At 43.8% G+C, this 70,882-nt stretch overlaps 4 protein-coding genes across 10 annotated transcripts in view; all 4 read right to left on the bottom strand.

The window, feature by feature from the left end:
- Window positions 1–734: 734 nt before the first annotated feature.
- On the bottom strand, window positions 735–28,277 carry LOC119801822 (acylcarnitine hydrolase-like). Of its 4 annotated transcripts, none has more exons than XM_042054223.1 (12): window positions 28,202–28,277; window positions 6,800–7,010; window positions 5,567–5,708; window positions 4,788–4,921; window positions 4,453–4,711; window positions 3,600–3,698; window positions 3,236–3,376; window positions 3,034–3,114; window positions 2,654–2,798; window positions 2,168–2,305; window positions 1,715–1,787; window positions 735–1,268 (listed from the first exon to the last, which is right to left on the bottom strand). In XM_042054223.1, exons 1-12 carry the CDS (start codon window positions 28,275–28,277, stop codon window positions 1,082–1,084), a joined length of 1,686 nt encoding a protein of 561 aa, XP_041910157.1. In that variant the 3' UTR covers window positions 735–1,081. The 4 variants fall into 4 exon arrangements, with proteins under 4 accessions (XP_041910157.1, XP_038168429.1, XP_038168430.1 ...); XM_038312501.1 differs by lacking the exon at window positions 28,202–28,277 and adding an exon at window positions 7,600–7,675; XM_038312502.1 differs by lacking the exon at window positions 28,202–28,277 and adding an exon at window positions 7,600–7,675 and having other exon boundaries at window positions 3,600–3,694; window positions 4,449–4,711.
- A 6,323-nt stretch (window positions 28,278–34,600) lies between these two features.
- On the bottom strand, window positions 34,601–35,023 carry LOC119801824 (60S ribosomal protein L23-like). The gene has a single exon (XM_038312507.1). The coding sequence runs from the start codon at window positions 35,021–35,023 to the stop codon at window positions 34,601–34,603; it is 423 nt and encodes a 140-aa protein (XP_038168435.1).
- A 3,351-nt stretch (window positions 35,024–38,374) lies between these two features.
- On the bottom strand, window positions 38,375–45,452 carry LOC119801825 (acylcarnitine hydrolase-like). Its single transcript, XM_038312508.1, has 12 exons — window positions 45,325–45,452; window positions 44,528–44,738; window positions 43,275–43,416; window positions 42,500–42,633; window positions 42,164–42,422; window positions 41,304–41,402; window positions 40,942–41,082; window positions 40,741–40,821; window positions 40,382–40,526; window positions 39,883–40,020; window positions 39,270–39,342; window positions 38,375–38,822 (listed from the first exon to the last, which is right to left on the bottom strand). Exons 1-12 carry the CDS (start codon window positions 45,398–45,400, stop codon window positions 38,636–38,638), a joined length of 1,686 nt encoding a protein of 561 aa, XP_038168436.1. The 5' UTR covers window positions 45,401–45,452; the 3' UTR covers window positions 38,375–38,635.
- A 13,482-nt stretch (window positions 45,453–58,934) lies between these two features.
- The window catches only part of LOC119801814 (acylcarnitine hydrolase-like), a 15,139-nt gene continuing 3,191 nt past the window's right edge, over window positions 58,935–70,882 (bottom strand). The window contains exons 5-12 of one of the 4 annotated variants that reach the window (XM_038312487.1): window positions 70,814–70,882; window positions 69,951–70,049; window positions 69,588–69,728; window positions 69,386–69,466; window positions 60,749–60,893; window positions 60,263–60,400; window positions 59,625–59,697; window positions 58,935–59,178 (exon numbers count right to left, since the gene is read on the bottom strand). The exon at window positions 70,814–70,882 is cut by the window's right edge and continues 190 nt beyond it. In XM_038312487.1, the coding sequence (XP_038168415.1) occupies window positions 58,992–59,178; window positions 59,625–59,697; window positions 60,263–60,400; window positions 60,749–60,893; window positions 69,386–69,466; window positions 69,588–69,728; window positions 69,951–70,049; window positions 70,814–70,882 (933 nt within the window). In that variant the 3' untranslated portion in view covers window positions 58,935–58,991. Of the gene's footprint in view, window positions 59,179–59,624; window positions 59,698–60,262; window positions 60,401–60,748; window positions 60,894–67,287; window positions 67,613–68,059; window positions 68,133–68,512; window positions 68,651–69,004; window positions 69,150–69,385; window positions 69,500–69,587; window positions 69,729–69,950; window positions 70,050–70,813 lie in introns of those variants that run through there. The other 3 variants (XM_038312484.1, XM_038312485.2, XM_038312483.1) reach the window with 3 other exon arrangements.

A 70,882-nucleotide genomic window follows, 5' to 3' on the forward strand; every position in this document is an offset into this window, starting at 1 on the left:
ACATGCACACATATACAAATAAATAACCCACATATACACACATTCAGGCACATACATGCATACAATTGTGTGCATGCTCACATACTCACATGTGTATACACAAAAGCACACACATAATACCACACACATGCACAAATGTGCATGCAAGCACAGAAATAGGTGTGTGCGTACACACACACACACATGTGCACCCTTCATCACACACTGTCTGGTGTAGATAGTAGATATGTAAACCTACATCTAGAATAAATACTGCCTCTGACTACTTTGGGACAGCATAGATGAATGAGGATGGATATTGAGAAGGGTAGAAAAAAGAAATCAATATTGATAAATGTACATTTATGCTAAATGAGATTGTAGGTGTCATTTAGTCTACAAACTCCATGGGATGCCTTCAAACCCAGTGACTGATTTGGGAAACTATATGTGATGGGTTTGAAAGTTTCTATGATTCACATTTTTATATTGAATCTTAGGCTCTAATGTGATATTATTAAGAGTGAGGTGTAGTGGAGGTCTGGGTCATGATAAATATTAAATATCCCAATACTCAGTGAAACCACAAGGTATCATACTTGGGTCAGAGAGCTAGTCATCATGATAGAGAAAACAGGTTTGTATCTTAACCTTGGACTTCATGGTCTCCAAAAGTATGAAACTAATGAGATAGGGCTCGTGATTTTGACACATTTCACTCATATGATACGGTGTTTTTGAAGAACCCATATCGATGGTTTTCAAACTTCTGCTTTATTTTAAAGAGACGTTTTTGTCTGAGAGAAAATGACAGTGAGGATGAGAAATTAAGGGAGGAAGGGACCCAGTACGAGTGGAGTGTGGAAGGAGATGAGCCTGCCTTGGGAGGATAACAACTCCGCATTGTTATGGGAGCATTCATTGAGTGGCTCTAACCAAAGATGACCCAGCAGGATAGAGTCACATGCAGAGGATTCGTGATTAATGACAAGTGCAGAGATTATGTGAATGTCAGAATCAACCCAGGTTAGTCAATGAGTTTGGGGGCCTCAAGGTGACCCCAGAAGTAGCCAATGCTACACACCATTTCTCACACAGGGCACTATAGCTCTTTGTGCATGTGCTGAGATTTCTTTAGCTCCTGGATCTTCTGGGGCAGAGTCTGGGTCCAGAACTGCAGCCTTCTGGCCTTCAGGGCTCGGCCCACAGCAGGCCGGATGTCCAGCTGCAGGTACGGCTCATCATTGTCCATCATGGGCCAGTGGGGTAGACCCTCGCTATTGGGGTTCCTGTGGATATGCCAGCCAGCAAGGAAGGGTGAGGTCACCCTGATCCAAAGACTGACCCCCCGATTTGGGTCAGGCAGTAAACAATTAGGCCAGTGGTTAATGGGGCTGATGGGACAGGTGTCCTGATAAAGGGACACAAGTGTCACCCACTAGTTTCTGTTCCATGTGAAGGAAGACGACTTGACCTGTTTTATATCAAATCTAAGAGGCAAGATATAAAGACCAGTACCAGAGCACTATGGCTCATGAGCCAGGTCACTGTAGATGACCAGTAACTGACACCTACAAAGTATCTATATAAATGTGCTATCCAGGAGAGGAATCTATCATGTGATGGAAGATTCAGGAAAGCTAAAGAGACCATCACCCAAAAGGGATTACTATATAGGGACACAAATATCGCTATAACACATACAGGGAAGGTTGAGAGAGAGGCGTGTTCTTACCCATGTCTTGCAAAGTTGGTCCAGTACTTCATCATCCTCCTGTTCAGTAGCTCTTCCTCCTCAGTGAGGTCAACTGGAGGTATGAGAAAAATAAATCTTGAAGTCCATGACACCAAACACAACTGCCAACTTGTGATTCCCACTCAGAATTCCATCTGCTGTCAGAGCCTGAACTATCAGCTTCATTACCACCCTTCTTCACTATGCAATATTCAATATACATGCAATCCTCTAATGGAATTCCTGCCCCAATGTGCTGTCATCTCCTTCACGGGCTAGACTGGGACAGATTCAGATTCTAATCATGGTATAATTTTTTAGTCTATGATATGATACACATTTGAATTTATTCTCTCCCAGAATCTAGTTTTCCTCAAATGGACTGCCAGCTCAGGAGTCCCTGGGATGTCATCTGCGACCTCAGTCAGCTTAAGGAGAATAAGGAAGACTCACGTTTCATGCCAAAGAAGAAGGACCCAAAGACAAAAGTAACTTCATCACCATGGTCAGCCTTCACATAGGGTGGCCTGAAACTCTTGAGGAAGGTGGGCTGATGTTGGAATTCATAGAAGTAGACAGGAGCATGGGAACCTGGAGGTAAGGACAAACAGTGACTTAGCCCATCAACTGGATTTTTGCGGAAACATTTGCTGACAAGGTACGTTGACATAAAGTTACCTGGAATCATAAATGTTAAAGTGGGAGAGAAAGTTCCAGGTTGGAGCTCTAGCTGTGGAAAGGCTCAGGGCAGAACAGTGCTCACGGCCTTCCCAGCTGGATGGTTTTAGATTTCCAGAAACTCATTTTTTTCCTCTGCATCTGGATGTCACTCTACTAAACTAGACATGAGGAGACCCAGATACCCACACTGCTCCACAGTGCTCACCCATGGTCTACATCTCTGAACTGCTCCGCTAAGATTGTTACAGATGTACTCACGTTGAAAATGTGCTACTTGGAGTGCAGGGATCACAAACATGAAGTCTGCCATCATCTCTGTGTACTGTTTTTGGAGGGTCTGTGGGTCCTCAGTGTCCCCCATGTACTCTTCCATTAGCAGGTCACTACACTCAGGCGGCAGCATCTACACCAAGAGATCAGGATTAATGTGGTTAGGCATGATCTTGGTTAGTTGGGCAGCAGCCTTTGGTACGGGGAGAATGGGGCCTGGAGGAATAGAACATGGGGGAGAAAGGTCCATGCACTGAGGTCACCCCACACAGAACCACACACATATGCTGACCTTCATTAATAGGGATGCTATCTGAGAAGGGGATATGAGGGACATCTCCATTTGGATAGGACCAGTGGTATCTCACCATTTGTGATACTGTATTCTTCAAAACAGACTGCAGATTCTCTCTTGTTATTTCCTTTATTGTCTGAGCAATGCCGAAGATCTGTATTGTAGAAGACCCTGTTAAGTGTGGGATCTGATGGGCTTCCTTTAAAGATGTATTGTGTTCCCACTGTTTAACATAAGAAGCTCCAATCTCCCAAAGGATTAGAACTAAGACTCACATTGAGGATAATCCAACCATACTCATCATTGTTGATACCAATGATGCTGGGGACAGGACGAAAATCCACAGAAACCAACAACTCTCGGGGATGCCTGGGTAGGAATACCCCGTCTACCACAGCAGGGATGATCTTGAAGACCTGAGGGGCATTAAAAGTCAATGCTGAAGGTCAATGAAATATGTATGTTGATGCTCACTGAGTCACCTCTACCACTTTCATATTTCTTACTGGCCTCAGGGTTCTCAGCTCACTCTGGAAGAGAATCTACACTAAGATTAGCCTATCATGATATTCATATTGTACACAGAACTAAAGAATACAAAGTCCGACTAGATGTTCCAAGGCACACAACTCTACTTACCCTGTTAATGCCCAGAATCTCTGCTTCACTCTTGCTTCTCAGACAGTGCACCAGGGCCTTTGAGTCTATGGTCTCACATCCAGACAGGTTGGCCACTGTCTGTGAAGGAGAACAAGGGGGGAGAACTTTACAATTTCAATTCAATGCTATTGCCCTAAATTCCATACATTAGTATGTGTTGTGTGTACATATACATATAAATTATTCCCTTTGTCCCACTCTTCAAAGTTGATGGGCATCAGGCAGTATCCTCTCTACCTCCTCATGTTTTCCCTTAGGGTAGTTTTACTAACTCTAGCTATCCTTCTGTATACCGGATGTGAGAGAAGGATTAAGTCTGCCAGTGTTTGTATTTGAACATTAGAGGCCCAGTTCTTTCTGCATAGAGGCCCCTTATTGGAGACAGGGGGTCCTCTTGTTTTCCGCTCCTAGTTTGAGCTACCCTGTGTATCTAGAGATACTCTTGTCTCTGCGTCCTCCACCTGAGCATAGGAACCTTGGAATTATGGAAAACCTACTATCCCCAACCTTTTGAGGGTTCTGGATATTTGAACTTAGGTCCTCAGGCTTGTACTCCAAACAAATAAAAAAACCCACAAAGCTATCTACATAAGCACATGCATATTCATTTTCGTCAGTGATGGAAGCTACTTGGAGTAGTTTGCTGGTCAGACAACATAATCACCCAGTATGAAGTAGAGGCAAGTAGCAGCTAACCCGTGAGTTTCCCAAAACTTATTGGAAGAAAACTATTTTCCATGGTTATTGTTTCCCCCACGATACCGAAGACCAGAGCACCAGAAGACAAAGGCTGAGGGGGCAGACTCAGACTATGATGGTTGACGGCACTCACAGTGTAGACCCTCTCATGGGTGTCAGAGATAAGGTCAGGCAGCAGGGCCACTCCACTCTGCATGATGGCTCTGTGGAAGAGTCCTTGAGACATAGGGGACACAACAAGTGAAGACACACTTGTGCCTCCTGCTGACACACCAAAGATGGTGACAAGGTCAGGGTTGCCTCCAAAGTGAATGATATTCTGCTGGACCCAGCGTAGGGCGGCCACTTGGTCCAGGTAGCCCCAGTTGCCTCTGGCGTGCTGGTCTCCAGTGCTGAGAAGTGGAACAGACATGAATCAAAGGCTTCTCTAGGTTCTTCTCAGTTGCCATTTTACAGTCCTTTCCTCACCTGAAGAATCCCAGGACACCCAGACGATACTGGATATTAACAACCACCACATCCTCAATGGCTGCCAGCATGGATCCATCAGTCATAGAAGCCATGCCTATAACCAGAGCACCACCATGGATCCACACCATCACCTGGAAAAGTCAAGAGAGATGCCATGAAGCTCATAGCCATTCCAACTCTGCAAGACTACTTACTAGAGAATCAAATTCTGGCCTCTGTGCAGCTACACAAATACATGCAAATCCTCAGGACTTCAGGAACTTAGTCACAGACAGGTTCTCTAGTAGCCCCATCAGTATATTCCTAGTCCCCCCCATACAACATGTGTCTCAGTTTGAATTAATGGGTATTGTGTAGAATAATGTCGTCATTACTCAGACTCTGCATAGTTGATCAAGGAGGGGTGCCTCCACGGTTACCTCTCCAGACTAAAAAAGGAAAGGATCATCAACGCTCACCGACACAACACATAATCCAAAAGTAGACATAGGTAAGCTCAATATTGAGGCTTGAGCACCTAAGTGGTCCTACAGAACTCAGGTTGTGGAATGAGTCCGCTTTGATCAAAGAGCTGGAGCTTTAACCACTCAGTGCTCCTGTTCTGTGTGCCATACCCACGTTCAGCTGCTTAGTGTGGCTGAGAAGGCCTTCTTTGATCCGGTAGGAGGAGGCTTTTCATCAGAGTCTCCACTACAGTGGAGCTCAGGCTTCTTTTATCCCTTCTAATCATCTGAAAAGCATGCCCTCTCCCAAGCTGACCATGTCCTGACACTCACAGGCAGGTTAGAGCCCTCATGGGCATGAGCTGGTGTGTAGATGTTGAGATACAGGCAGTCCTCAGACATAGAGAATGCAGGCAGGGGCAGATTCATATCTTTCAGGCCCAATGAATTCATCATTTCAAGGTTTTGCAGACAACTGATGGAAATAGCAGAGAGATATTCCAAGAGATACATGGTGGTCAAAAGCAAATGTGAGCCTGGATATTTGTCAGCCACTTTCAGCTGCTACTCCTCATGATGTCCTGTTAACACATATTCCCCCTCTGAAGTCCTTTCCACCAAGGTGATGGCCACAGGCTCCACAATAGCTGAGGTGTAGTCCTCCAGTTTGGTTGGGTCTGTATTTTTTTCTGAGTCTGGTATATAGAGATATCTCAGTGTCTCTATGGAAATGATTGGATGTATGCGGTGACATTCACTGAAGTGTATAAGAATGGAAAAGTGACCTAGACCTTAGCAATGCAAGGCATGCAAGCGTTTTCTCCTCTCTGTTCCTGATTGTGGATGTGATGTGACCAGCTCCTGTCGTTTTCTTTCAGTGTAACTTCCCAAACACGATAAATTATAGTCTACTTTAATAGTAACTTTCTTTCCTAAATTGCTTTCTTTCTTGGTAATTTACTACAACAACAGAAAACAAACAGATTGCAATATTGGAGTGTGGTACTCTCCAGGAATCAGAGGAATCAGTAAACAATACTGCCCAAAGGGCAGTAAGAAATCCTTCACTCCATGTACAGACTCTCAGGGAATTTCTTTTTCCTATGCTGTCTTCTGTGCAAATTAGTCACATATAGTTCCTTGGTCAATGTTGCTTGGCCCTATAGACGAGATTAGCAAGTATCCCTCACGCTGCACCTCAGGACCTAAAATATACGTATTCTTCTGGATTTTGGATGCTCTCTGCTGAATAGGTCACAAAACTCATGCCTCGAGACTCCTCCCATTGTGGCAGAGAACACTGGGCTTTATTGAATCTGTGAACAATTTTATCTTTGTTCCTCTCTATCGTACACACATCTAACTCGTATGGGTGCCAGGATGATGCAGGAGACTGGCAAGGTTGTTCTACTCAACCTTAGCACATGTGTTAGAAAAATTCATGGCGGACTCCCCACACTGGGAGGAAACTGCTGTGGAGCTGAGATGAAGGAAAGACTTCAGCATGGCTCTGAACTCAGAGCAACTGTTCACCCCAGGGCCAGACATCCTCTGTACAGAACTTACATGGCTGGATGTGAGGTCCCATCTCTCACACCACTCCATGGTTCAGGGGCTTCAGGGGGTGCAAAACGCAGTGGTCCTACAGGTGGCTTGGCAAAAGGAATTCCCAGGAAGGTGTGGACACCAATTTTGGCATCACTCACTTGAACAAGGCTGCCTCGGACCTGGCCAGTGTGTGTGTTTCTGATGGGGCTGGCCTCCGAGGAGTCCTGACCTGTTTAGAGAAATGCCATCTGGATTAGCTTTGTGCAATCAGCTGCAAGCAGATTGTGGGAGTTAACATCTCACTGTTACCAGGGCAAAAAAGAAGGGAACCCCAGACCTCCTAGTTCAGCTGTGGGGTGTGAGTGTGGGAACTTCCCTATCCCTCAGAGCCAGGAACCTTTCCTATTGCCCTTTGCAGGAAGTCAGAGCATTTCTCTGGCCACGGAGTTCACACTCTGAGATATTTGGCCACATGAAAATATAATTATTGTCATTCTTATACAAAGGCCAGCTGTAGCTACAGTAAGAGCCATACATTGAGGAGGGAGAAATTCTTTCATCTTGCTTTTCCTTGAATTTTCTAGCATTCTCCAGAGCTCCTTACACTGAACTGTCTCCTCACTATGGAGAGATTTTAGACATCTCTGACCTTCAATCAGTGTGCTTTGGCTAGGGGCTTGGGAGACGCATGATTCCCACACTTTAGTCTGTCCTTTCCATCACCCACCCCTGCACCCCTGCTCCCTGGCCTTCCCTCCCTCCCACAAGTTCAACCTCTGATTTTAATCATTTCCCATTAACAACTTATTGAGCCTCACCCTGTACATGAAGGAGGAAAAGCAGGAGCCCAAAGATCACAGCATTCAGCCAGCTTTGCAGTTGATTCAACGACATGATCAGCTCTCAAGCCTGAGTCGCTGCTGCTGTGGAGGATGGCTACGTTTCACAAACAGGAAGCAGAATGTGTGGGTCTTTCTTAGCTATGAATTTAAATCAAAAGGATATGGGCGGGGACCTTGGTGTGGTGGGGCAAAGTTCTCATTGTTGGAGAACTGATTAGTCAGAGTGACAGGAGTCAATGTCCAGGAGGCAGGGCAAAGTCACCCTGCTCTTTCTGTTCCCTCCTTGGCCCTGGAATGGCACAGCATGGATTCTGAAGATCTTCTGGGACACCAGGAGCCCTGTCCTCACACATGGACAGAAAGATGTCACAGGAAAGACAGAGGGCTTCTGTGAGTAGGTACACACTCAAGATGTAACAGGAGAGACAGAGGGCTTCTGTGAGTAGAGAAACACTCAGGATGTCACAGGAGAGACAGGGGGCTTCTGTGAGTAGGTACACACTCAAGATGTCACAGGAGAGACAGGGGGCTTCTGTGAGTAGGGACACACTCAAGATGTCACAGGAGAGACAAAGGTCTTCTGTGAGTAGGGGCACACTCAGGATGTCACAGGAGAGACAGGCAGATGCAGGACATCTGAGTGTGACCTTCATCCTCAAGGCTCTTCTGTGCTTAGAAATCTCAGTTTACTGAGCCTGGATCCAGGGTCCCTGGTCTCTTCAATATTCTTATTATCTACGTGGACACCTCCCTGTTAGGTCACAATTGTTTGATCAATCACAGTACAGTTCTGGTGCTTTTAAAGTCCCCAGCCCCTATTCACTCCATCCTCAAATTGTGTCTCCTCTAGTGGGCAGCTCCTGCCAAGATCAATTTCGCAATCACTTATCCATTTCACAACTATTTTTAATTGTTTGCATTTATTTATTTATTTATTTATTTATTTATTTATTTATTTTGTGGTCATGTACATATGTGTGTGCATGTATGTAGATTCTCCCAGTCCCTGGCTCACATATGGAGATGAAGGGACAATTTCTGTAAGACCATTCTCTAATCCCACCATATGAAGCCCAAAGTGGGCCTAGGGTCATCAGGATTGTAGGAAAGTTCTTTTACCACCTCCTGATCAATATCATATGTAACCATATGACAAGCATTTGCTTGGACCTTGCAGGTTCCAACACTGGGGTCAATCTGAGGTCTCATGAACTATGATGAACCTGAGATAAAGGTGTGTAAATAAAAATTTTATAGTCCCCATAAAACACTAAGATGATATATCAAAGGATGCAGGATCAGAATTCCAGACTGGCTTCCTAGAGGAAGTGGCAAGGGGGTCAGTGTCAGACAACCTTTAGTGCCACCTGAGAATTGACTTTGGCTACAAATTATCTTCATTATTATCTAAATAATAGTCTAGAGTCCCACAGCATGGCACTGTGGAACTTCTTCCTTGGTGTCTCTGGCTGCTTTCCTGTCACATCACAGCTTAGCCCCTGCCTCCTCTAATCAACAGGGGCTCATTTGATTCACTGTCACCCCTCCAATGGACTCCTGCCCTGACTGTGGTCCTAGCCTTTCTTGGCAGGTGTTCTCTTCACTCCAAGTTCCCAACCAAAGGAAGAGCAGGACCACAAGGGCTGAAAAGTTCCCAGTATCTCCAGTCTCTAGATGAAGGAACTATATTCCTAAAGGAGCCTGGGTATCCCTGGGCTTTTAAATCCCAGTCGTTTTTGTAGCTCAGCTGGGGAAATCCCTGTGTGCTGCTCCTCACTGCACCATCATCAGAGGTTCCGTGTTGATGATGGCCATGGCCACAGTAAAGATGTGAAATGAAGAAGATGCTCACACTCTGTTCTGTGGGGGAGGCAGAGAGTGAGGAGTGGGTAGGAAGTGCATGAGAGATAGAAAAGGAAATTAGAGATTCCATCTGAACTGGTGAGTGAATGCGGACCCTGGGGCAACCTGCCCTGGAAGAGAGCACAGACCCCCTACCCCCACTTCCCTCTGCAGGCTTGTGTCTGTTTCTCCCGTCCCTGTGTCTCCCAAGTTTTCCCTAGTGTTCTCAGGTGTCCTGCTCCTGTTCTAAGGCCATCCACCCAGAGGAGTCAGACTCTGGCCTCCAGGCAGGTCTGAGGATTCCTGCAAGGGAGTGCGGGCTTCTTCAGATTGTGACGCAAGGAATAGGTCCTCCTCTGGCACTGGGGAGATCCAACCAGTTTCAGTCACAGCAAAGATTGGTCTAGGACACCAAACGCCTCCGGGCTCCTTTTGAAGGAAGAGATGGGCAGGTGCCAAGGCAGGAGCTCCTCCAACAACATGAAAGGCAACATGACATCACCACAAGCCAAACATCCCGAAACAACAAGAATTGAACACCCTACCCCAGAAGATATAGAAGAATGCGACCTTAAACAGTACTTTATGAAAATAATAGAGGACCTTAAACAGGAGGTAAAAAACTGCCATAAAGAAATGGAGATGACAAACAAAAAGGTAGACGAAATAAATAAATCTCTCAAAGATACCCAAGAAAAACAAGAAAAACAAGAAAAAGCAATCAAACAGGTAAGGGAAACAGTACAAGACCTGATAAATGAAATGGAGGTATTGAAGAAAACACAATCTGAGGGACGACTGGAAATGGAAACTCTGAGTAAACGAACAGAAACTTCAGAGACAAGTATTTCCAACCGAATACAAGAGATGGAAGAAAGAATCTCGGACTCTGAAGATACTATAGAGGAAATAAACTCACAGATTAAAGAACTAAACAAATCTAACAAATTCTTAACACAAAACATTCAGGAAATCTGGGACACCATGAAAAGACCAAACCTAAGAATAATTGGGGTAGAAGAAGGAGAAGAATTACAACTCAAAGGCCCAGAAAACATATTCAACAAAATTATAGAAGAAAACTTCCCCAACCTAAAGAAGGATGTTCCTATGAAGGTACAAGAAGCCTACAGAACACCAAATAGACTGGATCAAAAGAAAGCATCCCCACACCATATAATAATCAAAACACAAAACATACAGAATAAAGAACAGATATTAAGAGCTGCAAAGGAAAAAGGTCAAGTAACATATAAAGGGAAACCTATCAGAATTACACCTGATTTCTCAATGGAAACCATGAAAGCCAGAAGAGCTTGGATAGATGTGCTACAGACACTAAGGGAACATGGATGCAAGCCTAGACTATTATACCCAGCAAAGCTTGCATTCACCATTGATGGAGAAAACAAGATATTCCAGGACAAAAACAGATTTAAACAATATGCAGCCACAAATCCAGCCTTGCAGAAAGTAATAGAAGGAAAATCACAAACCAAGGAGTCCAACAATGCCCACAATAACTCAGGCATCTAGCGACCCTTCATCAGCACAACTAGAAGAAGGGAAACACACAAACTCTACTACTAAAAATGACTGCAGTTAACAACCACTGGTCATTAATATCACTTAATATCAATGGACTCAATTCACCTATAAAAAGGCACAGGCTAAGAGACTGGATACGAAAACAGAATCCAACATTTTGCTGTTTACAAGAAACACACCTCAACCACAAAGACAGACACCTACTCAGAGTAAAGGGTTGGGAAAAGGTTTATCAAGAAAATGGCCCTAAGAAACAAGCGGGTGTGGCCATACTAATTTCCAACAAAGTTGACTTCAAACTAAAATCAATCAGAAGAGATGGAAAGGGACACTTTATACTCATAACAGGAAAAATCCATCAGAATGAAGTCTCAATCCTGAATATCTATGCCCCTAATATAAAAGCTCCCACTTATGTAAAAGAAACACTTCTAGAACTCAAGGCAGCCATCAAACCACACACACTAATAGTTGGAGACTTCAACACTCCTCTCTCACCAATGGACAGGTCAATCAGACAGAAACCTAACAGAGAATTGAAAGACTTAATGGAGGTAATGAATCAAATGGACTTAAAAGACATCTATAGAACATTCCACCCAAATAGGAGAGAATATACCTCCTTCTCTGCGGCTCATGGAACCTTTTCGAAAACTGACCATATACTTGGTAACAAAGCAAACTTCCACAGTTACAAAAAAATATCAGTAACCACCTGTGTCTTATCGGATCACCATGGATTAAAATTAGAATTCAACAACAATGCTACCCCCAGAAAGCCCACAAACTCATGGAAACTGAACAGTCAACTACTGACCCACACCTGGGTCAAGGAAGAAATAAAGAAAGAAATTAAAGTCTTTCTTGAATTTAATGAAAACAAAGACACAACATACTCAAACCTATGGGACACAATGAAAGCAGTGCTAAGAGGAAAGTTCATAGCACTAAGTGCCCACTTAAAGAAAACGGAGAAAGCGCTCATTGGTGACTTAACAGCACACCTGAAAGCTCTGGAAAAAAAAGAAGCAGACTCACCTAGGAGAAGTAGAAGACTGGAAATAATCAAATTGAGGGCAGAAATCAACAAAATAGAAACACAGAAAACAATCCAAAGAATCAATGAAACAAGAAGCTGGTTCTTGGAGAAAATCAACAAGATTGACAAACCCTTAGCCAAACTAATCAAACGGCAGAGGGAGAACACGCAAATTAATAAGATCAGAAATGAAAAGGGGGACATAACCACAGACACAGAGGAAATTCAGAGAATCATTAGATCTTACTACAAAAGCCTGTATGCCACCAAATTGGAAAATGTAAAAGAAATGGACAGTTTTTTTAGATAAATACCATATACCAAAGTTAAACCAGGACCAGGTGAATGCTCTAAATCGTCCTGTTAGTCGCGAAGAATTAGAAACTGTTATCAGAAACCTCCCGACCAAAAAGAGCCCAGGACCAGATGGTTTCAATGCGGAATTCTACCAGAACTTCCAAGAAGACCTAATACCTATACTCCTTAAGGTATTTCATAATATAGAAACACAAGAGTCACTGCCAAATTCCTTCTATGAAGCTACAGTTACCCTGATACCTAAACCACACAAAGACTCAACCAGGAAAGAGAATTACAGGCCAATCTCACTCATGAACATTGACGCAAAAATTCTCAATAAAATACTGGCAAACCGAATCCAAGAACACATTAGAAAAATTATCCAGGGGCTGGAGAGATGGCTCAGAGGTTAAGAGTGCTGCCTGCTCTTCCAAAGGTCCTGAGTTCAATTCCCAGCAACCACATGGTGGCTCACAACCATCTGTAATGAGGTCTGGTGCCCTCTTCTGGCCTTCAGGCATGCATGCAGAGAGAATATTGTATACATAATAAATAAATAAAAATAAATAAATAAATTAATTAAAAAAAAAGAAAAAAAGAAAAATTATCCATTACGATCAAGTAGGCTTCATCCCAGAGATGCAGGGCTGGTTCAACATACGAAAATCTATCAATGTAATCCATCATATAAATAAACTGAAGGAAAAAAAAACCATATGGTCATCTCATTAGATGCTGAAAAAGCATTTGACAAAATTCAGCACCCTTTTATGATAAAAGTTTTGGAGAGATTAGGGATACAAGGGTCATTCCTAAATATAATAAAAGCTATTTACAGCAAGCCGACAGCTAACATCAAATTAAACGGAGAGAAACTCAAGGCTATCCCACTAAATTCAGGAACACAACAAGGCTGTCCATTCTCTCCTTATCTCTTCAATATAGTGCTTGAAGTTCTAGCAATAGCAATAAGACAACATAAGGGAATCAAGGGGATTCAATTTGGAAAGGAAGAAGTTAAACTTTCATTATTTGCAGATGATATGATAGTATACATAAGCGACCCCAAAAACTCCACCAAAGAACTCCTACAGCTGATAAACTCCTTCAGTAACGTGGCAGGTTACAAGATCAACTCCAAAAACTCAGTCGCCCTTTTATACACAAAGGATAAGGAAGCAGAGAGGGAAATCAGAGAAGTATCACCTTTCACAATAGCCACAAATAGCATAAGATATCTGGGAGTATCTCTAACCAAGGAAGTGAAGGATTTATTTGACAAGAACTTTAAGTCTTTGAAGAAAGAAATTGAAGAGGATACCAGAAAATGGAAGGATCTCCCCTGCTCGTGGATTGGGAGGATCAACATAGTGAAAATGGCAATTCTACCAAAAGCAATCTATAGATTCAATGCAATCCCAATCAAGGTCCCATTAAAATTCTTCACAGAGATTGAGAGGAAAATAATCAACTTTATATGGAAAAACAAGAAACCCAGGATAGCCAAAAAAATCTTATACAATAAAGGTTCTTCTGGAGGCATTACCATCCCTGACTTCAAACTCTTATTACAAAGCTACAGTATTGAAAACAGCTTGGTATTGGCATAAAAACAGAGAAGTTGACCAATGGAATCGTATAGAAGACCCGGATCTTAAACCACAAACCTATGAACACCTGATTTTTGATAAAGGAGCCAAAAGTACACAATGGAAGAAAGAGGGCATCTTCAACAAATGGTGCTGGCATAACTGGATGTCAACCTGTAGAAGAATGAAAGTAGATCCATATCTATCACCATGCACAAAACTCAAGTCCAAATGGATTAAAGACCTCAATATTAATTTGAACACATTGAGCTTGATAGAGGAGAAAGTGGGAAGTACTCTACAACAAATGGGCACAGGGAACCGTTTCCTACGCATAACCCCAGCTGCACAGACTTTAAGGGCAACATTGAATAAATGGGACCTCCTGAAGTTGAGCAGCTTCTGTAAAGCAAAGGACATTGTCACTAAGACACAAAGGCAGCCTACTGACTGGGAAAAGATCTTCACCAACCCTGCAACTGACAAAGGTCTGATCTCTAAAATATATAAGGAACTCAAGAGACTAGACGGTAAAATGCCAATTAACCCAATTAAAAAATGGGGCGCTGAACTGAACAGAGAATTCTCAACAGAAGAAGTTCGAATGGCCAAAAGACACTTAAGGTCATGCTCAACCTCCCTAGCTATCAGGGAAATGCAAATCAAAACAACTTTGAGATATCATCTTACACCTGTCAGATTGGCTAAAATCCAAAACACCAATAATAACCTTTCCTGGAGAGGTTGTGGGGTAAGGGGTACACTCATCCATTGCTGGTGGGAATGCAAACTTGTGCAACCACTTTGGAAAGCAGTGTGGCGGTTTCTCAGGAAATTCGGGATCAACCTACCCCAGGACCCAGCAATTCCACTATTGGGAATCTACCCAAGAGATGCCCAATCATACAACAAAAGCATATGCTCATCTATGTTCATAGCAGCATTATTTGTAATAGCCAGATCCTGGAAACAACCTAGATGCCCTTCAGTGGAAGAATGGATGAAGAAACTGTGGAATATATACATGCTAGAATACTACTCAGCGGTAAGAAACAATGACATCTTGAATTTTGCAGGCAAATGGATGGAAATAGAAAACACTATTCTGAGTGAGGTAACCCAGACCCAAAAAGATGAACATGGGATGTACTCACTCATAATCAGTTTCTAGCCATAATTAAAGAACATCGAGCCTATAAATTTGGGATCCTTGAGAAGATAATAAGAAGGTGAACTCCCAAAAAAAGATATAGTGATCCTCCTGGATATTGAAAGTAGACACGATCGCCAGGCAAAATTGGGAACTTGAGGGTTGGGCAAGACTGGGCCAAGGGAAGATGGGGAGAGAAAAGTGTGAAGGGGAGAACGGGGGGAGCTCGGAGGAATGGGGTGCTTGGGATATAGGAAGGGTGGATATGGGAGCAGGGAAGCATATATCTTAATTTAAGGAGCTACCTGAGGGTTGTCAAGAGACTTGACCCTAGAGGGGTTCCCAGGTTTCCAGGGAGATGCCCCCAGTTAGTTCCTTGGGCAGCTGAGGAGAGGGAGCCTGAAAAGGCCAGTTCCTATAGCCATACTGATGAATTTCTTGCATATCACCATAGAACCTCCACCTGATGATAGATGAAGAAAATGACAGAGCCCCACATTGGAGCACCGGACTGAGCTCCCAAGGTCCTGATGAGGAGCAGAAGGAGAGAGAACATGAGAAAGAAAGTCAGGACCGTGAGGGAACCTCCATCTGGCGACAGATGGGGAAGGTGACTGAGCCCCACATTGGAGCACTGGACTGAGCTCCCAAGGTCCTGATGAGGAGCAGAAGGAGCGAGAACATGAGGGAGAAAGTCAGGAACGAGAGGGGTGCGTTCACTCATGGAGACGGTGGGACAGAACTAATGGGAGATCACCAACTCCAGTTGGAATGGGACTGATGGATCATGCGACCAAACCCGTCTCTCTGAATGTGGCCAACAGCGGGGGCTGACTGAGAAGCAAAGGACAATGGCTCTGGGCTCTGATTCTTCTGCATGGACGGGCTCTGTGGGAGCCTTCTCAGCTTGGTCGATCACCTTCCTGGACCTGGGGGGAGTTGGGAGGACCTTGGTCTTAGCATAGAGTGGGGAACCCTGATGGCTCCTTGGCCTTGAGAGGGAGGGAGGGGAGGTATGGGTGGAGGGGAGGGGAGGGAAGGGGGAGAAGGAGAGGAGGGAAGGGAGAGGAGGAGGGGAGGGAGGGGGGAGGAGGAGGGAAGGAGATGGAAATTTTTTAAATATAAAAAAAAATAAACCATGAGAAAAAAAGAAAAGGAAATTAGATAGATAGATAGATAGATAGATAGATAGAGAGAGAGAGAGAGAGAGAGGGGGGGGGAGAGAGAGAGAGAGGGAGAGAGAGAGAGAGGGAGAGAAGAAAGTAGAGGCTCTAGTCCATAAAATTCCTTCAATGAGATGCTACTGTATCCCTGTTCGCTATGACCAGGTTTAAGACCCATAAAGCCAGTGTTGGCAAAGACATGGAGCCACTGGCACTCTCCTAGACCGCTGGAGGAGACACATATGATGTAGTCATTATAGACGACAGTCAGATAGTCAAACATATTTATCCTGTGATTGAATGATTCTATTGCCAGGTCTTTAGATCAAGGAATTGAAAACACCAATCACAAAAACTCATACTTCCAAAGTTCAGAAGAGCTTGTTTAAAAGTTGTCAAAATCAGGTTACTCAGGAGTTGATCAACTAGGGATTGGGCAAAATGAGATGTTTGCACATATGGAGAGACACTGTTAACTAAATGTAGCACACTTGAATCTTTTTTTCCTTTTCAATTTTTCTTCTTTCTCTTTCTATATTTTATTTTATTTAAATAAGATTCTTTTTAAATTATTTTACATTCCAACCACAGTTTCCTCTCCCTCCTTTCCTCCTGCCCACACCCCCACCCCACTTCTGTTCCACTCCCCTTCCCTTCCACTCCTCCTCCATCTCCACTTAGAAAAGGGCAGGTCTCCCAAGGGCTTGCACAAAGCATGGCACATCAAGTTGTGGCAAGACGAAGCTTCTCCCGTTGTGTCAAGCCTTGGCAAGATAATCCAGCATGGGAGAAAGGTTCCCAAAAGTCAGTTAAACATCAGGGACAGGTCCAGATCTCATTGCAAGGAGCCTTACAAAGGGACCAAGCTACACAACTGTCACACATATGCAGACAGCATGGTCAGTGCCTGGAGGTTCCCTAAATGTTGATCTAGAATCCTTGAGCTCCCTTGAGCTCAGCTTAGCTGTCTCTGGGGTTCCCCCTTCATGCCCCTAGGTTCCTAAATCCCTCCTCCTTTTCTTCAACAAGACTTCTTTTTTTGTTTTTTGGGTTTTTTTTATTTTATTTGTTTGTTTTTCAAGACAGGGTTTCCGTGTAGTTTCTAGAGCCTGTCCTGGAACTAGCTCTTGTAAACCAGGCTGGCCTCGAACTCAGAGATCCGCCTGCCTCTGCCTCCCGAGTGCTGGGATTAAGGCGTGCGCCACCACCGCCCGGGTCAACAAGACTTCTGAGCTCAGTCCAGTACTTGGCAGTAACACACTTGAATCTAAAAGACGTTTAACTTAGTAACAGAACGTTTCACATAGCAATCTTTTCCTGAGATAGGATAACCCAGGACTCTGATGTTTCTAAATTATATCCAGGTTCTGAACTGTACCATCAGAAAGGGGCTGCAGAGACCAGGAAATGATTGACAGAGAGGAGCTAGGGAATGTTCCTCCAGTGAAATGAGACTTGTAGTTCCCTGAGCGTAACTGCACAACTCATTTTTATGCAAAGTATACACATCTATGCTGCTAATAGGGCAAATGTAATTGCTTAGAAATCATTTGAAGGGAGTGGGGGTGTGGGAGGAGGGGAGTAGATGGAAATTTTTAATAAAAAATAATAAAAATAATAAAAAAAGAAAATATAAAAAATAACGTAGATCTAATAACAAAAAATAAAATATACATGGTTTAAAGATATTTCAAAAAATGGGTAATTTGAAATTTCGTTTGCTGACCTAATATTAACAACAAAATAAATATGGATTTCAATGGAAAAAAGAAAGAAATCATTTGACTTCAGAGATTTTAAAAAATGACACAGCTACTGAAAGTCTAAAGTCCATTTGGTGAGGTGTCCTGTGTCTGCCAACAGAAATGGAGACCTCACAGGTGCATGTGTGCAGCAGGAGCTCACAAACACAAGTCCCCAGTGAGAGCTTCAGGCAGAGGTCTTCTTGCGCTCAAAGGAAGGGATCCTCTCTGCCCAGCTACTGAGCCAAGGCTGAGACAGTCTTGTCTCTCTTCTGCCCCCTGGTGTTTGCAATGTGGAACATACAAATCATCCCATCCATAAATGCTATAGATTTAATGCCTCCCCTCCACACGCTCTGTGCTTTCAGGCCCTGTCTAGGCAGATGTTCTCTCTCTCCTCAACTACCTTTCTAGAGAACATCTGGGCTGTGGGAGCTGAAAGGTCCACCCACTCTCCTCCATTTCTTCCAAGCTCAAAGACAGGGAAGCTTCTTCTTTTTTTTTTTTTTTTTTTTTTTTTTTTTTTTTTTGGTTTTTCGAGACAGGGTTTCTCTGCAGCTTTAGAGCCTGTTCTGGAACTAGCTCTTGTAGACCAGGCTGGTCTCGAACTCACAGAGATCTGCCTGCCTCTGCCTCCTGAGTGCTGGGATTAAAGGCGTGCGTCACCACAGCCCGGCTCGGGAAGCTTCTTCTTTATGTTCCTGGGATAGCCTGGTGGGTCCGCATAACCCTGGTCTGTTTTGTAGCATCATGTGGGGAAGATTTCCATGTCCCAGTGTATCATCATTCAGAGGCTCTTCATGGATGATGGTGGAGACCATTGTAAACACGTAGAACAAGGAAGACTCTCAAATTCTGTGTGTATGCTGGAAGGGTTGGATCTGGAACCTTCATTTACAGACAAGAAGAGGGAGAGGGACTAAAATCTACAGAATCCTCTTCATGAAGATACTACTGCATATAACATGCATACCAGTGTTGGCAAATCATGGAGCCACTGGTATGTTCGTGCACGCATGGCTAAAGAAGATGTAAAATGGTGTAGTCATATTGAAAGACAGGTTGACCTTTTCTGCAAAAGATAAAGATACCTGTGCTGGGATTCAGCAAAACTACTACTGTTAATAAAGTCTACTGGAATTACCAGGTATCCCTTCAAGCCTTTCCCTGTCTTTCTAACTGACCTTGTCCTTTGCTGCTGTGACATCTATTGTCAGGTCAACTCAAGTTTGCACTCTACAGTGAGGATACTGAGAGTTGGGCCACTAGGACACTCAGATCATGGACATCATTGTTAATCCCATCAGCCCAGTGTAACCAAACAAAACAACCTTTGAATGAGAAAGCTAGTCCTCAATACATAGCACACGCGATGGTACCTTGACTTTGGAATTCACAGTCTCCAAAATTATATGCAAATTTCTATTTGTTATGAGTCATATAAGTTATGATATATATAAACTCATATATGCATATTACATGTATCAGTCTATGCATATATGCAATTGAGATGAAGTGTGTGTATATATTACCAGCTGACCTGAAAATATTGAACTCATTAAATCCACCTGCCTTGGACTTACCCACGCCACTTGTGTCTGCCATAGACCTGACTTCCTGCATAGGATGATTTTTGTTATGGACACAAACTTTCTAAGACACCAGGGCTTTGCAAAGCCACATGTTTTATAAGCTACTTATATAGAGCTTTTAGCAGACTGACACGAGAATTTGACATCCCATCACCTCTGGTGAGTCAATTTCTGCAAATATGTGAAGTAGAGACATGATATTGAATCCAGGATCTTATACATGTGAGACAAGTGCTCTATCTCTAAACTATATATTGAGGATGTATATTTTAATTTTGATAATTCCATACACAAACACAATGAACTTAAATCATGCTTACTCCCTTACCTCGATTCTTTCCATGCACAAAGGCACAGGGAGGTGTCCAGTGAAGCCCCTTTTGCTCCTCTGGGTTGGTCATGGCCACAAGCTCCCATCTTTCTGACGACTCACCTCACAGAGCACCATGTTTTTCTACTGTAGAGTTTGGCAGACATAAGCTTCAAATCAGCTTCGTGTTTCTAAGATGCCTTCTCTCTGATCCACAAGGATTACGATATTTTGTGTCAACTGATGTGGATGAGGGCAGAGCAGTTTCATATACAGACATCAGTGGGTTTTGCCTACATCTTCCCAAGGCCAAAAGCTCATCCCCTGTCCTCAGTGATTGCTGCCTACATAGAATACCTAGCTGCATGGCTTCTCTAACCACGATGCTCACTGAATCTACTACTGATGCCTAACGTTGTTACAACAGACAAAGCATGGTGAAGTGGTCCTACCTGAAGTTTGACACAATTGATGCTTCATCCTCCACGAGCAGCTGTCCCAGAAATGACATTTAGTGGAACAATTTCCTTCTCTTTGAGGGAGGACGAGCCCAGTCCAGGAAGGGGTCAGATTGTGACCAAAACATGAAATCAAATACTCGTACACACATTTATCCTCTTTTTGCTTTTGTTTATGTCTATGAAGCAGCTAGTTTTCTTTGTATTTCTTGGTAAATCCAATGAGTTTAACAGGGTGTGGTGTCTGGGTGAGAGTTTGCATACAGGAGCATGGATAATGCAAAGGCCACCACAGTTTGAGTCTGACCAAGTCTGACTCAGGAGAGCTGCATCCATAGAGATCTATTGTGGTTTTCACACAGCTCAACAGATCCCAGAGTCTCCTCTCCTTAGCAGTCCACTTCTTTCAGAGTTGTCATGTGAAAGGACAGATGTTTGCATGTTTGAGCACAGGGTTAAAGAGAGTCCCCCAAGGAGAGGACAAGACACCCTCAAGCATGGGTGTTGTCTTCTCAAGTGTACTTCCCTTTTACAGTAGCCAAACATTGGATTTTGGAGGCTTCTGGAGTAACATGCTAAGAATCCTCTTCTTTTCTGTTGAATAGGGTCAGGTGTGGTTGCTGATGTGCACTGGATAGAAGTCAACCAGGATGTGGAACTGTAAACAAGGTTCACTGTCTTCCTTGTGAGGTTCCCAGAGCCTTGGAGCATCACACCTGGCAGAGGAGTAAAGCTGAGCGTGCTTAGGCCTGCAGCAGAGTGAAAGCTCTTATAATACTCTATTCTGAAACATCGCTCTGCAAAAGGAGTGTTGTCTTGATGTAGACAGTCTTCACAGGCAACATTACTACTGTGTTGGAGTTCTTTTTCTCTAGGTTTTCTCTTAGTATATACTGATGATATATAATAATGGGTTTTATTATGACATTTTCATACATGTGAATGAGGTATTTGTTCCTTTCCAGTCCCATATTACTCTTCCTTGTCTGATTCTCATTTCTGGTGAAAACTAGTCCATCTTCTACTTTACTGTTTTTTTAAATCATTATTGATCATCTAGAAAATTCAATTAGAGTAAGCAGGTGTGTGAGAGTTTATTTACAGGAGCATGGGTGGTTTTCTAGTAGCAATTTCACTGAAAAAAATGTTTCTTCCCTCCCCAGTGTCCATCACTATGTACGGATGCTGAGGAAGGGGTGGGGCCTCCTGAGGCTACGTGTCTTTGTAGCTCTTCATTGTGTATAGTTCCTCAGTGTTTTGATGTATGAACACATTCTTGCCAGATTTCTGGATTTCATTTAAAGAGCCTCCAATTTCCTTGGCCTCAACAAGAGTGCTGGATCCTCAGGCATGTGCCACCACATCCTGCTCACATTTTAAGTAATCCTGGGGATTATGTAGAAGACACTGCCACCTTGATGTCCCTGTGAATGAGGCAGCTCTGGGTGCCATAGAGGAGAATGTGCTACAACTCTGTGCCTTCTTATAAAGTTCTCTGAGGTTCAGAATCCAGGTACCTAAACCAAGGCTGTTCAGAAGAGCAGGGACATAGAAGCAAGTTAGACCTTCTTGTCTATAATGCTCAGTGAGCATCAATTAGAACCCAGGAAACCACAGACAAGGGTCTCAGGCTGAGGGAAGGCTGGCATCCTTAGAGTGGCCTTGACTGGTAGGAGTGGCATGAATTTCTCAGAGTTCAACACAGGAGAATGTCTAGCGATAAGAGGCATCAAGGTTTGAACACACACTCTCTGACTGGTACTCTCTTGGCTCAGCTTCTGTAAGGACCTGAAGACTTTGAGGCAGGCCTACACCACATTCTCCTTGTCTGAGAATCTATCTTGTACCTTTGCCCAAGGTCAGACACGTTGAAGGATCCTGTCCTCTCATTTCAGCTGGGTGCTGGGAGGCTCGAGGGTTCTAGTTCTGTTTTGATCCAGGATACACTCCATAATCTTTCTGGGGCACCTGGGTAATTCTCTGACCTAAGTGGTGGGTTGTAAGATGCCAATGACGCCATGAATAATAGTTAATAGCTTCATTGTTATCCTAGGGTCCTCAGCAGCTACAGTCTAGACACAGACACAGAGAAGGGAAATGTCCCATCAGTCCCTCTGCTCCTGACCGTCTGCCTGCTCCTCTGACCTCCAGGCCCCACACTCATCAGAGACCCTCACACTCTTATTTCTCAGTGCTAATGTCCTCGGGTGTCACTGACCCTGTGTGTGATCTAGGGCCACCCGTGGGCTTTAGCAGAAGCATTGTCCCTCACTGCTGTCTGTCATTCTCCATAAGCTCCTCCCTCCCTGATCCCTTGCCTCCTCCTGCCTCTCAGTCTCTGACTCTGCAGAGGTTGGCAGTTCAGACTCTGTTCCCATCTTCCTCTTTCAGAGTCTCACCCTGAACACACTGGAGGAGAAGAGAAACCCACAGGATATGGCCTTCAGGAAGCCAGGAAGTTGATCCAGTGGCATGGTCAGGTTTCTCTGTGGTTCTCACTGTTCCTAATGCTGCGATCTTTTAAGACAGTTCCTCATGTTGTGTTGACCCCCAACCATAAAATTATTGTGTTGATACTTCATAACTGTAATTTCACTACAATAATGTACAATAATGTAAGTATCTGATACATGGATTATGGGATATATGACCCATCTGAAAGGGTCATTAGACACCACACACACAAAGTGGTCACTGCTGAGAGGCTGAGAACCGCTCACCTAGGTCCTGAGCCTGAGTTTGTGCTGCTATGAGATGCACTGTATTTCCCAACAGGAAGCAGTTGTGCGCCTCACCCAGGGAGGAATTTGAACTCAACAAAGATTAGGTGGGAGCTCTATGGGGCAGTGCAAGGTAATGAATGTCCCAAGAGACCTGCGCTGACCAGACAGAGGTGAACAGAGTCTGTGTTTATCAGGCTATCAGGCTGGCAAAGACACCTATCTGTTTTGACTTTATATTGCACCCCCTCAGAAGGCACAGCATGGACTCTGAAGTCATTCTGAGTATCAGTAACCCTTACCCCAAACCCCAACCCCAAATCAGGGTGACTTCCTTGTCACAGACTCAGCCCAGGGGAAGGATGGGGAGCAGGAAGCAGAAGGCTGCACTGGAGAGTCCCAATCTCTAAGCAGGTGTGTGCAGAGGATCCCACAGATGGGGAAACCACGGAGGGAGAAGGGCATGGACATTTAAAATCCACAGCTAGGAACTTTGGCCTGCAAATGCCACCGCACCCGTCATGACTGCATATCTCCCAGGGAATTTGTATGTTGTCCTTTGCATTTTATTTCATTTGTGGAATTTTAACCTTCATTTTTTTATTTTTTCAATGACATATTCATTATTCAAAAGCATATTGGTTAATATCGATGAAACTGTACATGCTCTATAATTTCTTTGGCTGTGAGTGCAGAGTTTATTCCATTGTAATAAAATAGGAGAAATGGTTTTAGTTTTTCTTTTATTTATTTATTAAAAATTTCTACCTCCTTCCCTCCTCCCATTTCTCTCCCACTTCCCCTAGCCCCCTTCTCCCTCCCTCTCCAGTCCTAAGAGAAGTCATGGTGCCCTGCCCTGAGGGAAGTCCAAGGTCCTCCCCACTCCATCCAGGTCTAAAAGATGAGCATCCAAACAAACTAGGCTCCCAAAAAGCCAGTACATGCAGTAGTGTCAAAATGCAGTGCCATTATTATTGGCTTCTCAGTCTGCCCTCATTGTCAGCCACGTTCAGAGAGTCTGGTTTGATCACATGCTCCATCAGTCCCCGTCCAGCTGGCCTTGGTGACCTTCCATTAGCTCAGTCCCACTCTTGCCTCTCAGACAGCGCACCAGACCCTCTGAGTCCATGGTCTCACATCCAGACAGGTTGGCCACCGTCTATAGGTGAAATATACAAGGAAAGTGCTTTCTCAATTCCAACTAGATGTGATTGCACCTAATTCTCACGCTTACTGTGTGCTGTGAGTTGATTGGAATAAGTATAAATTCATTCATTCCCTTTGTCCTGTTGCTCAAAGGTGACAGGTACTAAGCAGTCCCCTTCCAGCCTGCATACTTGTTCTTTTTGTTTAGAGTAGTTTTATTTTTCCATCCATCTGTCTGTGTTCTGTGTAGAAGAGAAGAATAAATGTGCCAACATTCGTATGTGAATGTTAGAGGACAAAGTTCCCTTTCTTCAAAGGCACCAACACCCCTTATTTCAGACAGGATACATTCTTCTTCCCCTCCTACACTAGCTGAGCGGCTATGTGAACATCCACGGATTCCCTTGTCTCTGGTTCCCACCCAACCACAGGAATACTGGAATTACAGACACATGTTACCAGGTCCAGCCTTTTGTGAGTTATGGAAATTTAAACTTAGATACTTGGGCTTGCTCTCCAAGCACTTAAAAAAAAAGCCCACTAAACCATCTCCCAAGTGCGTGTTTATTTTGCCCATGAAGGAAGCTGCTAGGAGCAGTTTGCTGTTCAGATAACACACGCACCCTGTATGAAGTAGAGGTAAGTAGATGCTAACCCCTGAGTTTTTGAGAAATTACTAAAAGAAAACTATTTCCCAGGTCCTTATTTTCCCCCGATGAACAGGATAATAAAGTTCCAGCAGATGAAGGCGGAGGGGGCAGAATCAGGCTACGATGGTTGAGGGCATTTACAGTGTAGACCCTCTCGTGGGTGTCAGAGATGAGGTCAGGAAGCAGGGCTACTCCACTCTGCATGATGGCTCTGTGGAAGAGTCCTTGGGACATGGGGGACACAACAAGTGAAGACACACTTGCACCACCTGCTGACTCGCCAAAGATGGTGACAAGGTCAGGGTTGCCTCCAAAGTGGGCAATGTTCTGCTGGACCAGCGTAGGGCGGCCACTTGGTCCAGGTAGCCCCAGTTGCCTCTGGCATGCTGGTCTCCAGTGCTGAGAAGTGGAAGGGACATGGATCAAAGGGCTGTCCAGTTCTTCTCAGCTAACATTGCCCCAACCAGCCCTCGTCTCACCTGAAGAATCCCAGGACACCCAGACGGTACTGGATAGTGACCACCACCACATCCTCAATGGCTGTCAGCGTGGATCCATCATAGATGGAGGCCATTCCTACAACCAGAGCACCACCATGGATCCATACCATCACCTGAATAAGTCAAAAGAGATGCCAGGAAGCTGCTGGGGAGTCCAAGCTCTGCAGGATTACTTACTGGAATATCAACTTCTGGGCCTCTGTGCAGCTACACAAATACATGCAAATCCTCAGGACTTCAGGGCCTTAGTCACAGACAGGGTCCTCTAGTAGCCCCATTAGGATGCTTCTAATCCCCATCCCCACCATGTATTTCACTTTGAATTAATGGCTCTCTATATATGCTAATGTAATGATTATTCAGACTCCTAATAGTGGAGAAAAGAGGGGTGTCTGCATGGATACCTCTTCAGATTAAACCTGGAAAGGATCATCAACTCTCATTGGCAGAACAGATAATCCAAAAGTAGAAATGGGTGACCTCAATGTTAAGCCTTGAAGAGGTCAGTGGTTCTTCAGGGCTCAGGTTGTAGTCCTCTGGCTCTTTTATAAGAGAGAAGGAGATAGGGCCTTTGATTGCTCAGTGCTCTAGTGCCCTGTGTCCCATATCTAGGTTCCAGCTGCTTAGTGTGGCTGAGAAGGTCTTCTTTGGCCCAAATAGGACAGGGCTTTTCATAAGAGTTCACTCTGCAATGGAGCTCAGGTTGCTTTTGTCCCTTTTAATCATCTTGAAAAGCATGCCCTCTCCCAAGCTAATCATGTCCAGACACTCACAGGCAGGTTAGAGCCCTCATGGGCATGAGCTGGTGTGTAGATGTTGAGATACAGGCAGTCCTCAGACATAGAGAATGTGGGCAGGGGCAGGTTCATATCCTTCAGGCCCTCTGATTTCATCACTTCAAGACTTTGCAGACAACTGATGGAAATAGCAGAGAGATATTCCAAGAGATATATGGTGGTCAAAAGCAAATGTGACTCTGGATCTTTTTTCTCCGCTGCTATTCCCAAAGATGCCCTGTTAACACATATTAAATCTCTAAAGTTTCTTCCCACCAAGGTAATGGTCACAGGCTCCTTGAAAGAGGAGATGGAGTGAGGTTGCAAGGGAGTACTCCAGTTGGGTAAGGCCTAGATGTTATTCTTTTTGAGTCTGGGATATAGAGACTTGCAGGTGTCTTTATGGAATGACTTATTATGTGGTGACATTCTCTGGAAAAATGATCCGAGCATTAACATGCATGCAAGCATTTTCTACTCTCTGTTCCTGGTTATGGATGGGATGTGATCAGCCCCTTCAATTTGTCTTCACTGTGAATTCCTGCATGTGATGGATTGGAATCTGGAGCCATTAATAGTAACTTTCCTAAGTTGCTTTTGTTGGTAATTTATTGCAGGAACAGAAAACAAACTTAGATTGCAATATTGGAGTTTTGTACTCCACATGTGCTAGAGGAATTAGGGGACAATCCTGCACTAAAGGGCAGTGAGAAATCCTTCATCCCATGTACAGACTCTCGAGGAAGATCTTGTTCCCATGTGGTCTTCAGAGCGAATTAGTTACATATTCTTGTTCCTTGGTCAATGTTGGTTGGCCCTATAGGTTGTCACAGTGGCTGGTGAGGACAGGGTTAGCAAGTATCCATCCTGCTGTACACCTCATGACCTGAAGTGTATTATACTGGATTCAGGGTGCTCTCTGCTTAATAGGTCACATAAACCACACCTAGCCATCCCTCCCATTGTGGCAGAGAACACTGGTCTTAATTTGAATCTGTGAACAATTTTATCTTTGTTCCTCACTATCATACATGCATCTAACTCATATGGGTGCCAAGCTCTGATGCAGAAGACTGGCAAGGTTGTTCTACTCAACCTTAGTACATATGTCAGAAAAATGCATGGTGGACTCCCCACATTGGGAGGAAACTGCTGTGGAGCTGAGATGGAGGAAAGACTTCAGCATGGCTCAGGGCTCAGAGCAAGTGTTCACCCCAGGGTTTGACATTCTCTGGGCCGAGTACTTACATGGCTGGATGTGAGGTCCCATCTCTCACACCACTCCACGGCTCAGGAGCTTCCGGGGGTGCAAAGCGCAGTTGCCCTACAGGTGGATTGGCAAAGGGAATCCCCAGGAAGCTGTAGACACCAACTTTGGCATCATTGACTTGGATGAGGCTGCCTCGGACCTGGCCTGTGTGTGTGCTTCTGATGGGGTTGGCCTCTGATGAGTCCTGACCTGGGAGGAGAGATGGCATCTGGGTTAGTTTTGTGCAATCAGCTGCCAGCAGATTGTGGGAGATCCTATCTCGGTGCCACCAGGGCACACAGGATGTTAACTGTGTAGTGAGTGTGGGTGTGGGAGTTTTCCCATCCCTCAGGACCTGGAACCTTACCTATTACCCCTTTGAAGGTTGTCAGAACATTTTCCTGGCCAAAGGGGTCACACGATCACAGCCATTTGGGCAAATGTATTTGTGATGATTGTCATTCTTATCCAAAGGTCACTGGTAGCTGCCACCATATCCATGCACTGAGGGGAAAATGCCTTCTGCTCCCTTTTCCTTGAATTCTTTCCAGGGCTCCTTACACTGAACTTTCTCCTCACTATGGAGTGATCTTAAACACCCCTGACCCTCTGTGTGCTAGTGGGCCCACAAAACCTGTGAGCCTTTGTCAGGGAATTGGGAGGCCCAAGTCTCCCACACTTTTATACATCATTTCCATCACCCATCCTTCCTCCACCTTTTCTCTCAGAAGTTCAACCTCTGACATGCAGACTCTGGCAGCTCAGTCTCTAATCATTCCCCATTGTCAGCTTAGTGAGCCTCACCCTGAACATGGAGGAGGAGGAGCAGGAGCCCAAAGACCACAGCATTCAGCCAACTATGAATCTGGTTAGGTGACATGATTAGCTCTCAGGTCTGAGTCGGTGCTGCTATTTAAGACGGCCACGTTTGATGAACAGGAAGCAGAATCTGTGGGTCTTCTCTAGGCAGAAATTTAAACCCAAATGTTGTAGGAGGGACCTTGGTGAGTTGGGGCAAAGTCCTCATTGTTGGAGAACCGATTAGTCAGAAGTGACAGGAGCCAATGTCCAGGAGGTGGGGCAAAGTCACCTCTGCTATATCCATTTTCTCTCTGATCTCCTAGAAAGGCACAGCGTGGATTCTTTTTTTTGTTTGTTTGTTTGTTTTTGTTTTTCGAGACAGGGTTTCTCTGTGGCTTTGGAGCCTGTCCTGGAACTAGCTCTTGTAGACCAGGCTGGTCTCGAACTCACAGAGATCTGCCTGCCTCTGCCTCCTGAGTGCTGGGATTAAAGGCGTGCGCCACCACCGCCCTGGCACAGCGTGGATTCTAAAGCTCTTCTGGGACACCTGGAAACCTGTTCTCTCACAGGGACATGATAGAACGCTGTAACAGAAGAAGCTAGAGGTTTCTGTGAGTAGGTACACACTCAAGTTGTCACAGGAGAGACAGGGGGCTTCTGTGAGTAGGGACACACTCAAGATGTCACAGGAGAGACAAAGGACTTCTGTGAGTAGGAACATATTCAAGATGTCATAGGAAAGACAGGCAGATGCAGGAACTCTGAGTGTGAATGACAGAAGGAATCTTTCCCCTGGCAAAAGTGGTGAACAAAGGGGATAATTTGGTCAGAGGTAGAAGGCTGTACAGGTTCTGGGGTCTAAGGAATACAGAACACACCCTCTGAAATAACAGAGACAATGCTTTGGGGAAACAAAAGGCATAGAAGACAATTTGGCATCATCAAGAAAGACAAAATACAAGACACTTTAAATTAGTGGGTGTGAAAGGGTTAAGTACAACACTAACAAAGAGAGGTCTACGAGTTGAAATAAATGGAAGGCAATCACAGGGAACATAAGAAGGGACACTACTGTTCAGGAGAGTTTGAGGAAAACAGGAAGACACTCCCACACATGGAGAAGCCATCAGTCAGGGTGCCAGGGACAGGGATGCATTCTGCTAGACAAGCCTGTGCCTTCGGACCTCCCCCACCTCACACCCTTGACAGACAGCACAGCAAAAGATCTTCACTCTCCCTACAGGAACTGATCTCTCTACAGGAGACTGGCAAAGTTGTTCCGTTAGAAGCCTTAGTCATGCATCTGAAAATACACGGCAGACTGCACATCACAGACAGAAAACTTCTGAGGGGTTGTGATGAAGGAAGCCCCTCATTCTGACCCTGAGCTAAGAGCACATTCTCGCCTCAGGGCCTGAAGTCCTCTGGGCTCCAAGTCTTACATGGCTGGATAGGAGGTTCCATCTGTTCCACCACTCCATGGTTCAGGAACCTCAGGGGGTGAAAAGCACAGTGGTCCTACAGGTGGCTTGGCAGTGGGAATTCCCAGGAAGGTGTGAACATCAAGTGTGTTACCCTTCACAATGACGGGGCTTCCTCTAGCCTGGCCTGTGTGTGTTCCTCATGGGGCTGGCTGAATCCAGGCCAGTGTGTGGAGAGAGGCCATCAGGGTTAGTTCTGCCCTGGCAGCTGCCACCACTGCTGTTTCCCACCTCATTTTACTGGGGTACATGGGGAAGGGAATCCGGGGTGTCTGGGTTAAACTGTGGGTTGTGGAGGTAGGAGTTCTTTCCTCCCTTCCTCCCTCTCCTTAATTTTTTCCCCTTTTCTTCCTTACCTCACTCCATCCCTTCCTTGTTTTTTGTTTTGTTTTGTGTAGCAGCCTGGTAGGAATCAGCTGGGGATACCTGGGAGGGTGTGCTGAGGCTAAAGAAATGTTAGATTAAGAGAAGTGGAGACAGAAAACATAGGTTAGCCCCGAGTTTATTTCTCAGCCAGCTTGTATACTAATTACAGGCAAAAGTCAGAAGAAAGGGCAGTCCGGTCAGCTGACCACCTCCCTGCACTGTCCTGGGGAGGAAGTTCAAGCAGGTGCACCATCTCATTCAGCTAAGCAGCTTCTAATCTCTAATGAGGAGTGTCTCTGGCTGGCATACTCCAGCCCAAATCTTAACAGAAAAAAAATATGCTCTTTCATCTGGGCAAAAATACTCTTTCTATGGTTTAACACAGATGTTACTCACAGTCCTCAAGGTTACTGGAAAAAGCAGAGCAGGAAAGCTTGAACTCAAATGACTTCTTTAGTCCGTCATGACTCCAGATGGAAACTGAGCCACACGTGGGCTATCACAGTTTTATTTTCTTTTTCCAGGCAGAGTGTCTCTGCACAGCCTTGGCTGTCCTGGAACCGGCTCTGTAGACCAGGCTGGCCTCAAATCAGAGAGATCTTCCTGACTCGCCCACACCCTGGCCCTGAGAGCTGGGAATAAAGTTGTGTACATCTATCGACTGGCTAAGGCAGCAGTTTCTCTCCCCCTCCTCCCCGACACACCACCATGAGACCAGGAAGAATACTCCGCCCCTTTTAGTGGTGCCTGTCCACATCTCTGGCCAACAAATAGACATCCTCAGAGCCACTTGGCGGCATGAATGTGTTATTTTCACTATTATTCAGAGTTCTGTAGCATCTACACACACGCACAGAGGAGAAATGTCCCCTTTGTTCTTTCCCCTAATCTGCAGGTCCAGCCATGCTCAGACTTCCTTACACTGCAGTGGCTTTTATAGAATGGAGTGCCACAGATTGAGAGAGTTCAGAATGTGACCATTACAGGGATCCTAAGATGTACATGGACCCCTTAAGTCACATCCCCTATTCACTCCACCTCCATAATTTGCTTTTGCTTTGGGTTTCCAGACCCCAATAATCTATGGACCAGCTTCCTCCTTGGTGCTTTTCTGTGTTTCCTAGCATGACACAGCCATGGCTTTCTCTATAAAGATTCCTGTTATTGCACGGTAGGGGCTCTAAGGCACTCTTGTCCAGTCTGTGGTTCCAGTTGTAACTGGCAGCTCATTTCCCTACATTCAGCACCTTGACCAAAGGCGCTGTTTGGCTCTGGGGCTAAGAAGTCTTTAGTGCCTTCTTTCTCAGGAGGAAGGAATTGCCTTCTTCAGGTGTCCCAGGCTTCCTGCTACCCTTGAGACTCATATGCTTGAATGTTTGGTTTCCAGTTGGAAGACTGTTTAGAAAAGATTAGGAGGTGTGGCCTTGTTGGGGGAGGTGTGAACCTGGAGGTGGGGTTTGAGGTTTCAGAAGCCCACACTAGGTCCAGGCTAACTGTCTGCCTCCTGCTGGTGGATCAGGGTATAAACTCTCAGCCACTGCTCCAGTGCTCTGCCTGCTGCCTGCTGCCCGCTGCCTGCTGCCCACCAGGAAGGTGGCCCTGGACTCATCCTCTGAAACTGGAAGGAAGACCCCAATGAAATGTTTTCTGTTACCAGTTGTCATGGTCATGGTGTCCTCCACAGCAACAGAACAGTGGCTGCGACAGCTGGGGGAGGGTGGACCCCGTGTGCTTTGTTACTCTCTGCACCGTCATCCAGACCCTGTGTTGGTAATTGCCAAGGCCACAGCAGATGTGTGGAATGAAGACACTCAGGTGCATTTCATGGAAGAAGCAGGGAGTGAGCCCAGGAGCAAGTGGGAGGGGGAGGATGAGGCTCAAACTCCATTAAAGCTCCTGCAATGAGACACCCTTCACACCATTCTATAACATCTGACTTGGGAGCCATAAGGATAAGTGGTCACAAAGATATGGGGTCACTGACACCCTCATACGTGTCTGGAGGAGATGCAAAATGATAGTCATAGATGTCGGTTTGACACTTTCTTTTAAAATTAAATACTCATGTGTCATATGATTCAGCAATTCTGATCTCAGATCTTTATCCTGATGGAAAGAAAACATTGATTTAAAAAACCCTATGTTTGAGATGTTCATAAGAGCTTAATTAAAAGAAGTCAAAATCTGGTCACTCGGTGTGCACCAGCTGGAGTGTGGGTGGGTAAATGTGTCCAGGGAAGCCCTTCTTGTTCTTCTGGACTTCTCATCCCCTCAAGCGCCCACCTCCATGGTACCTCACCTCATAGAGCATCATGTTTTGACACTGTAGAATTTGGCAGACATAAGCTTCAAATCAGCCTCGTGTTTCTGAGATGACTTCACCTATCTGATCCACACGGATGGACATCTTTTGTGTCAACTGATGTGGATGAGGCCAGAGCAGCAGCACATACGGGCATCAGAGGCTTTTGCATACATCTTCCCAGAGTCAAAAGCTCACCTCTTGTCATCTGTGACTTGCTGCCTCCATGGGAGGCCTTGCTGTAAGGCTTCTCTGTGCATGACACACCCCGGGTCCACCACTGGCCGCTGGCACTGTTACAGAGGCAGACAAAACTTGATGAAGTAGCCCTGCTTCAACCCTGGCACAGCCGTGATGTTTCATCCCCCCAAGGGCAGCTTTCCATGGGTGGCATTTAGTGGGATGGTGTCTTTCATTCTGAGGGTGGAAAAGCCAAGGGCAAGAAGGGGTCAGATTGTGACCAATATGTGAAAAGCAAACACATGTACACACATTTATCCTCTTTTTACATTTATCCTCTTTTGTTTACTTTCATGAAGAAGAGCTGGTTTTCTTTTTTATTTCTTGGGTATCCAATGAGTTAATCAGGGTGTGTGTCTGAGTGAGAGGTTTCTCAAAGGCCACCCAGTCTGAGTGATGACTCAGGAGAGCTGCATCCATAGAGATCCATTGTGGTTTTCACACAGCTCAACAGATCCCAGAGTCTCCTCTCCTTAGCAGTCCACTTCTTTCAGAGTTGTCATTTGAAACGACAGATGTTTGCAGCACAGGGTTAAAGAGAGACCCCCCCCCCAAGGAGAGGACAAGATACCCTCGAGCATGGGTGTTGTCTTCTCAAGAGTACTTCCCTTTTACAGTAGCCAAACATTGGATTTTAGAGGCTTCTGGAGTTACATGCTAAGAGACTCTTCTCTATTGTTGAATGGGATCATGTGCACTGAATAGAGGCCAATGTGGGATGTGAAACTGTAAACAAGGTTCACTGTCTTCCTTGTGAGGTTCCCAGAGCCTTGGAGCATCATACCTGGCAGAGGAGTAAAGCAGAGCGTGCTTAGGCCTGCATCACGATTAGAGCTCTCATAATATTCTGGTTCAAAACTATTTCTCTACAGAGAAATGTTGCCTCTATGTAAATAATCTTCACATCCAATGTTATTAATTATGTTGGAGTAATTTTTAATTTAAAACATTTTTAATTTTACATACTTCTCTCAGTTTCCCTCCCTCCCCTTCTTCGGCACCCTTCCTCCTCCGTCCCACCCCATCCATTCCTCAGAGGAGGTAAGGCCTCCCATGGAGAGTTACTAAATGGTAGAGCTTTTGGGGTCACTTATGTGAAGCATGATTAATAAAAGCTCAGAGACTGATATTGGGGTTCAACCTGAAGATCATAATGATAAAACAGCCAGCCACTAGATCTTACCTCTACCTCAGTCCGAAATGATGACCCTGCCTCCAGGATCTCAGAGTGAGATTGTGTGCGAGAGCTGTCTCTTCCCATTTTATAATCCTCTAGAGCTGGGATTAAAGGAAAGACATGCACCACCCAGTTTTTATGGCAAACGAGTGTGGCTTCTGGGATTAAAGGTGTGTGTTACCATTACCTGGTCTGTAAGGCTGACGAGTGGGGCTGTTTTACTCTCAGATCTCCAGGCAAGCTTTATTTATTAAAATGCAATTGAAATGCTACTATACTTATGTATACTATGATATCATCTTTAAATAGCGAAAGTTTGACTTCTTCCTTTCCAATTTTATACACTTGATTTCCTTTTATTGTCTTATTGCTCTAGCTGGAACTTTCATTACTATATTGAATAGGTATGGAGAGAGTGAACAGCCTTGTCTTATTTCTGATTTTAGTAGAATCACTTTGAGGTGCTCTCCATTTAGTTTGAAGTTGGTTGTCAGGTTAATGTATATTGCCTTTATTGTGTTTAGATACGTTCCTTGTATCCTTGATTTTCCCAAGATCTTTATCATGAAGGTGTGCTGGATTTTTGTCAAAGGCTTTTCAGCATCTAATGAGATGATCATGTGGGTTATTGTTTCAGTTTATTTATGTGGTGGATTGCATTAATTGATTTTCCTATGTTGTACCATTCCTGCATCTCTTGGATGAAGCCTACTTGATCATGGTAGATGATTTTTTTGATGTCTTCTTGGATTCAGTTTGCCAGTATTTTATTAGGTATTTTTTTAAGGTGTCAAGAAAGCCTTTTAATGAATCTATTTTACAAATGCACTGGTGAGTCACGCAATGCTGCCTGCATTCGATGCAATCCTGGGCCACAAGTCCACACAATCCTTTGCAACTGGACCTGTGATAGCAGAACCTTTCATCTCGCCTTTATTGTTTACTATGACCCCTGCGTTGTCTTCAAAATAGAGAAACACCCCATCTTTTCTCCGATATGACTTTCGTTGTCGAATTACAACAGCTGGATGGACCTTTTTTCTTAGCTCCGGTTTGTCTTTCTTCACCGTGGCCCTCACCGTGCCACCCACACCAGCAGCGGGAAGTCTGTTCAGTCGTCCCTTGAGTCCCTTCACAGAGATGATATACAAATTTTTGGCTCCTGTATTGGCAGCACAGTTGATCACAGCTCCTACTGGAAGACCCAGGGATATCCGGAATTTCACTCCGGAGGACCCACCACGTCCTCGCTTGGACATCTTGAAGGCCCGGAAAGAGTCAAAAAGCTTTATTAGGTATTTTTGCATCAATGTTCATGCGGGAAGTCAGTAATTCTTAGTTGCATCTCTGTGTGGTTTTTGTATCAGGATAACTGTAGCCTTGGAAAAAGAATTTGGCAACGTCCCTTTATTTTCTATTGTGTGGAACAATTTGAGGGGTATTGGTATTGATCTTTGAAATTCTGGTAGATTTCTGCCCTGGAAACATCTGGGTTTGGGTTTTTTTTTTTTTTTTTGGTTGGGAGACTTTTGATGACTGTTTCTATTTCCTTAGGGGTTATGGATCTATTTAAATTGACTATCCGGTGTTGATTTAATTTTGGTATATGGTATCTAACCAGAAAATTGTAGCTATTCTTGATACCAGCAATCCTGACCTCCACCCTAGAGTCACCATGTTTATGATCCTCAGATTCACAGATCAAATGCTGGTTTTGTGGTGGAGAGCAGGGAGCAGAAATCTGTAATTGGAAATTCTGGCTTCTCCAAGGAGGTGTGTGTTGATGATCCCTCAGATGGAGGAGGGGTAGGCATTTGATTTAGGCACTGGAGCTTGGGATTCCTTGAATGTATCCAAAAGGGTTTGCCGTTGTCTTTTCCTTTCCATTTGATTCTACAGATTTTTAAATTTGCTTCTTGATTTCCTCATCAGTCAGTATCATGTCATTAATCCCAAGTGTGTATGAGTTTTATAGTTTTTCTTGCTGTGGATTTAAAATTCTATTCTACTGTGTTCAACTAGATGTAATTATTCTGGTATTTCTTAAAGCTTGCTTTGTGTCCTAATACACAATGTATTTTTTTGAGACAGGGTTTCTCAGTGTAGCCCTGGCTATCCTGAAGCTTCATCTGTAGATCAGGCTAGCCTCCAACACAGAGATCAACTTACCTCTGACTCCCTAGTGCTGGGATTAAAGGTATTTGCCACCACCACCCAATCTTGAAATCTATTTTATAAAAAGTTTTCATGGACTTCCAAGAAGAACATGTAGTTTATAGTGTTTAAATGGAATGTTCTGTAGTATTAACTCTACTATGATGTCTTTAAGGTAGATGTTTCTCTGTTTTGTCTATCACTTTTTTAGTGCCCTTCCCCTACACATTTCTCCTCTATATTGTGGCAAGCATGGTGGCACCTCCTACTGAAAACACGTCCAGAGTCATTTATCCACCTGGAAAACATTTTTAGGTCCTGTTGGTTCCAACGCTTGGATTCTCTGGATGCTCAGAGTTATGATAAATCTGAGATACTGTGCCATGAACATGACTTTTGAATACCAGAGAACCCTGGCAGAATTCACAAAAGAGTACATGGCCAGGAGCTTCTAGTCAGCTAAGGCAAACTTCATGGAGGGAACGGGATGGGTGTCTACTTCAGACAGCTAGCAGTACCACCTGAAAACCTGGTTTCATCTCTCCAGCCCTCAGAAATCTAGAGTCCCCACAACCTGACACAGCAGGCCTTCCTCCTCAGTGTTCTTCCTAATGTTTCCACTGACATGGTACAACCATGGCTGTGTCTGAGTACCCCAGTCAGCAAGGTATGATGTCAGTTCAGTGTGTCCCTTCAAATTGTCTGTGCTCCCAGTCCTGTCCTGAGCAGATGCTCTCTCTTCCCTTATCTTCCCGACTGAAGGAACGACTTGGCCTATGGCAGATGGACTGTATTAGTTCTTATAAGGTCAAAGACATGCACTAGACTTTTTGTGCTACCTGAAAAGTCTGATGTGTCTTAATCATTGGCAGCAGGAGTCCAATAATGAGCTTGGGTCCCAGTGGGAGAATCTGGCACCAACCTTCCAGGAGGGTATCCTTCTCTGCCCATGGTTTCCACAATGAACAATCAATAATCTTCACAGTGACTCCAAAGGTCATGCTGTCCTGGGGTTGGTCTTCCTTGCACTGGATTTTTAAAAGGGGAGTTTGTCACTGGGAAAACCTGGCTTGTTGGGCAAGCTGAGCAGAGGTAAGAGGCTAGCTGGTATCAGCACTTTTAGCACAAAGGATCTGGCCTCTTAGTGAAAAAGAGAAAATGTTTTTAGAAAATTCAGCAGCTTGAACATAGTTTGAACCCTTTGTTTAATGACATAAGATGAAAGAGAAGTCATTTATTAGAATGGCCAAAAATGTTTAGTAACAGCAAAGAGGTGAGAATGACAATCATGTATCATGGACAATCAAGGACAGAGAATTATCACAGCGACTGGAGGGTTGCAGTAGAACTGTGGAAGGCAAGAGAACACCCCAAGACATGTACAAGTGCTCAGTGAAACAGGGGCCAGCAACCTATTTCATACATGTATGGACTTTCTGATCCCTCTACCCTGCTAAAAGGACTCACCCCAGAGTCAAACATTTTCACAGACGTGGTTTAATGATGCGAATGTTAGCATTACCATGGCTATACAACCCTTGGAAGTCAAGATAAACCTCAGCAGACACAAACTAACCAACCTGGTTTTTCTGGACACACACACACACATGAACACATGCACACATATACAAATAAATAACCCACATATACACACATACAGGCACATACATGCATACAATTGTGTGCATGCTCACATACTCACATGTGTATACACAAAGGCACACACATAATACCACACACATGCACAAATGTGCATGCAAGCACAGAAATAGGTGTGTGCGTACACACACACACACACACACACACGTGCACCCTTCATCACACACTATCTGTCTGGCGTAGATAGTAGATATGTAAACCTACATCCAGAATAAATACTGCCACTGACTACTTTGGGACAGGATAGATGAATGAGGATGGATATTGAGAAGGGTAGAAAAAAGAAATCAATATTGATAAATGTACATTTATGCTAAATGAGATTGTAGGTGTCATTTAGTCTACAAACTCCATGGGATGCCTTCAAATCCAGTGACTGATTTGGGAAACTATATGTGATGGGTTTGAAAGTTTCTATGATTCAAATTTTTATATTGAATCTTAGGCTCTAATGTGATATTATTAAGAGTGAGGTGTAGTGGAGGTCTGGGTCATGATAAATATTAAATATCCCAATACTCAGTGAAACCACAAGGTATCATATTTGGGTCAGAGAGCTAGTCATCATCATGATAGAGAAAACAGGTTTGTATCTTAACCTTGGACTTCAAGGTCTCCAAAAGTATGAACCTAATGAGATAGGGCTCGTGATTTTGACACACCTCACTCATATGATACGGTGTTTTTGAAGAACCCATATCGATGGTTTTCAAACTTCTGCTTTATTTTAAAGAGACGTTTTTGTCTGAGAGAAAATGACAGTGAGGATGAGAAATTAAGGGAGGAAGGTAGGAAGGGACCCAGTACCAGTGGAGTGTGGAAGGAGATGAGCCTGCCTTGGGAGAGTAACAACTCCACATTGTTATGGGAGCATTCATTGACTGGCTCTAACCAAAGATGACCCAGCAGGATAGAGTCACATGCAGAGGATTCTTGATTAATGACAAGTGCAGAGGTTATGTGAATGTCAGAATCAACCCAGGTTAGTCAATGAGTTTGGGGGCCTCAAGGTGACCCCAGAAGTAGCCAATGCTACACACCATTCCTCACACAGGGCACTATAGGTCTTTGTGCATGTGCTGAGATTTCTTTAGCTCCTGGATCTTCTGGGGCAGAGTCTGGGTCCAGAACTGCAGCCTTCTGGCCTTCAGGGCTTGGCCCACAGCAGGCTGGAGGTCCAGCTGCAGGTACTGCTCGTCATCATCCATCATGGGCCAGTGGGGTAGACCCTCGCTATTGGGGTTCCTGTGGATATGCCAGCCAGCAAGGAAGGGTGAGGTCACCCTGATCCAAAGACTGACCCCCCGATTTGGGTCAGGCAGTAAAACAATTAGGCTAGTGGTTAATGGGGCTGATGGGACAGGTGTCCTGATAAAGGGACACAAGTGTCACCCACTAGTTTCTGCTCCATGTGAAGGAAGACGACTTGACCTGTTTTATATCAAATCTAAGAGGCAAGATATAAAGAACAGTACCAGAGCACTATGGCTCATGAGCCAGGTCACTGTAGATGACCAGTAACTGACACCTACAAAGTATCTATATAAATGTGCTATCCAGGAGAGGAATCTATCATGTGATGGAAGATTCAGGAAAGCTAAAGAGACCATCACCCAAAAGGGATTACTATATAGGGACACAAATATCGCTATAACACATACAGGGAAGGTTGAGAGAGAGGCGTGTTCTTACCCATGTCTTGCAAAGTTGGTCCAGTACTTCATCATCCTCCTATTCAGTAGTTCTTCCTCCTCAGTGAGGTCAACTGGAGTCATGAGAAAAATAAATCTGGAAGTCCATGACACCAAACACAACTGCCAACTCATGATTCCCACTCAGAATTCCATCTGCTGTCAGAGCCTGAACTATCAGCTTCATTACCACCCTTCTTCACTATGCAATATTCAATATACATGCAATCCTCTAATGGAATTCCTGCCCCAATGTGCTGTCATCTCCATCATGGGCTAGACTGGCACTGATCCAGAATCTAATCTTGGTATACTTTTTTAGTCTATGGTATGGTACACATTTGAATTTATTCTCTCCCAGAATCTAGTTTTCCTCAAATGGACTGCCAGCTCAGGAGTCCCTGGGATGTCATCTGCGACCTTAGTCAGCTCAAGGAGAGTAAGAAAGACTCACATTGACTTACTGTCCCTTTTGGCATGCGCACGCCTCTCTCTCTCTCTCTCTCTCTCTCTCTCTCTCTCTCTCTCTCTCCCTCTCTCTCTCCTCTTTCTTTCCCTACTCTCTCTCTCCTCTAAGTAATAAATGTCCAGTTCTATGCCAAAAAAAGACTCACGTTTCATGCCAAAGAAGAAGGACCCAAAGACAAAAGTAATCTCATCACCATGGTCAGCCTTCACATAGGGTGGCCTGAAACTCTTGAGGAAGCTGGGTTGATGTTGGAATTCATAGAAGTAGACAGGAGCATGGGAACCTGGAGGTAAGGACAAACAGTGACTTGTAGCCCATCAACTGGATTTTTTCTGATACGTATTTGCTGACAAGGTACCTTGATCTGAAGTTACCTGGAATCTTAAATGTTAAAGGGAAGAGAAAGTTCCAGGCTGGAGCTCTAGCTGTGGAAAGGCTTAGGGCAGAACAGTGCTCATGGCCTTCCCTGCTGGATGGTTAGGCCAAGTTAATAGATTTCCAGAAACTCATTTTTTCCTATGCATCTGGATGTCACTCTGTTAAACTAGACATGAGGAGACCCAGATACCCACACTGCTCCACAGTGCTCACCCATGGTCTACATCTCTGAACTGCTCTGCTAAGTTTGTTACAGATGTACTCACGTTGAAAATGTGCTACTTGGAGTGCAGGGATCACAAACATGAAGTCTGCCATCATCTCTGTGTACTGTTTTTGGAGGGTCTGTGGGTCCTTAGTGTCCCCCATGTACTCTTCCATTAGCAGGTCACTGCACTCAGGTGGAAGCATCTATACCAAAAGATCAGGATGAATGCGGTTAGGCATGTTCTCGGTTAGTTGGGCAGCAGCCTTTGGTATGGGGAGAATGGGGACTGGGTAGAGATAGAGCATGGGTAAAAAGGTCCAGAATTACACACATATATCAACCTACATTAATAGAGATTCTATCTGAGAAGGGGATATTAGGGACATCTCCATTTGGATAGGACCAGCAGTATCTCACCATTTGTGATGCTGTATTCCTCAAAACAGCCTGCAGGTTCTCTCTTGTTATTTCCTTTATTGTTTGAGTGATGCTGAAGAACTAGGTTGTAGAAGACCCTGTTAAGTGTGGGATCTGATGGGCTTCTTTAAAGATACAATTTATCCCCACTGTTTAACATAAGAATCTCCAATCTCCCAAAGGATTAGAACTGAGACTCACATTGAGAACGATCCAACCAAACTCATCATTGTTGACTCCAATGATGCTGGGGACAGGACGAAATTCCACAGAAGCCAACAACTCTTGGGGATGCTTGGGTAGGAATACCCCGTCTACCACAGCAGGGATGATCTTGAAGACCTGAGGGGCATTAAAATCAATGCTGAAGGTCAATGAAATATGTATGTTGATGCTCACTGAGTCACCTCCACCACTTTCATATTTCTTACTGGCCTCAGGGTTCTCAGCTCACTCTGGAAGGGAATGTACAGTAAGATTAGCCTATCTTAGTGTTCATATTGTACATAGAACCAAGAACACTAAGTCTTACTAGATGTTCCAAGGCACACAATTCTTCTTACCTTGTTAATGTCCAGAATCTCTGCTTCACTCTTGCCTCTCAGACAGTGCACCAGGGCCTCTGAGTTCATGGTCTCACATCCAGAGAGGTTGGCCACTGTCTGTGAAAAGAAACAAGTGGGGAGAAGAAATTTTATAATTTCAATACAATGCTATTGCCATAGATAACATACAATACTGTTTGTTGGGTGTGGATTGTTATAAATATAAATTATTCCCTTTGTCCTACTCTTCAAAGGTGACAGGCATCAGGTGTATCCTCTTTACCTCCACACGTTTTCCCTTAGGGTAGTTTTACTAACCCCAGCCGTCCTTCTATATATCACATGTGAGAGAAGGAGTAAGTGTGCCAGTATTTGTATGTGAACATTAGAGGACCAGGTCTTTCTGCACAGAAGCCCCTTATTTGAGGCAGGGTATTCTCTGGTTTTCTGCTTCTAGTTTGAGCTACCATTTGACATGCAGTGATTCTCTTGACTCTACCTCCAATACATGAGCACAGGAACCTTGGAATTATAGATACCCTACTATCCCCAGCCTTTTGAGTGTTCTGGGTATTTGAACTTAGGTCCTTAGGCTTGTACTCCAAACAATTAAAAAACCCACTGTGCAATCTCCATAAGCACATGCATATTTGTTTTTGTCAGTGATGGAAGCTGCTAGGAGCAGTTTGCTGGTCAGATAACATGATCACCCAGTATGAAGTAGAGGCATGAAGAATCTAACCCCTAAGTTTCTCAAAACGTACTGGAAGGAAACTATTTTCCATGGTGATTGTTTTCCCCATCAGACAGAAGACCAGAGTACCAGAATCTGAAGGCTGAGAAGGCAGAATTAGTCTATGATGGTTGAGGGCACTCACAGTGTAGACCCTCTCGTGGGTGTCAGAGATAAGGTCAGGTAACACGGCTACTCCACTCTGCATGATGGCTCTGTGGAAGAGTCCTTTGGACATGGGGGACACGACATGTGAAGACACACTTGCACCACCTGCTGACTCGCCAAAGATGGTGACAAGGTCAGGGTTGCCTCCAAAGTGGGCGATGTTCTGCTGGACCCAGCGCAGGGCAGCCACTTGGTCCAGGTAGCCCCAGTTGCCTCTGGCATGCTGGTCTCCAGTGCTGAGAAGTGGAACAGACATGGATCAAAGAGCTAACTTCTTCTCAGCTGCTGTTGTCCACCCCAGTCCTATCCTCACCTGAAGAATCCTAGGACACCCAGGCGGTACTGGATAGTGACCACCACCACATCCTCAATGGCTGCCAGCATGGATCCATCAGTAATAGAAGCCATGCCTATAACCAGAGCACCACCATGGATCCACACCATCACCTGGAGAGGTCAAGAGAAATGCCATGAAGCTCATAACCATTCCAATTCTGCAAGATTGCTTCCTGGAGAATCAACTCCTGGGTCACTGTGCAGCTGCACAAATACATGCAAATCCTCAGGACTTCAGGGCCTTAGTCACAGACAGGTTCTCTAGTAGCCCCATCAGTATATTCCTAGTCCCCATCCCCACCATGTATCTCAGTTTGAATTAATGGGTATTGTATAGAATAATGTCATTACTCAGACTCTGCATAGTGGAACAAAGAGGGGTGCCTCCACGGTTATCTCTCCAGACTAAAAAGGAAAGGATCATCAATGCTCACCGACACAACACATAATCCAAAAGTAGACACAGGTAACCCCAATATTGAGGCTTGAACACCTAAGTGGTCCTACAGAACTCAGGTTGTGGAATGAGTCCGCTTTGATCAAAGAGCTGGAGCTTTAACCACTCAGTGCTCCTGTTCTGTGTTCCATACCCACGTTCAGCTGCTTAGTGTGCCTGAGAAGGCCTTCTGTGACCCGGTAAGTGGAGGCTTTTCAGCAGAGTCCCCACTACAGTGGAGCTCGGGCTGCTTTTATCCCTTCTAATCATCTGAAAAGCATGCCCTCTCCCAAGCTGACCATATCCTGACACTCACAGGCAGGTTAGAGCCCTCATGGGCATGAGCTGGTGTGTAGATGTTGAGATACAGGCAGTCCTCCGACATAGAGAATGTGGACAGGTGCAGGTTCATATCCTTCAGGCCCAATGAATTCATCATTTCAAGACTTTGCAGACAACTGATGGAAATAACAGAGAGATATTCCAAGAGATATATGGTGGTCAAAAGCAAATGTGAGCCTAGATCTTCGTCAGCCGCCTCCAGCTGCTGCTCTTCATGACGCCCTAGTAACACATATTCCCCCTCTGAAATCCCTTCCACCGAGGTAACGGCCACAGGCTCCACAAAAGCTGGGGTGGGGTCCTCCAGTTTGTTTGGGGCTATATTTTTTTCTGATTCTTGTATATAGAGACATATCGGTGTCTCTTTGGAAATGATTGGCTGTGTGTGGTAACATTCACTGAAGTGTATAAGAATAGAAAAGTGACCTAAAACCTTAGCAATGCAAAGCATGCAAGCGTTTCCTCCTCTCTGTTCTTTGTTGTGGATGTGATGTGACCAGCTCCTGTCATTTTCTTTCAGTGTAACTTCTCAAACACGATAAATTATAATCTACTTTAATAGTAGCTTTCTTTTCCTAAATTGCTTTCTTTCTTGGTACTTTATTACAACAACAGACAACAAACAGATTGCAATATTGGAGTGTGGTACTCTCCAGGAATCAGAGGAATCAATGGACAATACTGCCCAAAGGACAGTGAAAAATCCTTCACTCCATGTACAGACTCTCAGGGAACTTCTTTTTCCTATGCTATCTTCTGTGTTAGTTACATATAGTTCCGTGGTCAATGTTGCTTGGCCCTACATGTTGTCATAGTGGCTTTGAGGATTGAGTTAGGAAGTATTCCTTCACACTGCACTTCTCAGGACCTAAAATGTATTCTACTGGATTTTGGATGCTCTCTGCTGAATAGGTCACAAAACTCATGCCTCGAGACCCCTCCCATTGTGACAGAGAACACTGGGCTTTATTGAATCTGTGAACAATTTTATCTTTGTTCCTCTCTATCATACACACATCTAACTCATATGGGCGCCAAGCTCTGATGCAGGAGACTGGCAAGGTTGTTCTACACAACCTTAGCACATGCATCAGAAAATTGCATGGTGGACTCCCCACACTGGGAGGAAACTGCTGTGGAGCTGAGATGAAGGAAAGACTTCAGCATGACTCAGGGCTCAGAACAACTGTTCACCCCAGGGCCAGACATCCTCTGTACAGAACTTACATGGCTGGATAGGAGGTCCCATCTCTCACACCACTCCACGGTTCAGGGGCTTCAGGGGGTGCAAAGCGCAGTTGCCCTACAGGTGGCTTGGCAAAAGGAATTCCCAGGAAGGTGTGGACACCAACTTTGTTGTCACTCACTCTGATGAGGCTGCCTCGGACATGGCCTGTGTGTGTGTTTCTGATGGGGTTGGCCTCTGATGAGTCCTGACCTGGGTGGAGAGATGGCATCAGGGTTAGTTTTGTGCAATCAGTTGCCAGCAGTTCGTGGGAGATCCCATCTCACTGTTACCAGGGCACAAAAGACAGGAACCCAGGGCCTTCTAGTTCAGCTGTGGGGTGCGAGTGTGGGAACTTCCCTATCCCTCAGAACCAGGAACCTTTCCTATTGCCTTTGAAGGGAGTCAGAGCATTTCTCTGGGCAAAGAGGTCATGTAATCACAGATGTTTGGCCACATGAAATTATGATTATTGTCATTCTTGTACAAAGGCCAGCTGTAGCTACAGTAAGAGCCATACATTGAGGAGGGAAAAATTCCTTCATCTTGCTTTTCCTTGAATTTTCTAGCATTCTCCAGAGCTCCTTACACTGAACTGTCTCCTCACTATGGAGAGATTTTAGACATCTCTGACCTTCAATCAGTGTGATTTGGCTATGGGCTTGGGAGACTCATGATTCCCACACTTTAGTCTGTCCTTTCCATCACCCACCCCTGCACCCCTGCTCCCTGGCCTTCCGTCCCACAAGTTAGACCTCTGATTTTAATCATTTTCCATTAACAACTTATTGAGCCTCACCCTGTACATGAAGGAGGAAAAGCAGGAGCCCAAAGATCACAGCATTCAGCCAGCTTTGCAGTTGATTCAACGACATGATCAGCTCTCAGGCCTGAGTCGCTGCTGCTGTGGAGGATGGCTACGTTTCACAAACAAGAAGCAGAATGTGTGGGTCTTCCCTAGCTATGAATTTAAATCAAACGGATATGGGCGGGGACCTTGGTGTGGTGGGACAAAGTTCTCATTGTTGGAGAACTGATTAGTCAGAGTGACAGGAGCCAATGTCCAGGAGGCAGGGCAAAGTCACCCTGCTCTTTCTGTTCCCTCCTTGGCCCTGGAAAGGCACAGCATGGATTCTGAAGATCTTCTGGGACACCAGGAGCCTTGTCCTAACACAAGGACAGAAAACTGTAACAGGAGAGACAGAGGGCTTCTGTGTGTAGGGACACACTCAAGATGTCACAGGAGAGACAGTGGGCTTCTGTGAGTAGGGACACACTCAAGATGTCACAGGAGAAACAGGGGGCTTCTGTGAGTAGGGACACACTCAAGACGTCACAGGAGAGACAGAGGGCTTCTGTGAGTAGGGACACACTCAAGATGTCACAGGAGAGACGGGGCTTCTGTGAGTAGGTACACTCAGGATGTCACAGAGAGACAGAGGTCTTCTGTGAGTAGGGACACACTCAGGATGTCACAGGAGAGACAGGCAGATGCAGGAGATCTGAGTGTGACCTTCATCCTCAAGGCTCTTCTGTGCTTGGAAGTCTCAGTTTACTGAGCCCTGATCCAGGGTCCCTGGTCTCTTCAATATTCTTATTATCTACGTGGACACCTCCCTGTTAGGTCACAGTTGTTTGATCAAATCACAGTACAGTTCTGGTGCTTTTAAAGTCCCCAGCCCCTATTCACTCCACCCTCAAGATGTGTCTCCTCTAGTGGGCAGCTCCTGCCAAGATCAATTTTGCAATCACTTATCCATTTCACAACTATTTGTAATTGTTTGCATTTATTTATTTGTTTGTTTGTTTGTTTATTTTGTGCTCATGTACATATGTGTGTGCATGTATGTAGATTCTCCCAGTCCCTGGCTCACATATGGAGACGAAGGAACAGTTTCTGTAAGACCATACTCTAATCCCACCATATGAAGCCCAAAGTGGACCTAGGGTCATCAGGATTAGAGGAAAGTTCTTTTACCACCTCCTGATCAATATCATATGTAACCATATGACAAGCATTTGCTTGGACCTTGCAGGTTCCAACACTGGGGTCAATCTGAGGTCTCATGAACTATGATGAACCTGAGATAAAGGTGTGTAAATAAAAATTTTATAGTCCCCATAAAACACTAAGATGATATATCAAAGGATGCAGGATCAGGAGCCCATGCATAGTCCAGACTGGCTTCCTAGAGGAAGTGGCATGGGGTTCAGTGTCAGACAACCTTTAGTGCCACCTGAGAATTGGCTTTGGCTACAAATTATCTTCATTATTATCTAAATAATAGTCTAGAGCCCCACAGCATGGCATTGTGGGACTTCTTCCTTGGTGTCTCTGTCTGTTTTCCTGTCACATCACAGCTTAGCCACTGCCTCCTCTAATCAACAGGGGCTCATTTGATTCACTGTCACCCCTCCAATGCACTCCTGTCCTGACTGTGGTCCTAGCCTTTCTTGGCAGGTGTTCTCTTCACTCCAAGTTCCCAACCAAAGGAAGAGCAGGACCACAAGGGCTGAAAAATTCCTAGTATCTCCAGTCTCTAGATGAAGGAACCATATTCCTAAAGGATCCTGGGCATCCCTAGGCTTTTAAATACCAGACATTTTTGTAGCTCAGCTGGGGAAATCCCTGTGTGCTGCTCCTCACTGCACCATCATCAGAGGTTCCGTGTTGATGATGGCCATGGCCACAGTAAAGATGTGAAATGAATAAGATGCTCACACTCTATTCTGTGAGGGAGGCAGAGAGTGAGGAGTGAGTAAGAAGTGCAGGAGAGATAGAAAAGGAAATGAGATAGATAGATGTTGGGGCCGCTGGCCCAATCCCTGCGTTCAGGGGCGTGGCTGCCCCAGGGGAGAGAGGTACCTTTAAAAAGAACCAGGATGGGGATAGCCGCCCTGTTTTTTCCCCCACATCACCCTCTGCTTCGCTGGAGCCTTGGCTTTGTAAGTATCCCTCTTTCTCCTTTTATTAAAACTGATTTATTCCAAAAGGACTATTTTTGGTTATTTCAAATCTCTCGCATCAGATAGATAGATAGACAGACAGACAGACAGACAGACCGATAGATAGGGAGAGAGGGAGAGAAGAAAGTAGAGGCTCAAGTCCATAAAATTCCTTCAATGAGATGCTACTGTATACCTTTTCACTATGACCAGGTTTAAGACCCATAAAGCCAGTGTTGGCAAAGACATGGAGCCACTGGCACTCTCCTAGACCGCTGGAGGAGATACATATGATGTAGTCATTATAGACGACAGTCAGATAGTCAAACATATTTATTCTGTGATTGAATGATTCTATTGCCAGGTCTTTAGTTCAAGGAATTGTAAACACCAATCACAAAAACTCATACTTCCAAAGTTGATAAGAGCTTGTTTAAAAGTAGTCAAAATCAGATCACTCAGGAGTTGATCATCTAGTGTTGGGGCAGCTGGCCCAATCCCTGCGTTCAGGGGCGTGGCTGCCCCAGGGGAGTAGGGTATCCTTAAAAAGGACCGGGGCCTGAAGGAGCCCCTGTTCTTGTCCCCCGCGTTACCTTCTGCTTCGCTGGACCCTTGGTTCTGTAAGTTCCCTTATTTTCTCCTTTTATTAAAAGTGATTTATTATAAAAGGACTATTTTGGTTATTTCCAAACTCCTCCGACCGCCGGTACGATCTAGGGATTGGCAAAATGAGATGTTTGCACATATGGAGAGACACTGTTAACTAAATGTAGCACACTTGAATCTTTTTTCCCTTTTCAATTTTCCTTCTTTCTCTTTCTATATTTTATTTTATTTAAATAAGTTTCTTTTTAAATTATTTTACATTCCAACCACAGTTTCCTCTCCCTCCTCTCCTCCTACCCACACCTCCACCCCACCCCACTTCTGTTCCACTCCCCTTCCCTTCCACTCCTCCTCCATCTCCACTCAAAAAAGGGCTGGCCTCCCAGGGGCTTTCACAAAGCATGGCTCATCAAGTTGTGGCAAGACGAAGCTCCTCCCCTTGTGTCAAGCCTTAGCAAGATAATCCAGCATGGGGAAAAAAGTTCCCAAAAGTCAGTTAAACACCAGGGACAGGTCCTGATCTCACTGCAAGGAGCCTTACAAAGAGACCAAGCTACACAACTGTCACACATATGCAGACAGCCTAGGTCAGTGCCTGGAGGTTCCCTAATGTTGATCTATAATCCTTGAGCTCCCTTGAGCTCAGCTTAGCTGTCTCTGGGGTTCCCCCTTCATGCCCATAGGTTCCTAAATCCCTCCTCCTTTTCTTCAACAAGACTTCTTTTTTTGTTGTTTTTTTTTTTTTTTCGAGACAGGGTTTCCCTGTAGTTTCTAGAGCTTGTCCTGGAACTAGCTCTTGTAGACCAGGCTGGCCTCGAACTTAGAGATCCGCCTGCCTCTGCCTCCCGAGTGCTGGGATTAAAGGCGTGTGCCACCACCGCCAGGCTCAACAAGACTTCTGAGCTCAGTACAGTACTTGGCAGTAACACACTTGAATCTAAAAGAAGTTTAACTTAGTAACAGAACGTTTCACATAGGAATCCTTTCCTGAGATAGGATAACCCAGGAATCTGATGTTTCTAAATTATATCCAGGTTCTGAACTGTACCATCAGAAAGGGGCTGCAGAGACCAGGAAATGATTGACAGAGAGGAGCTAAGGGAACGTTCCTCCAGTGTAATGAGACTTGTAGTTCCGTGAGCGTAAGTGCACAGCTTATTTTTATGCAAAGTATACACATCTATGCTGCTAAGAGGGCAAATGTAATTGCTTAGAAATCATTTGAAGGGAGTGGGGGTGTCGGTGGACGGAAGGAGAGGAGAGTGGGAGGGGGGGGAGTAGATGGAAATTTTTAATAAAAAAATAATAAAAATAATAAAAAAAGAAAATATAAAAAATAACTTAGATCTAATAAAAAATAAAATATACATGGTTTAAAGATATTTCAAAAAATGGGTAATTTGAAATTTCCTTTGCTGACCTAATATTAATGACTAAATAAATATGGATTTCAATGGAAAAAAAGAAAGAAATCATTTGACTTCAGAGATTTTAAAAAATGACACAGCTACTGAAAGTCTAAAGTCCATTTGGTGAGGTGTCCTGTGTCTGCCAACAGAAATGGAGACCTCACAGGTGCATGTGTGCAGCAGGAGCTCACAAACGCCTCAAGTCCCCAGGGAGAGTGTCAGGCAGAGGTCTTCTTGCACTCAAAGGAAGGGATCCTCTCTGCCCAGCTACTGAGCCAAGGCTGAGACAGTCTTGTCTCTCTTCTGCCCCCTGGTGTTTGCAATATGGAACATACAAATCATCCCATCCATAAATGCTATAGATTTAGTGCATCCCCTCCACGCTCTCTGTGCTTTCAGGCCCTGTCGAGGCAGATGTTCTCTCTCTCCTCAACTACCTTTCTGGAGAACATCTGGGCTGTGGGAGCTGAAAGGTCCACCCACTCTCCTCCATTTCTTCCACGCTCAAAGACAGGGAAGCTTCTTCTTTATGTTCCTGGGATAGCCTGGTGGGTCCGCTTAACCCTGGTCTGTTTTGTAGAATGATGTGGGGAAGATTCCCATGTCCCAGTGTATCATCATTCAGAGGCTCTTCATGGATGATGGTGGAGACCATTGTAAACACGTAGAACAAGGAAGACTCTCAAACTCTGTGTGTATGCTGGAAGGGTTGGATCTGGAACCTTCATTTACAGACAAGAAGAGGGAGAGGGACTAAAATCTACAGAATTCTCTTCATGAAGATTCTACTGCATATAACATACATACCAGTGTTGGCAAATCATGGAGCCACAGGTATGTTCATGCACGCATGGCTAAAGGAGATGTAAAATGGTGTAGTCATATTGAAAGACAGGTTGACCTTTTCTGCAAAAGATAAAGATACCTGTACTGGGATTCAGCAAAACTACTACTGTTAATAAAGTCTACTGGAATTACCAGGTTTCCCTTCAAGCCTTTCCCTGTCTCTCTATCTGACCTTGTCCTTTGCTGCTGTGACATCTATTGTCAGGTCAACTCAAGTTTGCACTCTACAGTGAGGATACTGAGAGTTGGGCCACTAGGACACTCAGATCATGGACATCATTGTTAATCCCATCAGCCCAGTGTAACCAAACAAAACAACCTTTGAATGAGAAAGCTAGTCCTCAATACATAGCACACGCGATGGTACCCTGACTTTGGAATTCACAGTCTCCAAAATTATATGCAAATTTCTATGTTATGAGTCATATAAGTTATGATATATATATAAACTCATATATGCATGTTACATGTATCAGTCTATGCATATATGCAATTGAGATGAAGTGTGTGTATATATTACCAGCTGACCTGATAATATTGAACTCATAAAATCCACCTGCCTTGGACTTACCCACGCCACTTGTGTCTGCCATAGACCTGAGCTTCCTGCTTAGGATGATTTTTGTTATGGACACAAACTTTCTAAGACACCAGGGCTTTGCAAAGCCACATGTTTTATAAGCTACTTATATAGAGCTTTTATCAGACTAACACGAGAATTTGACATCCCATCACCTCTGGTGAGTCAATTTCTGCAAATATCTGAAGTAGAGACATGATATTGAATCCAGGATCTTAGACATGTAAGACAAGTGCTCTATCTCTAAACTATATATTGAGGATGTATATTTTAATTTTGATAATTCCATACACATGCACAATGAACTTAAATCATGCTTACTCCCTTACCTTGATTCTTTCCATGCACTAAGGCACAGGGAGGTGTCCAGTGAAGCCCCTTTTGCTCCTCTGGGTTGGTCATGGCCACAAGCTCCCATCTTTCTGACGACTCACCTCACAGAGCACCATGTTTTTCTACTGTAGAGTTTGGCAGACATAAGCTTCAAATCAGCTTCGTGTTTCTAAGATGCCTTCTCTCTGATCCACAAGGATTACGATATTTTGTGTCAACTGATGTGGATGAGGGCAGAGCAGTTTCATATACAGACATCAGTGGGTTTTGCCTACATCTTCCCAAGGCCAAAAGCTCATCCCCTGTCCTCAGTGATTGCTGCCTACATAGAATACCTAGCTGCATGGCTTCTCTAACCACGATGCTCACTGAATCTACTACTGATGCCTAACGTTGTTACAACAGACAAAGCATGGTGAAGTGGTCCTACCTGAAGTTTGACACAATTGATGCTTCATCCTCCACGAGCAGCTGTCCCAGAAATGACATTTAGTGGAACAATTTCCTTCTCTTTGAGGGAGGACGAGCCCAGTCCAGGAAAGGGTCAGATTGTGACCAAAACATGAAATCAAATACTCATACACACATTTATCCTCTTTTTGCTTTTGTTTATGTCTATGAAACAGCTAGTTTTCTTTGTATTTCTTGGTAAATCCAATGAGTTTAACAGGGTGTGGTGTCTGGGTGAGAGATTGCATACAGGAGCATGGATAATGCAAAGGCCACCACAGTTTGAGTCTGACCAAGTCTGACTCAGGAGAGCTGCATCAATAGAGATCTATTGTGGTTTTCACACAGCTCAACAGAGCCCAGAGTCTCCTCTCCTTAGCAGTCCACTTCTTTCAGAGTTGTCATGTGAAAGGACAGATGTTTGCATGTTTGAGCACAGGGTTAAAGAGAGTCCCCCAAGGAGAGGACAAGACACCCTCAAGCATGGGTGTTGTCTTCTCAAGTGTACTTCCCTTTTACAGTAGCCAAGCATTGGATTTTGAAGGCTTCTGGAGTAACATGCTAAGAATCCTCTTCTTTGCTGTTGAATAGGGTCAGGTGTGGTTGCTGATGTGCACTGGATAGAAGTCAACCAGGATGTGGAACTGTAAACAAGGTTCACTGTCTTCCTTGTGAGGTTCCCAGAGCCTTGGAGCATCACACCTGGCAGAGGAGTAAAGCTGAGCGTGCTTAGGCCTGCAGCAGAGTGAAAGCTCTTATAATACTCTACTCTGAAACATCGCTCTGCGAAAGGAGTGTTGTCTTGATGTAGACAATCTTCACAGGCAACATTACTGTGTTGGAGTTCTTTTTCTCTAGGTTTTCTCTTAGTATATACTGATGATATATAATAATGGGTTTTATTATGACATTTTCATATATGTGAATAAGGTATTTGTTCCTTTCCAGTCCCATATTACTCTTCCTGGTCTGATTCTCATTTCTGCTGAAAACTAGTCCATCTCCTACTTTACTGTTTTTTTATATCATTATTGATATCTAGAAAATTCAATTAGAGTAAGCAAGTGTGTGAGAGTTTATTTACAGGAGCATGGGTGGTTTTCTGGTAGCAATTTCACTGAAAAAAATGTTTCTTCCCTCCCCAGTGTCCATCACAATGTACGGATGCTGAGGAAGGGGTGGGGCCTCCTGAGGCTACGTGTCTTTGTAGTTCTTCATTGTGTACAGTTCCTCAGTGTTTTGATGTATGAACACATTCTTGCCAGATTTCTGGATTTCATTTAAAGAGCCTCCAATTTCCTTGGCCTCAACAAGAGTGCTGGATCCTCAGGCATGTGCCACCACATCCTGCTCACATTTTAAGTAATCCTGGGGATTATGTAGAAGACACTGTCACCTTGATGTCCCTGTGGATGAGGCAGCTCTGGGTGCCATAGAGGAGAATGTGCTACAATTCTGTGCCTTCTTATAAAGTTCTCTGAGGTTCAGAATCCAGGTACCTGAACCAAGGCTGTTCAGAAGAGGAGCCATGTAGAAGCAGGTTAGACCTTCTTGCCTATAATGCTCAGTGAGCATCAATTAGAACTCACGAAACTACAGACAAGGGTCTCAGGCTGAGGGAAGTATGGCTTCCTTAGAGTGGCTGTGACTACTAGGAGTGGCATGAATTTCTCAGAATTCACAAGAGAATGTCTAGGAATAAGAGGCATCAAGGTTTGAACACACACTCTCTGACTGGTACTCTCTTGGCTCAGCTTCTGTAAGGACCTGAAGACTTGAGGCAGGCCTACACCACATTCTCCTTATTTGAGAATCTATCTTGTACCTTTGCCCAAGGTCAGACTCGTTGAAGGATCCTGTCCTCTCATTTCAGCTTGGTGCTGGGAGGCTGGAGGGTTCTAGTTCTGTTTTGGTCCAGGATACTCTCCATAACCTTTCTTGGGCACCTGGGTAATTCTCTGACCTAAGTGGTGGGTTGTAAGATGCCAATGATTCCATGAATAATAGTTAATAGCTTCATTGTTATTCTAGGGTCCTCAGCAGCCACAGTCTAGACACAGACACAGAGAAGGGAAATGTCCCATCAGTGCCTCTGCTCCTGACCATCTGATTATAGATCCTGTTTTTTATTCATTCTCTTAACCTGTGCCTTTTTACAGGTGAATTGAGTCCCTTGATATTAAGTGATATTAATGACCAGTGGTTGTTAACTCTGGTTATCTTTTTTTTGGTGGTAGTGTTTGTGTTTTTTTCTTCTTTGAGTTGTGTTGGTGGAGGGTTGTCATATGTTTGTGCTATTGTGGGTGTTTGTTGGCTTCCTTGGATTGAGGTTTTCTTTCTAATACTTTCTGTAAGGCTGGGTTTGTGGCTATGTATTGTTTAAATCTGTTTTTGTCCTGGAATATCTTGTTTTGTCCATTGATGGTGAGAGAAAAGTTGCTGGGTATAGTAGTCTGGGTTTGTATCCATGGTCTCTTAGTGTCTGAAGCCCATCTATCCAAGACCTTCTGGCTTTCATGGTTTCCATTAAGAAGTCAGGTGTAATTCTGATAGGTTTACCTTTATATGTTACTTGACCTTTTTTTCCTTTGCAGCTCTCAGTATTTTTTCTTTATTCTGTATGTTTTGTGTTTTGATTATTATATAGCAAGGGGATTTTTTTTGATCCAGTCTAAATGGTGTTCGGTATGCTTCTTGTACCTTCATAGGAATATCTTTCTTTAGGTTGGGAAAGTTTTCTTCTATAATTTTGTTGAATATATTTTCTGGGCCTTTGAGCTGTGATTCTTCTCCTTCTTCTACCCCTATTATTCTTAGGTTTGGTCTTTTCATGGTGTCCCAGATTTCCTGGATGTTTTGAGTTAAGAATTTATTGGATTTGCTGCTTTCTTTGATCAGTGAGTCTATTTCCTCTATTGTATCCTCAGCACCTGAGATATTTTCTTCTTTCTCTTCTATTCTGTTGGTTATACTTGTCTCTGTAGTTCCTGTTTGTTTACCCAGATTTTCCATTTCCAGCCATCTCTCTGTTGGTATTTTTTTTCATTACCTCCATTTTGGTTTTCAAGTCTTGAATTATTTCCTTTACCTGTTTGATTGCTTTTTCTTCATTTTCTTGGGTATCTTTGAGGGATTTATTAATTTCTTCTAACTTTTTGTTTGACTTCTCTTCTATTTCTTTAAAGGAGTTTTTCACTTCCTGTTTAAGGGTCTTGATTTTTTTTCCATAAGGATATGTTTAAAGTTGATTTCTTCTACTTTTTCTTGGTTAGGGTGTTTGAGTCTTTCAGTTTCCTGTTCGCTGGATTCTGGTGTTATCATGTTGCTTTTCAGGTTGTTGGAGGAATTCTTGCATTGGCACCAGCCCATCTCTTCCTGTCTGGATCCTCTCAGCACAGGAGCAGGGACCTCTTGCCTGGCTCCAAGGACCTCACAGACAAAAAGGCAGGCTTGGGATGCAGGGTGAGGCGGTACAAAGAAGCTCCAGTGGCAAGGACATTCCCACTGGCTCCCCAACCTCTCAGTCCCGGAGCAGGCTGAGTTGGGGGATCCAAGGACGTCGCAGATGAAAAGAGGCTCTTGGGAAAGGCTGGAATGTGCTAAAGAGAGCCAGCAGCCAGGAAACACCCCGCTGGATGGCCAGAAAAGCTTAGGGAGTTGGAGGGGGCCTGTACTCAGTTCCCTGGGACCCAGCGGCCACGGGCCACTCACTCACATGTCTGGATCCTTTCATTACAGAAGCAGGGACATCCCTAACAGAAGTTTCATAAATAATTTGTAGATATAAAAAAAAACTTGGTGATTGGCAAGAAATTGATATGGAAATTTGATAGTCAAACATTACCAATGAAACAATTACCCCAAAGTGTCTACAGAGTATATTGATATGGGATGTTGCTTTTATTGGTTAATGAATAATGCTGTTTTGGCTTAGCAAAGTAAAGCTAGGCAGTAATTCTGAACAGAGATTCAAGAGAGGTGGCAGAGTTGAAGGAGACATCATGTAGCTGCTAAAGGAGAAAAATGCAAGAACCTTACCAGTAAGCCACAGCTTACTGTGGGGAGATAGATAGATAGATAGATAGATAGATAGATAGATAGATAGATTATATATGTGTAAAAATGGGTTAATTTAAAATGTAAGCTCGACTCACCAAGGCCAGCTGGACTGGGACTGAAAAAGCACGGGATAAAACTGGACTCCCTAAACATGGCGGACATTGAGGGCAGCTGAGAAGCCAAGGACAATGGCACTGGATTTAGATCCTACTACATATACTGGCTTTGGGGAGGCCTAGCCTGTTTGGATGCTCACCATCCTAGACCTTGATGGATGTGGGAGGACCTTGGACTTCCCACAGGGCAAAGAACCCTTACTGCTCTTTGGACAGGAGAAGGAGGGGGAGTGGAGGTGGGGAGGGGGAGGTAAATGGGAGGCGGGGAGGAGGCAGTAATTTAAAAAAAATAAAATAAAAAAATAAAAAAGTATATATGCTAGGGTAGCTTGAGCGTTCACAAAAAAACAAAAAAACAAACAAACAAAAAATAAAATGTAAGCTCGAGCTAGGAATATGCCTAAGTTATTGGTCAAACACAGTCTGGGCATCTGTGGAATGAAAGTGCGGTCTCCTCTAACAATGGACAGAACTGGTGCTAGGTGTCAGGTAAGAACTGTGACACTGACCTGTTTCACAGATCATTGGAAACTTTTAATTCCTTGGTAAATTCATACGTTATTACAATGTGTTTTATGCAATCCTACTTCTCAACACCCTCAAGACCCCCCCAAATGTCCGCCATATTCTCCTTCCAACTTCATTATCTCTTCCTCTACTTCACCCTTTCCTCCTCTTCCTTGTGCTCCTCCTTTTTTCCTTTTCTTTTTCTTCCTCCTCCACATCCGTTTCCTTCTTTTCCTCTTTCTCCACCTTTATTAAGCCACTCACTGAAATTAGGATTTCATAATTTTTTGTATTTCTCTTGTGGAGAGAAACCATAATTAATCCAGCATTCCCAGGAGATTGCTCTATAGCGCAGGCAGGTTTTGACTTGTGATTCCTGTGCTCAGACCTCTGAATAGAAAAAATTGCAAGCCTATGTAATATGATCTGCATTTATTTAATTTTCTAGGTTGCTGGGCATCACACCCAGGGGCCTGTACATTCAGGGCAAGCTCTCTACCACTGAGCTACATCCCTAACCCTACAACTTCTATAAATATTTAACACATGTGTGCCATGACCAGTCAGCAAGACATGATGTCAAGTCAGTGTCTCCATTCAAATTGTCTGTGCTCCAAGTCCTGTCCCGGGCAGATGTTCTCTCTTCCCTCAATTTCCTGACTGAAGAAACAGCTTGCCTATGGCAGATGGACTGTTCCAGCTCTTCTAAGATCAAAGACGTGCACTACATTCTTTGTGTTACCTGAATAGACTGATGTCTTAATTGTTGGCAGCAGGAATTAAATACTGAGCTCAGGCCCCAGTGGGAGAATCTGGCACCAGCCCTCCGGGAGGGTATCCTTCTCTTCCCATGGTGTCCAGAATGGACAAACTATAATCTTCACTGTGACACCAAAGGTCATGCTGTCCTGGGGTTGGTCTTTCTTGCACTGGATTTTAAAAGGGGGAGTTTGCCAAATGGGAAGTTAGACTTGTAGAGCGAGCTGAGCAGGGGTAATATGACATGTCAGGATCTCTAGCACAAAGGATCTGGCCTCTTAGTAAGAAGGAAAAACTGTTTTTAGAAACAGCAGCCTGAGAACAGTTTGATCCCTTTGTATGCTGAAATAAAGTAGAAGAATTATTTTATTTTTATTATTTATTTTTATTAGAATAGCCAAAATGTTTAGTAATAGCAAAGATGTGAGAATCAAAATCATGGATTATGAACAATCAAGGACAAAGGTTTATCACAATGACTGGGAGGTTGCAGGAGAACTGTGGAAGTCAAAGGATACCCCAAAACATGTGCTCAGTAAGTCAGGGGACAGCAGTCTCTTACATTCATGTATGGATTTTATGATCCTCTACGCAGCTACAAGGACTCACCCCAGAGTCAAACATCTTCACAAACATGGTTTGATGATGCAAATGTTGGCATTACCATGGCTACAGGACCCTTGGGAGTCAAGACAAACCTCAGCAGACACAAAAATAACAAACCTGATTTTCTGGACACACACATGCACATGCACTTGCACAAACAACCCACAAAGACACACATGCAGACACATACATGCATATAATTGTATGCAAGGCCACATACATATATGTGTGTACACAAAAACACACACTAATTACTACACACACGTATGCACAAATATGTATGTGTTCATGCAAACATAATCATCTGTGTGTACATGCACACAGATATGTGCACCCCTCACACACACACACACACACACACACACACTGTCTCAGACTGAAGTAGATAATAGATATTTAATCCTACATCAAGAATAAAATAGTGCCACTGACTACTTTGAGACAGAATAGATGAATGAGGTTGGATAGTAAGAAAAAAACAAATCAATATTGATCAATGTACAGATTATGTTAAATGAGACTGTAGGTGACATTTAATCTACAAACACCATGGGATGCTTTCAAATCCAGTCACTGACTTGGGAACATCTATGTGATGTGTTTTGAAAGTATCTATGATTCATATTTCTATTTTGGAACTTAGATTCCAATGTGACGTTACTAAGAGTGAGGCCTAGTGGAGGTCTGGGTCATGAGAAATATTAAATATCCTAGTACTCAGTGAAAACACCAGGTTTCATCTTTGGATCAGAAAACTAGTCCTGAGGATACAGCAATGAGGTTTGTATCTTAACCTTGGACACCATGGTCTCCAATAGCATGAACCTAATGAGATTGGGCTGTGATTTTGACACATCTCACTCATACGATACAAGGTTTTTGAAGAACCCATATCAATGTTTTTCAAAATTCTGCTTTATTTTAAAGAGAGATGGGTACTTTGGGGCTCACAAATCCACATTGTTACGGGATCGTTCATTGAGTTGGTCTGACCAAAGATGACCCAGCAAGATAGAGTAACATGCACAGGATTGATGATAAATGTAGAACAGATAAGTACAGAGGTTATATGAATCAACCAAGATATGTGTGTGTGTGTGTGTGTGTGTGTGTATATATATATATATATATATATATATATATATATATATATATATATATAATCAACCCAGATCCCTCAATAAGGTTTGGAAAACTCAAAGTGACCCCACGAGTAGCCAGTGCTACACACCATTCCTCACACAGGGCACTATAGCTCTTTGTGCATGCTCTGAGATTTCTTTAGCTCCTGGATCTTCTGGGGCAGAGTCTGAGTCCAGAACTGCAGCCTTCTGGCCTTCAGGGCTCGGCCCACAGCAGGCTGGATGATCAGCTCCAGGTACTGGTCATCATGGTCCAACACAGGCCAGTACGGTAGACCCTCGCTGTTGGGGTTCCTGTGGATATGCCAGCCAGCAAGGAAGGGTGAGGTCACTCTGATCCTAAGTCTGACCCCTGATTTGGGTCAAGGCCATGGAACATTAGGCCAGTGGTTAATAGAGCTGATGGGACAGGTGTCCTGATAAAGGGACACAAGTGTCACCCACTAGTTCCTGTTCCATGTGGGGGAAGACTACTTGACCTGTTTTATATCTAATCTAAGAGGCAAGAAATAAAGACCAGTACCAGAGCACTATGGCTCATGAGCCAGGTCACTGTAGATGACCAGTAACTGACACCTACAAAGTATCTATATAAATGTGCTATCCAGGAGAGGAATCTATCATGTGATGGAAGATTCAGGAATGCTAAAGAGACCATGACACAAAAGGGATTCCTATATAGAGACCCACATATCCCTATAACCCACATAGGGAAGGTTGAGAGAGAGGCATGTTCTTACCCATGTCTTGCAAAGTTTGTCCAGTACTTCATCATCCTCCTGTTCAGTAGTTCTTCCTCCTCAGTGAGGTCAACTGGAGTCATGAGAAAAATAAATCTGGAAGTCCATGACACCAAACACAACTGCCAACTCGTGATTCCCACTCAGAATTCCATCTGCTGTCAGAGCCTGAACTATCAGATTTCTTACCTCCCTTCTTCACTATGCAATATTCAGCATTCATGCAATCCTCTAATGGAATTCCTGCCCCAATGTGCTGTCATCTCCATCACAGGCTAGACTGGCACTGATCCAGAATCTAATCTTGGTATACTTTTTTAGTCTATGATATGGTACACATTTGAATTTATTCTCTCCCAGAAACTAGTTTTCCTCAAATGGACTGCCAGCTCAGGAGTCCCTGGAATGTCATCTGGGACCTTAGTCAGCTCAAGGAGCGTAAGAAAGACTCACGTTGACTTACTGTCCCCTTTTGGCATGCGCACGCCTCTCTCTCTGTCTCTCTGTCTCTGTCTGTCTGTCTCTCTCTCTCTCTCTCTCTCTCTCTCTCTCTCTCTCTCTCTCTCTCCTCTTTCTTTCCCTACTCTCTCTCTCCTCTAAGTAATAAATGTCCAGTTCTATGCCAAAAAAAGACTCACGTTTTATACCAAAGATGAAGGACCCAAAGACAAAAGTAATCTCATCACCATGGTCAGCCTTCACATAGGGTGGCCTGAAACTCTTGAGGAAGCTGGGTTGATGTTGGAATTCATAGAAGTAGACAGGAGCATGGGAACCTGGAGGTAAGGACAAGCTGTGGCTTGTAGCCCATCAACTGGATTTTTTCTAATACATATTTGCTGACAAGGTACATTGACTAAAGTAACCTGGAATCATAAATGTTAAAGGGAAGAGAAAGTTCCAGGCTGGAGCTCTAGCTGTGGAAAGGCTCAGGGCAGAACAATGCTCATGGCCTTCCCTGCTGGATGGTTATAGATTATCAGAAACTCATTTTTCTTCTTCATCTGGATGTCATTCTACTAAACTAGACATTAGAAGACCCGGATACCCACACTGCTCCACAGTGTTCACCCATGGTCTACATCTCTGAACTGCTCTGCTAAGATTGTTACAGATGTACTCACGCTGAAAATGTGCTACTTGGAGTGCAGGGATCACAAACATGAAGTCTGCCATCATCTCTGTGTACTGTATTTGGAGGGTCTGTGGGTCCTCAGTGTCCCCCATGTACTCTTCCATGATCAGGTCACTACACTCAGGAGGCAGCATCTACACCAAGAGATCAGGATGAATGCGGTTAGGCATGATCTCGGTTAGTTGGGCAGCAGCCTTTGGTATGGGGAGAATGGGGCCTGGGCAGAGATAGAGCATGGGTAAAAAGGTCCATGCTCTGAGATCGCCCCACACGAGAAGTCAGTCTGTAATTCTCTTTCTTAGTTGCATCTTTGTGTGGTTTTTGTATCAGGATAACTGTAGCCTCGGAAAAAGAATTTGGCAACGTCCCTTTATTTTCTATTGTGTGGAACAATTTGAGGGGTATTGGTATTGATCTTCTTTGAAATTCTGGTAGATTTCTGCCCTGAAAACATCTGGGTTTGGTTTTTTTTTTTTTTTTTGGTTGGGAGACTTTTGATGACTGCTTCTATTTCCTTAGGGGTTATGGATCTATTTAAATTGACTATCCGGTGTTGATTTAATTTTGGTATATGGTATCTAACCAGAAAATTGTAGCTATTCTTGATACCAGCAATCCCGACCTGCACCCTAGAGTCACCATGTTTATGATCCTCAGATTCACAGATCAAATGCTGGTTTTGTGGTGGAGAGCAGGGAGCAGAAATCTGTAATTGGAAATTCTGGCTTCTCCAAGGAGGTGTGTGTTGATGATCCCTCAGATGGAGGAGGGGTAGACATTTGATTTAGGCACTGGAGCTTGGGATTCCTTGAATGTATCCAAAAGGGTTTGCCGTTGTCTTTTCCTTTCCATTTGATTCTACAGATTTTTAAATTTGCTTCTTGATTTCCTCATCAGTCAGTATCATGTCATTAATCCCAAGTGTGTATGAGTTTTATAGTTTTTCTTGCTGTGGATTTAAAATTCTATTCTACTGTGTTCAACTAGATGTAATTATTTGATGGAGGAGTGTCTATGTGTTACTTTCATTATTAATAAAAAAAACTGCCTTGGCCCTTTAAGAGAACAAAAAATTAGGTAGGCGGAGTAGACAGAACAGAATGCTGGGAAGCAGGAGTTGGAGAGACGCTTCAGGCAGTCACGATAGTGAGTCTCCATGCTGAGCCTCTCCGAGATGGACGCAGGTTAAGATCTCTCCTGGTAAGCCACAACTCGTGGTGCTACCCAGATTACTAAATATGGGTTAAAGGAAGATGTGAGAATTAACTAATAAGAGGCTAAAACTATGGGCCAGGCAGTGTTTAAAAGAATACAGTTTCCGTGTAATTATTTCGGATAAAGTTAGCCGGTTGCTGGGAACTGGGCGGCGGGACGCAGCCCCACCGCTTCACACTACAGTTTGGCGCCCAACGTGGGGCCAAATCCACGTAAAAACCTGAAAAAGCTTTAAATAAAGGAGAGAGAGAGTTTAACACGGCTTTTTGCTGTTTGCCTGGACATGCTGTAGAGAGATCTCCTGTTTCCGCAATAGCGGCACAAAAAAAAAAAAAAAAAAAAAAAAAGCTGAGTCATTTTAAAATGCAGCTTCCTGCGCTGTGCCGCCAGTGCAAACTCTGGCTATAAAACATTTCAGTGGCTTTTATGGACTGGATGTTTGTGTGCCCGCTGGGGATCGAAAAAAAGGTTCTCTGAGACCATGCTCTGAGGCAGGAGTGGCTTTGGCTCTGCTCCGCCATGCTAAATTGTGCTGACCTCAGGCAAAAACTATCGTAATTACCATGATAACAGCGCAGTTAAGGTTTAGACTTGGCTATAAACAGGCAGTACCGTATTATTTTAAAAAGTGGTTAACCTTTTAAAAAATGCTCCTGGATAGTAAAAAATTACAAATTCACAATAAAAAAGATTCAGACATAAAAGGCCTTTAAATGGCTCACGTAGGCTTAAAAGAAAAAAAAATATATAAAAAATAAAGTTAATGCCTTAAAAAAAAAAGGTTAAAGTCTTTAAAGAGACAGAGTACAGATAGTTATAGATTAAAAAAAGTAAAATGATAAAGTAAAAATAAGCCACGTAAAAATAAAAAATTCACAGAGAGTCTGGATTATATATTTTGTTGTGTTTTCTTTGATTTTTTTGACTGTAAAGGAGCTAAGTACAGAGAGACATTTCATTATATGGGCTGCCAGGCTAGACCAAAATGGACATCTTAACGGTATGACTTCAGGATTTAGATCTAAAAACATGATGCTTTAAAAAAGAGTTTCTTCTTTTGTTTTCACAGAGGATGAGACTCTGTGGATTGCTTCTATCCCAATATGATATGATAGACCACGCCCTCCTAAAAGGTTGCTATAAACATCTTCAAAAAATTACTTCACTCAACTGCCAACTGAGAGAAACCTAGCACACAGGTTACACCATAAAAGACCTAAATAACAGCGCCCCCATTCAACAGAAAACAGTTTAAAAAAAAAAACTGCGCCCATTTTCCCAAATATTGTTTATAAATGTTCTTTTACATTTAAAGGGGGAGATGATATAGATATGAATAATTTACATTGGTATAGATTTTAAGGACAATTTGTTATATGTATATGTATTTCTGATCTTGATTAAGCTATTGTGATTGTAGTTCATTTTAAAAACTGTAATGTATAATTAGAAAATATAGGTTGTTAATTGATAATAGTTAAGCTTGTAGTCATGTTATTAGATTTTCTAGATATGTAGAGATATATTTCAGTTAGATAGACATTCTTCATATCTTTCAAAGACTGCAAAATATGACATTTAATGTTTTAATAACTTAGGGTTTTTCATGACAATGAGACACGTCTGCTCCTGGCAGCACCAATCTACTTCGAGAGGAAGATGGGCATCAAAGAGGCTACTTATGGAGTTTGTTAGCCATTTGGGCAAGAAACTGCTCTTGCCTGGACTGTTACATAAATTGGACACAAGGAACCCACAGAAAGAGGACTGCTAAACTTGCCTAAAGGTGAGATGGCCTTTTGGGGTTCCTGATTCATGAAAGAGTCTGCGAGACGTTCTGCAGGACATAGCAAAAAGTGACTAAACTGTCTTTAAAATTTCCTGCTTCATAAAAAAGTCTGCTGGACACTATGGGCCTAAAGGCTAAAGATGGATGCCCCAACGGTACAGAGAAACTTTGGGTGACTGTCCAGGCAGCGAGTTGTCTCTGTCATTTCTAGAGTTTTATAAGTTACTTATTTCTTGTTTACTTAGGTAGCATTATATCCTTCTGGAGTCTTTGATAGAGTTAAAGAATAAATAGTTATAGCTTTCCTTAGTTATGATAAAAGATAAAATAGATTTAAATATTGTAACTGTAATACTTGCTTGATAACTGTTTTGTTATATGTAATTTTGCTATGTTAAAGTTAAAGCCTTTCTTTTTTGTTTAAACAGAAAAAGGGGAAGTGATGGAGGAGTGTCTATGTGTTACTTTCATTATTAATAAAAAAAACTGCCTTGGCCCTTTAAGAGAACAAAAAATTAGGTAGGCGGAGTAGACAGAACAGAATGCTGGGAAGCAGGAGTTGGAGAGACGCTTCAGGCAGTCACGATAGTGAGTCTCCATGCTGAGCCTCTCCGAGATGGACGCAGGTTAAGATCTCTCCTGGTAAGCCACAACTCGTGGTGCTACCCAGATTACTAAATATGGGTTAAAGGAAGATGTGAGAATTAACTAATAAGAGGCTAAAACTATGGGCCAGGCAGTGTTTAAAAGAATACAGTTTCCGTGTAATTATTTCGGATAAAGTTAGCCGGTTGCTGGGAACTGGGCGGCGGGACGCAGCCCCGCCGCTTCACACTACAATTATTCTGGTATTTCTTAAAGCTTGCTTTGTGTCCTAATACACAATGTATTTTTTTGAGACAGGGTTTCTCAGTGTAGCCCTGGCTATCCTGAAGCTTCATCTGTAGATCAGGCTAGCCTCCAACACAGAGATCAACTTACCTCTGACTCCCTAGTGCTGGGATTAAAGGTATTTGCCACCACCACCCAATCTTGAAATCTATTTTATAAAAAGTTTTCATGGACTTCCAAGAAGAACACGTAGTTTATAGTGTTTAAATGGAATGTTCTGTAGTATTAACTCTACTATGATGTCTTTAATGTAGATGTTTCTGTGTTTTGTCTATCACTTTTTTAGTGCCCTTCCCCTACACATTTCTTCTCTATATAGTGGCCAGCATGGTGGCACCTCCTACTGAAAACACATCCAGAGTCATTTATCCACCTGGCAAACATTTTTAGGTCCTGTTAGTTCCAACGCTTGGATTCTCTGGATGCTCAGAGTTATGATAAATCTGAGATACTGTGCCATGAACATGACTTTTGAATACCAGAGAACCCTGGCAGAATTCACAAAATAGTACATGGCTAGGAGCTTCTAGTCAGCTAAGGAAGACTTCATGAAGGGAACTGGATGGGTGTCTACTTCAGACAGCTAGCAGTACCACCTGAAAACCTGATTTCATCTCTCCAGCCCTCAGAAATCTAGAGTCCCCACAACCTAACACAGCAGGCCTTCCTCCTCAGTGTTCTTCCTAATGTTTCCACTGACATGGTACAACCATGGCTGTGTCTGAATACCCCAGTCAGCAAGGTATGATGTCAGTTCAGTGTGTCCCTTCAAATTGTGTGTGCTCCCAGTCCTATCCTGGGCAGATGCTCTCTCTTCCCTTATCTTGCCGACTGAAGGAACGACTTGGCCTATAGCAGATGGACTGTATTAGTTCTTATAAGGTCAAAGACATGCACTAGACTTTTTGTGCTACCTGAAAAGTCTGATGTGTCTTAATCATTGGCAGCAGGAGTCCAATAATGAGCTTGGGTCCCAGTGGGAGAATCTGGCACCAACCTTCCAGGAGGGTATCCTTCTCTGCCCATGGTTTCCACAATGAACAATCAATAATCTTCACAGTGACTCCAAAGGTCATGCTGTCCTGGGGTTGGTCTTCCTTGCACTGGATTTTTAAAAGGGGAGTTTGTCACTGGGAAAACCTGGCTTGTTGGGCAAGCTGAGCAGAGGTAAGAGGCTAGCTGGTATCAGCACTTTTAGCACAAAGGATCTGGCCTCTTAGTGAAAAAGAGAAAATGTTTTTAGAAAATTCAGCAGCTTGAACATAGTTTGAACCCTTTGTTTAATGACATAAGGTAAAAGAGAAGTCATTTATTAGAATGGCCAAAAATGTTTAGTAACAGCAAAGAGGTGAGAATGACAATCATGTATCATGGACAATCAAGGACAGAGAATTATCACAGCGACTGGAGGGTTGCAGTGGAACTGTGGAAGGCAAGAGAACACCCCAAGACATGTACAAGTGCTCAGTGAAACAGGGGCCAGCAACCTATTTCATACATGTATGGACTTTCTGATCCCTCTACCCTGCTAAAAGGACTCACCCCAGAGTCAAACATTTTCACAGATGTGGTTTGATGATGCGAATGTTAGCATTACCATGGTTACACAACCCTTGGAAGTCAAGATAAACCTCAGCAGACACAAACTAACCAACCTGGTTTTTCTGGACACACACACACACACGAACACATGCACACATATACAAATAAATAACCCACATATACACACATACAGGCACATACATGCATACAATTGTGTGCATGCTCACATACTCACATGTGTATACACAAAAGCACACACATAATACCACACACATGCACAAATGTGCATGCAAGCACAGAAATAGGTGTGTGCGTACACACACACATGTGCACCCATCATCACACACTATCTGTCTGGCGTAGATAGTAGATATGTAAACCTACATCCAGAATAAATACTGCCACTGACTACTTTGGGACAGGATAGATGAATGAGGATGGATATTGAGAAGGGTAGAAAAAAGAAATCAATATTGATAAATGTACATTTATGCTAAATGAGATTGTAGGTGTCATTTAGTCTACAAACTCCATGGGATGCCTTCAAATCCAGTGACTGACTTGGGAAAGTATATGTGATGGGTTTGAAAGTTTCTATGATTCACATTTTTATATTGAATCTTAGGCTCTAATGTGATATTATTAAGAGTGAGGTGTAGTGGAGGTCTGGGTCATGATAAATATTAAATATCCCAATACTCAGTGAAACAACAAGGTATCATATTTGGGTCAGAGAGCTAGTCATCATCATGATAGAGAAAACAGGTTTGCATCTTAACCTTGGACTTCATGGTCTCCAAAAGTATGAACCTAATGAGATAGGGCTCGTGATTTTGAGACACTTCACCCATACGATATGGGGCTTTTGAAGAACCCATGTCAATGTTTTTCAAACTTCTGCTTTATTTTAAAGAGGCGTTTTTGTCTGAGAGAAAATGACAGTGAGGATGAGAAATTAAGGGAGGAAGGGACCCAGTACCAGTGGAGTGTGGAAGGAGATGAGCCTGCCTTGGGAGAGTAACAACTCCACATTGTTATGGGAGCATTCATTAACTGGCTCTAACCAAAGATGACCCAGCAGGCAGAGACACATGCAGAGGATTCGTGATTAATGACAAGTGCAGAGGTTATGTGAATGTCAGAATCAACCCAGGTTAGTCAATGAGTTTGGGGGCCTCAAGGTGACCCCAGAAGTAGCCAATACTACACAGCATTTCTCACACAGGGCACTATAGCTCTTTGTGCATGTGCTGAGATTTCTTTAGCTCCTGGATCTTCTGGGGCAGAGTCTGGGTCCAGAACTGCAGCCTTCTGGCCTTCAGGGCTCGGCCCACAGCAGGTCGGATGTCCAGCTGCAGGTACTGCTCATCATTGTCCATCATGGGCCAGTGGGGTAGACCCTCGCTATTGGGGTTCCTGTGGATATGCCAGCCATGGGGGGAAGGGTGAGGTCACCCTGATCCAAAGACTGACCCCCCGATTTGGGTCAGGCAGTAAACAATTAGGCCAGTGGTTAATGGGGCTGATGGAACAGGTGTCCTGATAAAGGGACACAAGTGTCACCTACTAGTTTCTGCTCCATGTGAAGGAAGACGACTTGACCTGTTTTATATCAAATCTAAGAGGCAAGATATAAAGACCAGTACCAGAGCACTATGGCTCATGAGCCAGGTCACTGTAGATGACCAGTAACTGACATCTACAAAGTATCTATATAAATGTGCTATCCAGGAGAGGAATCTATCATGTGATGGAAGATTCAGGAAAGCTAAAGAGACCATCACCCAAAAGGGATTACTATATAGGGACACAAATATCGCTATAACACATACCGGGAAGGTTGAGAGAGAGGTGTGTTCTTACCCATGTCTTGCAAAGTTGGTCCAGTACTTCATCATCCTCCTGTTCAGTAGCTCTTCCTCCTCAGTGAGGTCAACTGGAATCATGAGAAAAATAAATCTTGAAGTCCATGACACCAAACACAACTGCCAACTCATGATTCCCACTCAGAATTCCATCTGCTGTCAGAGCCTGAACTATCAGATTTCTTACCTCACTTCTTCACTATGCAATATTCAGCATTCATGCAATCCTCTAATGGAATTCCTGCCCCAATGTGCTGTCATCTCCTTCACGGGCTAGACTGGGACAGGTTCAGATTCTAATAGTGGTATTATTTTTTAGTCTATGATATGGTACACATTTGAATTTATTCTCTCCCAGAATCTAGTTTTCCTCAAATGGACTGCCAGCTCAGGAGTCCCTGGGATGTCATCTGCGACCTTAGTCAGCTCAAGGAGAATAAGGAAGACTCACGTTTCATGCCAAAGAAGAAGGACCCAAAGACAAAAAAAACCTCATCAGAATGGTCAGCCTTCACATAGGGTGGCCTGAAATTCTTGAGGTAGCTGGGTTGATGTTGGAATTCATAGAAGTAGACAGGAGCATGGGAACCTGGAGGTAAGGACAAATAATGACTTAATCATGAACTGGATTTTTGCTAATACGTTTGCTTGATATAAAGTTACTTGGAATCATAAATGTTAAATGTTAAAGGGGACAGAAAGTTCCAGGCTGGAGCTCTAGATAAAGAAAAGCTCAGAGAAAAAACAGTGCTCGTGGCCTTCCTAGATGGATGGTTAGGCCAAGTTACTAGATTTTCAGAAACTCATTTTTTTCCTCTGCATCTGGATGTCACTCTACTAAACTAGACATAAGGAGACCCGGATACCCACACTGCTCCACAGTGCTCACCCATGGTCTACATCTCTGAACTGCTCTGCTAAGACTTGCTACAGATGTACTCACGTTGAAAATGTGCTACTTGGAGTGCAGGGATCACAAACATGAAGTCTGCCATCATCTCTGTGTACTGTATTTGGAGGGTCTGTGGGTCCTCAGTGTCCCCCATGTACTCTTCCATTAGCAGGTCACTATACTCAGGAGGCAGCATCTACACCAAGAGATCAGGATGAATGCACTAAGGCATGTTCTCGGTTAGTCAGGCAGAAGCCTTTGGAATGGGGAGAATGGGGCCTGGGCAGAGATACAGCATAAGTTAAAAAAATTCATGCTCTGTAGTCATCCCACACAGAATCACACACATATGCTGACCTTCGTTAAAAGGGATGCTATCTGAGAAGGGATATGAGGGACATCTCCATTTTGATAGGACCAGTGGTATCTCACCATTTGTGATGCTGTATTCTTCAAAACAGCCTGCAGGTTCTCTCTAGTTATTTCCTTTATTGTCTGAGCAGAGCCAAAGATCTGGGTTATAGAAGACCCTGTTAAGTGTGGTTGCTAATGTACTTTGATTAAACATGTATTGAGTTCCGACTGTTTAACATATGAGTCTCCAATCTCCCAAAGAATTGGAACTGAGACTCACCATGGGGATGATCCAACCAAACTCATCATTGTTGACACCAATGATGCTGGGGACAGGATGAAAATCCACAGAAGCCAACAACTCTTGGGGATGCTTGGGTAGGAATACCCCATCTACCACAGCAGGGATGATCTTGAAGACCTGAGGGGCATTAAAATCAATTCTGAAGGTCAATGAAATATGTATGTTGATGTCCACTGAGTCATCTCCACCACTTTCATATTTTTTACTGGCCTCAGGGTTCTCAGCTCACTCTGGAAGAGAATCTACACTTAGATTAGTCTATCTTGGTGTTCATATTGTACACAGAACTAAAGAACACAAAGTCTGACTAGATGTTCCAAGGCACACAATTCTATTTACCTTGTTAATGACCAGAATTTCTGCTTCGCCCTTGCCTCTCAGACAGTGCACCAGGGCCTCTGAGTTCATGGTCTCACATCCAGACAGGTTGGCCACTGTCTGTGAAGGGGAACAGGTGGGGAGAAGGATTTTTACAATTTCAATTCAATGCTATTGCCCTAGATACCATACTATAATGTGTGTTGGGTGTAGATGGTGTAAATATGAATCACTTCCTTTGTCCTATTTCTCAAAGGTGACGGGCATCAGGTGTATCCTCTCTACCTCCATATGTTTTCCCTTAGGGTAGTTTTACTAACCCCAGCCATCCTTCTGTATATCAGATGTGAGAGAATATATAAGTCTCCCAGTGTTTGTATGTGAACATTAGAGGACCAGGTCTGCTTTCTACACAGATGCCCGTTATTTGAGACAGGGCGTCCTCTTGTTTTCTGCTCTTACATTAGCTGAGCTGCCATGTGACCATCCAGGGATTGTCTTGACTCTGCAACCCCCACATGAGCACAGGAACCTTGGATTTACAGACAACCATCTCCAGTCTTTTGAGGGTTCTGGGTATTTGAACTTAGGTCCTTAGGCTTGTACTCCAAGCACTTAATAAACCCACTAAGCTATCTCCCTAAGCCTATGCACATTTACTTTTGTTAGTGGTGGAAGCTGCTAGGAGCAGTTTGCTGGTCAAATGACTTGATCACCTACTATCAAGTAGAGGCAAGTAGAAGCTAATCCCTGGGTCTTTCAAAAGTTACTAGAAAGAAACTATTATCCATGGCCATTGTTTTCCCCATGAGACAGAAGACAAGAGTACCAGAAGATGAAGGCGGAGGGGGCAGACTCAGGCTATGATAGTTGAGAGCACTCACAGTGTAGACACTCTCATGGGTGTCAGAGATAAGGTCAGGCAACAGGGCCACTCCACTCTGCATGATGGC

This window comes from Arvicola amphibius, chromosome 15, assembly GCF_903992535.2.
Source record: "Arvicola amphibius chromosome 15, mArvAmp1.2, whole genome shotgun sequence".
Lineage (NCBI taxonomy): Eukaryota > Metazoa > Chordata > Mammalia > Rodentia > Cricetidae > Arvicola > Arvicola amphibius.

Coding starts and splice junctions, on each gene's coding strand:
- LOC119801822 (XM_042054223.1), bottom strand. CDS start 28,277: ATGTCACCTAACCAGATTCATAGTTGGCTGAATGCTGTGGTCTTTGGG. Junction 3,377..3,599: donor AGATTCTGGGCATTAACAGG/GTAAGTAGAGTT, acceptor AATGCCCCTCAG/GTCTTCAAGATCATCCCTGC. Junction 1,788..2,167: donor CTTCTTCTTTGGCATGAAAC/GTGAGTCTTCCT, acceptor TCATACCTCCAG/TTGACCTCACTGAGGAGGAA.
- LOC119801824 (XM_038312507.1), bottom strand. CDS start 35,023: ATGTCCAAGCGAGGACGTGGTGGGTCCTCCGGAGTGAAATTCCGGATA.
- LOC119801825 (XM_038312508.1), bottom strand. CDS start 45,400: ATGTCGTTGAATCAACTGCAAAGCTGGCTGAATGCTGTGATCTTTGGG. Junction 41,083..41,303: donor AGATTCTGGACATTAACAAG/GTAAGAAGAATT, acceptor AATGCCCCTCAG/GTCTTCAAGATCATCCCTGC. Junction 40,021..40,381: donor CCAAGTAGCACATTTTCAAC/GTGAGTACATCT, acceptor CCTTACCTCCAG/GTTCCCATGCTCCTGTCTAC.